This window comes from Microtus oregoni, unplaced genomic scaffold (genome assembly GCF_018167655.1).
Source record: "Microtus oregoni isolate MIOR12 unplaced genomic scaffold, Mior012 000038F_ref0000394, whole genome shotgun sequence".
NCBI lineage: Eukaryota > Metazoa > Chordata > Mammalia > Rodentia > Cricetidae > Microtus > Microtus oregoni.
This window is the reverse complement of record NW_024543097.1, coordinates 1,774,126-1,836,599: the sequence shown is the minus strand read 5'-3', so window position 1 is coordinate 1,836,599 and position 62,474 is coordinate 1,774,126. Positions and strand designations below refer to the sequence as shown.

Here is a 62,474-nt window from a genome sequence, read left to right as displayed (position 1 = left end):
TTTCTTTTTTAAATCTTTTTTTAATATATATACAAGGTTTCATATAGCCCAGACTGACCTCTAACTTGATGGCAGGCAAAGATGGATGACCTTGAGGTTCTGACTTCCTGGCTCTTCCTCTGAGTGCTGGGATTATAAGCATTACCACCATGCCTAGCTAGGTGGATTGGGGGCTGAACTTGTCTTTGTGTTTGCTAGGCAACAAATTGAGCTACATCTCCAGCCCACATGCTTACCATGTATGTGTGTGTGTGCGTGTGTGCTAAGAACGCAGCAATTTATACCTGTATATAGTTATTAACTGTAATAATTATGGAGTATAAAATTCTATGCCCTCTTTGTGGACTGAATAATACATCCAGTGAGCTGTTCTGATGCTAGTTTCCTTATCTGATTACTTCAAGTATGAAACAAAGTGAAGTATATTATTTATCTACCTAAGATATGTTACATAATTAGCATAATTAAGAAAGACTTTTCTGTTTTTAGATTTAATTATTTTTAGGTATATGACTGTTTGGTGTGCATGTATGCATGTGTACCATGTGCATGCCTGGTATCCATGGAGGTCAAAAGAGGGCATCAGATCTCCTGGAACTGGAGTTACAGACTGTTGTGAGCCACTCTGTGGGTCCTGGGGCTGAACCCATGTCCTCTGCAAGAGCAGACAATGGTCTTTTCTTAAACTCTCTTTTTTATTTATTTTTGTCTTTCACATCATGCATTCCGATCCCACCCATCTACTCTCTCTGCTCCTGCAACCTCCCCCCACCCCACAATAAACAAAATAAAATTTAAGATAAAAAGGAGGGGAAATGAAGAAAGTGTTCAAGGCCCCTGGTCACTGCTAAACTATTGACACTGGGCCCTCACTAGGACTCTTCCTCCACATCCAGTTGCTGCCCTGTGTCGTGGACAGTCTGTATTCCTGGATCCGAAGGACCCTCCACACCTCCACCACCTCCTGCCCTCCAACAAATCCCAGATGTTGGGGTGGGCCAACACTTAGCCCTGGTTCTGGGCCTGCACGGTTGGTCAGCCCTCTAGCTCTCTCTGTCTTCACACCACCGGCCTTGCCCTGGCTAGTTCCTCCTGAGCAGCAATGAACAAGGGGCGGGGCCAGTCCCCAGGCTTTCAGGTCCTCTGGGACAGTTCTTCTCACCATCACCTTCAGGGACAGCTCTCCTGTGCTGGCCAGTTCAGGTACAGGACCACTCTCCTGAGTGCTGCAGCTGATGAGCGGCAGGAACAGCTCTCCTGCTCTTAGGGCCTCAGGGCCAGATGGGGGAGGAGGTTATATTCCCCCCCTCAACTCCACACCCCTCAATGCTGCCACAGAACAGATGAGTAATGGGAGCAGCTCTCCCATCTGCCTCAGGTGTCATTGAGGGGTGGGGGGCAGACAGTGCTCCTAAGTGCTGAGCCATTGCTCCAGCCCCAGTCCGCCTATTTTAAAATAATCTTTAAAGTAACATATGAGGAAAGGCAAAATTAAAACACAAAAAGGTATACACACTTATTTGTCACTTCTGGGGATAGGGTTTGGAACACAGTTTGCCAGTGTAGTCCAGGTTGTCCTCAAACTCAAAATCCTCTCGTCAGACCTCTAGAGGGGTGGATTAAAGGTATGAGCCAGGCCCAGTTAATGTTTCCTTCCATTGCTACAGTTACCACTTGGAATCTCCAGCCAGAAATCGGATTTTTACCGTTATTAAGAAGTGGGATTGACAGAACAGTGGATGATAAAGTTCTAGTCAGAACCAAGCGCAACAACGCGGCTCCTCTGGCCAGATTCCAGTGTGAGTGGTTTACATTCTCCAACTGCAAAATAAATTTTATTATTAGCCAACACTTGTCCATCCCAGCAACATACACAGCACATACAGGGTAGAGGCCTCCCTTGGCGGGTCGGCAGGCTGTACATACTTTCCACTCAGGGTGCCTTCCCTTTGGAGCTGTGGCATACTTTTCTCACCCTCCACTAATTCCAAGCCTAGAATTTTTGTAGACCTTGAGTGCCAAGCAGTTACTAAGAACAAAAGAAGTTAAATACGAACACCTATAGAGCTCTGGGAAGCAGAGCAACTCACATTTTAAGCATTTATTGATAGCCATGGTGTCCGTGAAGAGATAGTTTATTCCTTTTTAAACTTTGTGACTGAGATTAAAATAGTTTTATTAGCGTCCACAAAGCCTGTAGATACACAGAAGGTGGCTTTTTCGCCCTTACAAATGGCATGGAAAATGACAGTAAGACTCAACACAGATCTCAGGCCCTGAGGCCAGTCTCAAGTCTTTCAAGTAGCTTTAGGCCCGCTCCCTTCTTCGATTTTTTTTCCCTCAACGGAAGAAAAGGTTGAAGGAGCAGTATACAATTTAAAGCCTCTTTTATAAGCGTGTGAGTGAATTTCAAGAATGCTGAACTCCTCAGTCTCCCATCCTAATTAGAACGCGTAGAAAAGAGACATTTATGGGACGTTTAAAATTCGCAGCATACTAGCCCATCAGGAGAGCGCCACTGTGTGTCCCTGCGTTAACTGCCTGCAGCAGGTTTTCCCCGCGGTCCTGCCTGCCTGCCCCCCTCCCAGGGGGTCCCAACCTCTCAGCAGCCAGCCCCTGGTGACCCAGCACCCCGAGCTGTACTTACCCTGCCCCAGCCCGAGATTTTCTCTGCAGGCCACTGAGTACTTGCCCGGGATTATAAACCTCGACTGCTAAAGACTAATATTTCTAGTGCCTCCCAACACGGAAAAGAAATTCACTCTCTTCACCACAGTAAGATTTTGTTGCATGTACGAAAGCACAAAGTCTGGACAATATCGGAATTTCTAGAGGAGGTGGGAGTAGCTAAGACTGTTTCAGATTCCAAGTTTGCCATCTGAACGCCTGCTGTGTACCAGGGCTCGCACAGGGAGGAGCACAAGTTTGTCAAGGTCTCTCTGTCTCGCTAGCTCGGCCGTGTAGGTAGGTCAAGTTGAGTCGTTCTGGCCTTAGAATCCCACGGAATTCAGCTCGCCTACCAAGGTGTAAACCATTAACAAACACGTGGTTGCTCATTAAGTATTGGCGCGTCTGTCACCCTGCACAAGACAGACCAGAAGGGAAGACAGGTGGCACAGCTGAAATTGACCTCTCCGTTCCTCTTGTTTAAAAGCGCCTGGCCTCCATAAGGACGCTGATCCGGAGAGAGGTGGCCTGGTGGAGAGGACCTGGAAGCGGGAGTTGAGAAAGCAGACCCTTTCGGGAAAGTGAGTCGGATACAGGGCGGCAGCCGCAGAGAACTGCAGAAGGACTTAGGACCACGTTTCCCGCCCGCGTTCTCTAGGCGGCCTGATTAGCATTGACCACGCCCTCTTCACTTCCCGGCCCGCTATTGGCTGACGCTCTTCCACCGCCCGCTCCGGGCGGGGCCGCGGGGCGCTCAGGGAGAGGCCGGGGCGACCGGGAGGTGGGCGGGGCCGCACGAAAGCGCTCGGTGGGGCGCCCAGCTTCCCGGCCGGGTGGGAGGGGGCGGTCCGGGGGCGGGGCCTCCTGGCGGGCATTAGAGGCAGGTGACCCGGGCGGGGCGGGAGAGGGCAGTCAGCCTGCGGCCGCGACTCCGCCGCGCCGCTGCCGTCGCGCACCGCTCGGAGCTCGCTGGAGGTGGGCGAAAGTGTGCGAGAGCGCGGGGGAGGAGCTGAGCGGGGTGCGTCCTGTGAGCGCCGCCACCGCCCCCCGGAGTCCGCTGGAGCGCGGAGCCCCCTGCAGGGGAGGCAGCGAGCGGCTGGCGGGACGCGGCGGAGGGCGCGGACCATGCAGTCCCGGCCCGGCCAGTGCCGGCTGCTCGCTGTGCAGTGAGGTGGCGGGGTCCCCTCCGGCCTCCGCACCCCGACCTCCTTCAAGCCCAAGTGCTGCCCGGCGCCCTTACCCTTCGTCTGGGCCCCGGGACACCGGTGGAAGGCACGGCCTGTCCTTGCCCTGCTCTGCTCGAATCATGCCGGGGGCCCCGAAAGAAGAGAAGGCAACTGACCGGCCCGCGCCAACCGTGGTCGAGGGGCTCCCTGCTCTCTGAAACGTCCCCCACCTGCTGCCATGTGTCGCCGCCACAGGTACCTAGCTTGTCCTTAAACTTTTCCAGCTCTGGCCGGATTCGGAGTCGCGGGACGGAGGAGCCTGGCTGGCTGCAGACGTCTGCCGCCCAGCAGGATTCTCGGAGGTGAGAGCCCGCGTCTTCCCCCTAATCCCAGTTCTCCCGGTTCCTCTACCCCTTTCTCCAGGACTGTGCTCTCTGGCCCCAGGCACAGCCTGCAGGGTCGGGCCAGGAAAGGGAGGCAGGCGCGGGGAGTGGAGTTGGGGGAGTCTTAAGTTTGGTTCCAGGAGGTGGAGGGGTGGAAAGGGGTTAATCTAGAGATTGGAGACCGGGTACGAAGACCGAGTGGTTGGTGCTCCTCTAAGAGGGAGTGGTTGCGATTTTTCTTACCCTACCCTTTCTTTATAGAGTTGTGTCCTTGGAATCGGAGCCCTACTAGTCTCTCCAGCCCTCTCTGGCGCGGACCGCTGCCGGCGGAGGCAGCGCCTTCCCGAAGCAGATTGTCTTTGCACGGATTTCTTTAAGAGAAAAAGAAACCAACAGGTTGCCAGCCCGGGCGTCACACTCAAGATCCCGGAGAGGGAAGCCGCGGCCGCGGATTCGTCGGTCAGCGCCGACCCTCACGGGCACCGGGAGGAAAGGGGAAGAAGGGGGCGATGGCCCGGTCCGACCCGTCCGCGTCGCCTTCGCTGCTCCTGCTTCTGCTAGCGCAGCTTGTGGGCCGGGCAGCGGCCGCCTCCAAGGCCCCGGTGTGCCAGGAAATCACAGTGCCCATGTGCCGCGGCATCGGCTACAACCTGACGCACATGCCCAACCAGTTCAACCACGACACGCAGGACGAGGCAGGCCTGGAGGTGCACCAATTCTGGCCGCTGGTGGAGATCCACTGCTCGCCGGACCTGCGCTTCTTCCTGTGCTCCATGTACACACCCATCTGCTTGCCCGACTACCACAAGCCTCTGCCACCGTGCCGCTCCGTGTGCGAGCGTGCCAAGGCCGGCTGCTCGCCACTCATGCGCCAGTACGGCTTCGCCTGGCCGGAGCGCATGAGTTGCGACCGTCTCCCAGTGCTGGGCGGCGACGCCGAGGTTCTGTGCATGGATTATAACCGAAGCGAAGCCACCACCACGTCCCCTAAGTCCTTCCCGGCCAAGCCTACCCTCCCAGGCCCACCAGGAGCGCCATCTTCCGGGGGTGAGTGCCCCTCGGGAGGACCATCTGTATGCACTTGCCGTGAGCCCTTCGTGCCCATCCTGAAGGAGTCACACCCTCTTTACAACAAGGTGCGTACCGGCCAGGTGCCCAACTGTGCGGTGCCCTGCTACCAGCCGTCCTTCAGCCCCGATGAGCGCACGTTCGCCACCTTCTGGATTGGCCTGTGGTCTGTGCTGTGCTTTATCTCCACATCCACCACCGTTGCCACCTTCCTCATCGACATGGAACGATTCCGCTACCCTGAGCGCCCCATCATCTTCTTATCTGCGTGCTACCTGTGTGTGTCGCTGGGATTCCTGGTGCGCCTGGTCGTGGGCCATGCTAGCGTCGCCTGCAGCCGCGAGCACAGCCACATCCACTATGAGACTACTGGCCCTGCACTGTGCACGGTCGTCTTCCTTCTAGTCTACTTCTTTGGCATGGCCAGCTCCATCTGGTGGGTCATCCTGTCGCTCACCTGGTTCTTGGCAGCTGGCATGAAGTGGGGCAACGAAGCCATCGCAGGCTATGCCCAGTATTTTCATCTTGCTGCCTGGCTCATCCCCAGTGTCAAGTCCATTACAGCGTTGGCACTAAGCTCCGTGGACGGGGACCCTGTGGCCGGCATCTGCTATGTGGGCAACCAAAACCTAAACTCGCTGCGTGGCTTCGTTTTGGGCCCACTGGTGCTCTACCTGCTGGTGGGCACGCTCTTCCTTCTGGCGGGCTTCGTGTCTCTCTTCCGCATCCGGAGTGTCATCAAGCAGGGTGGCACTAAGACAGACAAGCTAGAGAAGCTCATGATCCGCATTGGCATCTTCACTTTGCTCTACACGGTGCCAGCCAGCATTGTGGTGGCCTGCTACCTGTATGAGCAGCACTACCGGGAAAGCTGGGAGGCTGCCCTCACCTGCACGTGTCCAGGATCCGACTCTGGCCAGCCGCGCGCCAAACCCGAGTACTGGGTACTCATGCTCAAATACTTTATGTGCCTGGTGGTGGGCATCACGTCGGGAGTCTGGATCTGGTCCGGCAAGACCCTGGAGTCTTGGCGGCGTTTCACCAGCCGCTGCTGCTGCAGCTCAGGGCGGGGCCACAAGAGTGGTGGCGCTATGGCCGCAGGGGACTATGCTGAGGCCAGCGCCGCGCTCACCGGCAGGACCGGGCCGCCCGGCCCCGCCGCTGCCGCATACCACAAGCAAGTGTCCCTGTCGCACGTCTAGGTGGCCTGTAGGCCCAGGGACAGTGCTGGAGTTGAAGGAGGGGCTTGTTTTGTTTGGTAACTTTGTGAAGGTCACTTCCGTTTACCTTCTTGGTGCTGGTACCCCCTTCCTGAGGGGCTTGGAGAGGGAAAGGGATCGGTTTCAAGAGAGTACCTGTCTCCAGTCTTCTACCAGGGGGCTCAGCTCACGTGCGGTGTATTCTAGTTTGTATTTCTTACTGCCTTCTTTAGAAGAACCCAGTTTTTAATTTATATGTATTTTAATTTTTAACTTTGTTGCATTTTGGCAACAAAAATACCTTTGCTTTGGGGACTTCACAGTCCTCAAGCGGGCATTGTAATGAGGTTACCCTTGGTTCAGGTTCCTTTGGACTGTGTGGTCTAAATTAGGAAAATATATTTCCTATACGTGTGTCTTTTTTATGTGAATAGTGAAGGCTGCTGTGACTGGGAAGGTGTGGAGTGCCTTTTTTTTTTTAAAGCTAGTTTTTCCTTACACTGCTTAGAATGTCCAGGACACTTAGAGACCAGAGGCCATCTGCTGTCCTCCCTGGGAATGGATCATAATGTGCTTAGGACGATCCTCAAGTGACAAGGGAGCTGGAGATTTTGTGATCCTTCTTAACCTTGCCCAGCAAGCGTTGGGCTCTTTTCAACCTGCTGCAGCCCTTCTCATTCCTGATAGAGCGGGTGTCCTGTCTTGAGTCTGTTAGAGGTGGAGTTATAGAGCTGGATGTGAATTCTGAACTTTGAGCCGGAGAGGGAGTGGGTGCTTCGTAAAAAGCTCCAGGGATCCCTTATTAGTATTTTTAAAGAAAAGAAACTTGTGCTACACATTTTTGTAAAAGTAAACCCACTCCCTTCTTCTGGAGGTACTTAGGAATCCTTGCTAAAGGGGGCTCTCTTTTAGATTAAAGGACAAAAAACGGATATGCTTTCAGTAATTAAAGTAAATTCCCATTGCTTCTTATCTGCTCCTCCCACCCCACCTCCTTTATCATGTTAAACAGTCTTTCTTGCTTTTCTTATTCCTCCTCCTGGAGTGCGGTGATTAGAAGCCACGCCCACCCTCCAATGAAGTGCTGCAGTTTGGGAGCGAGGCTCGTTACCTGGGAACAAACTTTGGCTTGGAGGAAGGAAAAACAAGTGTCCCTGAACTCGGGGCTAGTTTAAAGCCAGAAAGCCCCAAAGCAGCAGCACTGTCCTCTGGTAGCCTCCGGAAAGCAAACAAGACCCATAACTTACGCTTTGTAGAATGGGGCGGTGTAATACCTACTGCTGGAGGACCCCCGCCCCCCGCCCCGCTCTCTTTGCCTCCTTCTATGAAAGCCCGTCTAGTGACGATACCCCCTCACACAGAGTTTCTCTGCTATTAGAAAAGTCTGTTTGCTTTCCTAATCTGTTTAACCATTCATTCACCAAGAGTGTGAGGCCATTACTGGGGGGAAAGTGCCGTGCACCAGCCAGCAAGGCCAGTGACCAAGACAGAGTGGGAACTAAACTTAGGGAGCGAAAATGGCCAAGCAATTAAAAACGTCACAAAGCTTTCCTAGAAAAACAGCTGGAGTCTAGGCATCCCGGTTTTCATTTGCAGCAGCTGGGGGTGGGGTGGGGGATTTAAGCCTGAGTCAGCTTTACCTCCCAGGTACTGAGCGGAGAAATGCATAGTTCCCACTGGGAATTTAAATGCCTAAGACTAAATCTTTAGGTTGCTCTGAAGCCGTTCACGTTTGTAAACTGCAGTACCCTTACTCACTGATTTGAATCAAAATGAAAACTTTAGTGGCTTCCACAAAATCTCTACCCCTAGCTGTAGAACTCTGGGATTGTCTTACTCTGTTTATTCAGAAACCTCTTCCGGGAAGCTCAATAGGCTCCCTGTCTTCTCCTGTTTTTCAAATGAGGCCCTTCTTATCTACCACCTTAACCTCTTGGCTTGTTTAGCTCATCTTCCCCGAGTCAGCTGTGTCTAGTTTGGGTTGTTTCCTCTTCACAAAGAAAATTGTGGAGGAATCTAGAAAAGACAGACAGTGTATCTAAAAGTTGTGGGATGAAGTGGATGAAAATGATTTAATTTGTTTAAAAATGATGTTTTTTTTTATCTTAGCAACATGCTAAAGTAAAAAAAAAAGAACAATTAATTCCCTTTGAAAATAAGAAAGCTGGAACAGACGCGATGCCAAGGCGGTGGCCTGTGGAGGTTTGGATGCCTCGGAAGCCTCTTTTGTTTCTTGTCATCTTTGCTCTCCTTTCTTCTCCCCTACCCTAAGGAGACAAAGAGAGCCCACCTGCTTCCCTTACCGACACCAGTCCCGGCCAGCCCTAGCGGAGGGGAGAGGGAAGCCGCACGTACGAATGGTCACCCCCCCCCCTTTCCACCACGCATTTTTCTCTCCTTCGCATTTCTGTCGTGCTAACAATGAGTGAAATGACATGGAGAACTGTGGGCTAGTTCAGTTTCTGTTGCTGGGGAGGACTTAGCGCTGCTCTGGCCACCTCGCTCACCTCTGTAAGCGTTGCACAGGTTAGAGGGTGAGGATTTAGGTAGTTGAAGACGTGGGGCCTTCGGGACTCCAGTGGCCAAATGTTAGGAAGGTTTGGTTTTATTTTTTTATTATTATTTAATTTTATATTATTTCCCTCCTCACATTTTGAAGTTGTCTAAATTGGATGAACATCATTTTTCTTGGTGCCTTATTGGCTTATTCTTGCAACCCTTTGTCATGTTCTCATGTGACCATTGCCAGTGACCAGGGCCTGTGTGCATGCCTTGTGTGTAATTGTGCGCGTGTACAAGCTTAAATAATGTGCCGATGGCACTTGTTCCAAGTTGGTATTCATTAGGCTGTTCCCTCCTGGGCCAGGGCAGCACTAATCTTGACACCGGCTGCCAGGAGAACAGGTCCTGGATCATACACAGAACCGTAATAACAGCGTCCGTGCCCTGCACTGGGAGTGTAGAATGGGAACCCCAGAGCTAGGAAGCACAGTTGTCTGCTTTAATGAACTGCTGCCCCTGCTAAGAAAGCTCCTTTCACTTTTGTGCTCTACAGAAAGGCCAAGGGGGGTAGGGAGGACAAAGCTTTGAAAGAGTGCTTTCCAACACCGGATGTGGCAGACAGGACCGAGCACATCACAAACCTAGGCAGGTGTGAGGGCCGGTGGCTAAGAATTGCCTGCTGCCTTTCTGTGTTCTTTCTTGTCTCCGAAGTCCAATCAAGTGATCCCGGGAAAGAAACAGCCTGGGCTGGGGAGCACAGCTCAGAGAGAAAAACTCTCCAGACATGAAAGAAGGGCGGGCAGGTTGTAACTAACCCGATTCAAACTCTCAGAAGCTTTTCTAGCTTGATGACAATTGCAGGATTTTTTTTTTTTCCCATCCAGGATAATGTCTGTGGTACATCATTTTAAGACAACATTAATTTACATTGTTACAAACTATGTACAGTATGTATGTTTTGTGGGTGTGTATATACGTAATATATATTATATACATATATACATATATATATGAGAGAGAGATTTTAGTGACTTTTGATACGGGTTGGTGCAGGTGAATTTATTACTGAGCCAAATGAGGCACATACCGAGTCAGTAGTTGGAGAACAGGGCATTCAGTGCTGTGTATGGTTTGCATACATGTATAGTGCCTATCCCATGCAGTAAGAATCATTGCTGTCACGCCAAATCCAGCACTCACAAATCAGAGCCAGCAATATCTTATTTGTAGACAATCAGCTTGAACCTATAGATTATGACTGGCAATGGTTATAATTCTGAATCCATAACATTAGCAAAAGGAAACGCAGAGTATCTTGAAAAGAGGTTTGTTTTGTGCCTGGAAGTCAGTACAACAGCAATTGTGTGTGGTTATGTTAGTCTCAAGATTAACTTGTTGACCTTATTATTTTGGAAATTTTTTGTATTATATTTGTGGGAAGGTAAAATAATGGTTTTAAGATTTTTATCAAATATGGAGATTAGTTATTTATGAAAAACAAAGAAATGTCTATTTTTGTTTCTTTGTTCCCAATTCGTGTAGATAACTTTTTAAAATGCATTAAAGCAATGGTGAAGAAAATGTAATAATGCTGTCGCGTCTTTTTCTCCTATTTATCAAGAAATGCATAGGATCTGAGATGCAGATTCTAACCTGATCACCAGATGTCTCAGATTTCTTTAGAGTATAAGCAACTGAATTTTCATTGTATTCCAATCACAAGAGGAACACATTTTCCTGACTTGTGCTTCCTGGATTTTTCCCGCCTGTACTGTGGTTTGCTTCATTATCCATTTGATGAAGGGAGCTCCGTGGGAGAGCAGAGACGTCATTTGACTGTGTTCTGTTTTATAGACGTGTGTTCATTGTCCTATTTGTGTGTCTGGTTGAGGGGCAGGTGTCGAAATCAAATCAGGAGCTGAGGGGACCAAAATTTATTGAGAATAATACCCAGTTCTCTTCCATGTCCCCAGATAATGTGACTGGGCATCAGAATGCTTATTACTGGACTAGCTTCTGCATGTGGGTTCCTGCCTTGGGAAATTCAACTAAGTCCCTAAGGTAACACTACCTCATGGTGTTCTCAGGCATTGTGGGAAAATGTGAGGGAAAGATGGGTACTTAAGGCTTTAAATGTAAGGGGCAGAAACATAATAATGGCTGTTTAATCCAAAGTCAATATGATTGCAGTGGACTTCAGTATATGTCAGGGAGGGAGAGGCAGTCTGAGAACAACAGCGTCCTGCCGAAGAGCTGCAGTTCCCACTACAGGACTCCATGTCTCTACCTTGTTCTCTCTTGGCTCAGTTTCACCCAGTGGAGAACAGGGGAAAAGAAGAGTCAGAAACTGGAGCAGAGGGTCCTTATATGGCTGGAGAAAATGTGGGCCTCCAAAATCGTTGGCAATAACACCATTTCTTTCTTTTTTTTTTTTAATGACTCAATTTACAGAGTTCTGAAGAGTTTGTCAAGATGGACGCCATGCTTAGAGGGGGACTGGTTGTGTGTATGTACTGAGGCTGACCGTTGGTTCGGATCCCAGCTCCACTTCTTATAGTCCCTGTATTTCAGATTTCTCATTTCTGAAGAGAGAAGAATAGTTACATTTGGGGGTTCAGATTTAAAAGGTTAAATCAGGTCAAGCTAGGAGTCTGCAGCTCTTCCTGGGAAGAGAGGCCAGCTTTCTCGGGGTCTGCATCATAATCAATGGGGGGGCTCTTCCTGGGAAATGCATCCCAGTCTCGGCCCCAGGACTGGAGATTTAGTTAGCCCTGGGACCTTTGCTGGGTTTTGTTTTTTAAAAAGATATTTAAATTTGGGAGTAGTTTTATGTAAATCTAAGATTACTCATTTAAAAAATTGCATGTATAATTAATTAGGAGTCCTTGTTTGTTCCTTACCCTCACTTCTAATGCTAATCCTCTGTTATTTTTTTGTTTGTTTTGAGACAGAGTATCTCTATGTAGTGATAGCTATCCTGAAACCATTTAGACCATAGGCTGGCCTAAACTCAGAGATCCACCTGCCTCTGGGATTGCTGGGATCAAGCATGTGTTAATGTCTCAACCATGGTACGTGTTACAATTAGAAAGTCTTACTCCATCAGATTTCATACTAATGTCCTGGGACCCAGAGTTCAAGATACCGTAGTATTTTTTTTTAAACATTTATTTATTTATTTATTATGTATACAATATTCTGTCTGTGTGTATGCCTGAAGGCCACAAGAGGGCACCAGACCTAATTACAGATGGTTGTGAGCCACCATGTGGTTGCTGGGAATTGAACTCAGAACCTTTGGAAGAGCAGGCAATGCTCTTAACCACTGAGCCATCTCTCCAGCCCCAAGATACCGTAGTATTACATTTAGAGAAGGCTCACAGTTCGTGGGCTTTCATCTGATGAGAGCTGGTGTGCTGACGCGACGGAGAAACAGTGGGATATTTAAATGCACTAAATTAAGTCATGGAACTGCCAAGCAGTGTTGAGTTGGAAGTGACCGCTCTGGGAGTGTTGGTGGGCTGGCACAGGTGAGCTAAGTAGCCGGTTATCCTGTAAGCCACAGAAAGTCTGCATTTCCTTGAACCTGGCGCCAATGGAGGGCTTTTATGGTAGCCAGCGTGAGGCGTGCCATATTGGACATTGGCCAGAAAGGTTGCAGGTGACAAAGCTGTGGTGTCTACTGCAGCAGGCCCTCAGGGGCTTGAGCCAGGTAAGAGGGGGGGGGGAGGGGGGGCATAAAGAAGCTCAGTCCGTGGAGGGATTAGTTCTACTAGAGAATAACCATTTGAACTTCAGGTGCTCTATAGACTTGAAGGGTAAGGAAAGGGAGCAGCAGGGTTTTTTAAGGCATGTTTATCTGGGTATCCTTTGAGGGCCTCAGAAATACATTATTTGGTATCTTGCTGAGGCTCTTAAGTTCTGGGAATACAAATGAATTTCCTTGGTCACACTGAAACTGCACTTTTTAAAGCAGTTGTAAGGCTAGGTGTTTTAAAAATATTTTATTAAAGACTTTCCAAACTTTTTCCATTTAAAAGAATGTTAACTTTCCACTGGAGTCAGGATCCCTCATCTGTACACATCCCTTCCTGCACCCCGAAGAGCTCAAAGCACAAGGTGGGATTGCTAACATTTATCTCACAGCAAGTGATGTTCTCTTTCTGGAAGACCCACTTCAAACGGCTGAGTGAAAAGAGCCCAAGAAACCAAGGTTGCTCTCAAGTGCGAGGGAAAACTGCCCTATCCTATCCTTCCTGGCATTTGCTGGCACAGTGTCAGGCCACCAGACAGGTTACGTGGCTGGCAGGCTGAGGTAATCTTATGCTGGACTTGTTGGCCCATACTGGGCAGTTTGCGTAGAAACTAGCACTTTACCTTGGGATAGTTCTCTGCTGAGGGTTTTCTTTCCAAACAGTACTATATTAAGAATGCTGCAGCTCTGGGTGAAGGACCAGGCAGGCAGACCTGAGTTGTGAAAGGTTTGAGTTACCCTGCAAAGCTTAGCTTATGAAAGCAGTCTAACCTGATACCTGTGTTGTTAATGCTGATGATGTCTTTGAGCCAGGGAATACTGTATTTAGGGATGTAAGAAACTAAACCAAGCTGAGCTGTCATAAAACCAAAGTTCTGTGTTGTTAAATTAAAAAAAAAACAGGAAATATGAAAGGGTGGGCTGGGTTAGAATCTGATGCAGTCAAAGAAATCAAATCCTAAACAGAGGGAATTACTAAGCAACCACTTTTCAGCCTGCAGGAATGGTAGTTTTACTGGAATCAAACATGCACTTCAGATCTTTCTTTTCTGTATAATCCAATTATCATACACTAGTTAAAACTCTGAGGTCAGTGCGGTACACGCCTTTTATCTCAGCACTCTGGAGGCAGAGGCAGAGGCAGGAGGATCTCTGAGTTCAAAGCCAGCCTCATCTACAGAGCAAGTGCCAGGCCAGTGTTCCTGCATAGTGAGACCTTGTCTCAAAAATAAATACAAATTTTAAATAGTTGAAGTCTAAATTACTGGAGGCTAAATTAAGAACCAGACAGACAGCCATCACCACCAGTCTTGTAAGACAAATGCAGAATGGACGATCCAGGCAGACGTTCCTTTGTGTCATCTTCTCAGTACAGAGCCCTGAGAAGATGCTAGTTAGCACCCTGCTGGTGATTTGGTTTTCATGCCTTGTCTGTCAGGAGACCCTACCCACTTTCAGTGACATTTACATTCTCAGTTGATCTAATTTCCCACTTATCAAAATGACTCATATTCTAGTATCAAGGTCAAAGAGGAAAAAGCAATTCCCAGTGATACTCATGGTACCTACTTCCTGCAGACACAATCCCTTTCTCAGATCACTGTTACAACATCTGAGCACCCATGCAACAGCAGCATGTCAGATCTATTGAGAGCTGTAGTTACAGCCATTAGGTACTTGATAGAGATGTTGTGACTCAAACTCAGGTACTCTGCAAAAGCAATACAGGCCCTCACCCACTGAGCCATCTCTCTGGCTGCAAGATATGAATTCTTATGTGTGTTTTTGGTTTTTTTCAAGATAGGGTTTCTCTGTGTAACCAGGCTGGCCTCAAACTCAGAGATCCACGGCCTGCTTCTGCATCCTGGGTGCTGGGATTAAAGGCTTATGTTATTTATGACAGATTTTCCTTTCCTAAAATTGTCAGTTCAGTTATCCTACGTCAAGAACAAAGGGGCCCATCATGGAAAGATCTGACTTCAAGTACTGAAAAGTAAAATATATATGCAGCACAAGCAGGATTTAATACCACTGTTTATGTCAGGACCCTCACCAATGAGCAGAGGCAGGGCTGTTCAACATTTCCAGACCTGCCAAGGGTGAGATTCCTGTTCAAAACAAAAACAACACCCTTAGGTTGATTGGGTTTATCCCACGTGGAATGCAGACTTGAAACATCATGTGGCGAATTTTAAGCAACCTCAAACCTCAATCCAAATATTCATACTTGTTTTATTCCCTGTGGAACATGTTCTAATTTGACACTATTCTAGCTACTTCTTTCTCTTTGGTGTATACCTATAATCACATCTACTGGGATCCTTCCTGACTCCACGATGAACTATTCAAATGTGCCAGTGCTGCATGATGTCATTAAGGACCATGGCTAGACAGACTCCTGGTCGCTGCACGATGTCACTAGGTACCATGGCTAGACAGACTCCTGGTCGCTGTACGATGTCACTAAGGACCATGGCTAGACAGACTCCTGGTCGCTGCACGATGTCACTAGGGACCATAACTAGACAGACTCCTGGTCTCTGCACGATGTCACTAGGTACCATGGCTAGACAGACTCCTGGTCGCTGTACGATGTCACTAGGTACTATGGCTAGACAGACTCCTGGTCTCTGCACGATGTCACTAGGGACCATGGCTAGACAGACTCCTGGTCGCTGTACGATGTCACTAGGTACTATGGCTAGACAGACTCCTGGTCTCTGCACGATGTCACTAGGGACCATGGCTAGACAGACTCCTGGTCGCTGTACGATGTCACTAGGTACTATGGCTAGACAGACTTCTGGTCTCTGCACGATGTCACTAGGGACCATGGCTAGACAGACTCCTGGTCGCTGTACGATGTCACTAAGGACCATGGCTAGACAGACTCCTGGTCGCTGCAAGATGTCACTAGGTACTATGGCTAGACAGACTCCTGGTATAATATCTTCAGGCAGAAAACAGTCTAAGCAGAGACCACCACTAGTCCTGAACTAGACCATGAATCAAAGCAGCTTGGTCAGTTGGAGACCAAGGTAAAAAAACACACGTTCTAGAGATATATAATGCCCTGTGGACAGAGAAGTGGTACAAACAACACTAGCCATATTTTAATTAAAATAGAATTTATTAGCTTCTCTTTTAATATAAACATGAGAAAGAAAAACCACATTAAGTTGTAGCATTCTTTTCAAAATAAAACTGCAATCAATACTTGAATCTCTACGCTCTGAACTCCATAAACAATGTTTTTTGAGGTGGTAGATTGTAATATTTCATACATCTTTCCTTAACATTTATGTCTGTCCTTTCCAAACGAAGAACCCGGCAGCACTGAGCGTGTGAAGGGCTACGGCCACAAGAGGAAGTATTTTGGCCCACAGAATGCTTGCAGGTAAGATTCCCAAGGTTACACATGAGAATAGAATGCGTGGGGTTGAAAAAACAAATATTTTGTTATTTCAAATTTAGGCGCCGCTGTCATCGTTTCCTAACCATTTCCTCCCCACCTTTTGAAGCCTTGCTCAGGGCTCCTGGGTGCAGTTTAGAAGATGCTGCACCCAGGCAGGCAAACATGCAGGATAGAGGTGGTTTTTTTTCTGTTTTTTTTTTTTTAAATTTCTCATTTTATCTGCTGTTTGAGGATCTGATTTTTTTTTCCATGTATTATATGTGAGTTAACAGTGTTCTTCATAACCTCCCTTAACTCAATGTAAAGACACTTAGGTGATCAGAGCAGTTAGAACTACCTGAGGGGAGCACTTCCATGGAAATACACAGGAACCCCCAAATCTCAATGCAGGTTTAAACATTGATAGTGTAGAGTTATAAACACTACAAAATAATGAAACATTATTTAAAAGTTTTACTTTACTGGTTTTTTCAACTTAATACCCCAAATTTGGAATATCAAGCCTTTATTTTTATTTTTTGGTTCATAGTTTGCAATTGCCAAGAGAAACAATAATTAGAAGCTTAATTATTTCAAATTGGTAAAATTAAAACTTTCAAATGATGTTTTTGTGAAAGCTTGTGGTTTTTCTATGTCTGCTGCAGTGTCCCAAGAGCCCAGGCACAGAACACTAAGTGTAAAAAAGCATCACTAATTTTGGGGACACCTTGTCTTTTAGATATTTGCTCATGATCACTGGACCACTATGTTGTTTGGCATTGTGAAAATATCTTTTAATACACTTGTTAACATGAGGAAAACCATTGGATAATGAGAAGCACCATTAATAGTTTACAAGAAATGCAGCGTGGACCCAACAGAAGCAGTCAACAACTGATACCTTCTCTTCACGGCTCCAAACATAACAAGAAGCTAGTGAGCAGAGCTGGCAAGGAATACGAATGGTGACTGTTACCCAGGTAACTGAAACTGATTGCCAATAATGCCTAGCAGCTTTGATGACACAGTAGGAGAACTTTTAATACCCAATGATGCTACATTCTGCTCCTAGGTGGCTTTATGAGTGTTAAGCATCCCATGCTTGGGGCTGAGAAGTGTAGCTCAGTGGTCAAGTGCTCACCAAGCACATGCTAAGTCCTCAGTTTGATTCCCAGCACCACAAATGGGAAGAAGTCTCATGTTTTAATGGTAACACTGAATCAGCATATGCAGCAGTTGGACGGGGATAGGGAGCAAGAAAAACAAGAAAAACCAAAGTTATATGGTTAGTGTCTTTAAAGTCTAAAAATCTGAGCCAGGCATGGGAATCCCAGCATTTGGGAGGTAGAGGCAGGAAGATTAGGAGTTCAAAGCCAGCCTCAGTCATATATTGAGTTTGAGGCCAGCCCAGGCTACATAAGACCCTGTCTCAAACAAAAGTCTAAAAGTTGAAACAATTTAAAAACCTCACATATTTCACAGCCATCGGCCTACATGGTAAGCAATATCTGTGTGTGGTCAGAGCTTTTGCTTTGGAGTGGTTTTTGTAACTTTACATTACAAAGGACAGAGAGTGGTTGCTTTGACAAGGTCCCATTCTTTCCTATGGAGTCAGCATTCACTGTCCAGACTTTGAGTTCTTTCCATTGGCTGGAGTCCCCCTGCCAGTCTCTGGCCAGGAGAGGGGCTCTTTCTGCAGTCTTTGTCAATGAGGAGCCTGGTGCTCTCACTCCTCAGGGCTCTCTTACGAGAGGATGGCGTTAGAGCGCCGGATAGCAATGAAATTATCAGCGCTTAAAGATCTTCTCACCGCGGCTCTACACAAGTCCTTGTATTTGTCTTCACATAATCTTGAAATGGCCTAGGAAAGGTGATCACACAGAACACAGACATTTAAAAAAGGAATAGAACCTTGAGAAAAATAAAGCGAAAAAAAAAAAAAGGAACACAAACTAGCTCCGTGGAATGGATGGAGACTTAACTGGTATACTCAGCCACCTTTAGAGTCTAACAGATGCAGCCCCTGGGCTCTCTGAGGACAAAGGTCTACAGTGCTCTGCCTTGGGGATGCTACTTCCTGTTAGTTTCCTAATCTTTCCAGGGTCATGAAAACTGGGTTCCTTGGGCTCTGAAGGAAACGTGCTGGCTGAGCATGCATGAGAACTGGAGTTTGGATACCTTGGCACGTGGGAATTACACGCCTATAATTCCCGTGCTCCTAACTAGTGAAAGGAGGAAGCCAGAGCCTCAGTAAGCCATCTAGCAACCTGGTAAGCTTCCAGGTTCAATGAGACAGATGCCCTATTTCAAGGTGGAAGTGGAGAGTGACTGAGGAAGACACATATCTATGGCAGCCTCTGGCCACCACACACATGCACACACCACACACATCCAAACTGAATTTTCAAAGATGCAGACAGGCTTATTACATCAATATCATCTTACTTATATTTGAACTCGGATGCACCCTCGAGAAGTCTCTGAGCCATTTCCCTAGCCTTGTTACCACTTTTATGAAAACACTATATCCAGTATGAGAAATACACCTGCATTTTGCATCCTAAACATAGGCTCTTGTTTTAATCGCTAATGTTGCTAATACACTCATGATATTCTACTGACAAATTGTAATTGAGCAAAATGCAGCAGAGTTGTGGTTTGTAGGTAGGAATAATTAAGAATATAATTTCAAAAAGCTATCCACATATGATTATGTGGGAATGCAGAGCTTCAAAAGGGAAACAATTATAACTACAAGACTGAATTGTGATCACAGGAGGCAAGATCTACCTCTCTATATAATGTAGATACTTGTGGAAACCATAAAAGGCCCAGGAAATATGATGCCAAAGAGATAATAACATCTTCAATGTGTTAACTTAGAAGCTTCCCGCTGTCCTCACAGGTGCTGGGTGGGTGGCCCCAGCCTTACCTCTAGGTTCTGTGCTCTTTCTTTGCTGAGAGGAGCAAACAGAAAACTCAGGTTGTTGTCATCTGCTAAGGAGCGAAGGTCAAAGTAGTATTTGGCATAAACACTGGCAGGAACGTTAATATTGAACTGGAGTAGCTCCAAGAAATGCCTTTCCATCTCATTCCTGGAGGAGGAGGAACACAGCAAAATTCACACAGTACAATTTTAGTCAACTGGGCTATCTTCAAATTTATCATTTAGAGCTTCTAGAATAGGTCTAAATTTTGTTTTGGAACACATGAAGGCTACCCAGCTGGCTTAACAGAATAATGCTTAACCAAGGTAGAACTCTCCGTGGTCCTTTCGGCATCCCGGCACTCTGAGTTCGGGAGGGGAAGGTTACAGCCCTCCTCTCATGCACTTGTGCTGCTGCCTGGCAGGCTCATTCTTCAGAGTTCCATTAGTGCAGCTGGACGACCCGTGTTCCACGCTCACTCACACGGCCCGCTCTAGTGAGCAGATGAAAGGAATGATGTATGCTGTTTATTAGCTCTGAAGAACTTGCAGACGTTTTCCCTGGGCTGATAACAGGAAGGGGCTTATTGAAGTAGAGAAGCACCAACAAAAGGAGTGGGCACATCACCACGGCAACAAATGGATCCATCGAGAGCCACGCTATTATCTCTGAGGGGAGGAACTCTTGAGGCAACAAGGATTCATCTCAAATAAATAAATAAATAAATAAGCCGCACTGGATGGGAAAGGAAATCCCTTCCCCCGCCCCGGCACATGAGGCTATCGATGTCAAAGGGCACAATGCAAGTTTCTGCTCACCTTGATATTACGCTAAGGTGACCAACTGTCACTACGACAGTCACAATACTCATTTTAAACTCTGGACAGCAGAGAGATCAAAGACAGACGTCTTGGCCACACTAAGCCCACTTCAGTATACTATGTCTGTTAGAACACTGTACTAACAAACCCGTTCCTGTGCTGGGAATAAAACCCTAGCCAGGACAGTGTGCACAGAGGAGTGAGCTCAATAGGGGGGGTAGGGGACGGACATGTGTGACCGCGCTGAACTTGCTGAAGGTTTAAAAACACAAAATGAGAGTAAACTTCACCAGTCACAACCCTGAAGAAACTATAGACAAATTATGAATACTTGAGCAAACCCAACAGGGGCTTGCCTTAGAACAGATTTTTTTCTTGGTTCTAAATTTTTTTCACTGTCTCATTCTATACGGAAAATAGGTAAAATAAGGTTTTCTCATTTGTTAAAATTAAAGCTAAACAGTCTACTTCCAAAATTAATTTCCCGTTCACATGGCAATAAGCCTATAGAAATGTAAATCAGATAATGTTTTAATAATCAGGTAATCAAGACTTAATTTGCTACAGGAACAAACGTACTTCACTCTCCTTTTATACTTCCCTCACTAATGCATCTTAACTGTGGGGAAATACAGTCCTTCATGGGATTAACATGTCTATTAATAGAGGCTTCATCACTGAAGAAAAGCATTATGCCAACAGAATATGCACCTTCTGGGTTTTTGTTGTTGTTTTTCCCTTACATGGCTGAATACAAACCATTTACTGGCACAGCACATTTTCTGAGCAGCAGCTGCCTAGTTAACTTGTTTTTTAAAACAGAAATATATCCTAATAAGACACATACATGGTGGAAAGTTTTGAGGAAAATCTGACAGATACTGATTTTTAGCTTTTAATTTACACTACAAATAGCCAGCAGCAAGAGGAGACAAGTGCGTATCAACCTCATTGTCTTGCTCTTTGGCTCTCGACCTAAACAAAAGGCGACTGTTAGCAAAGAGCTCCTGATGCTTCTCTGCTCACAGAGTGCAGTGCTGCGTTCATGTCTGGGGAAAGCCAAATGTTTGCCCGCATCTTTTCTGGTCTTACAACTACAGCTAGAGCCCCCGGCAGCGGAGTTTAGGTTTTAGATGTTTTCAGCTGCCATTCATTGTACATAGTACGTATTTTGCTTCTTCCCAGGACCAGTTTGTAGATGACTAACACAGTGACTTGGTGACTTCCTAAAGTACGTCCATCTGGTTCAGATTTCGTTGTCACATAAGATACCTACCAGTGCCACAACGAACGTGGCCATTTTCACCAGCTGCTGCCAACAGTGGTCCCTTAGTGACTTGAGTTATAAACAGTCTGGTAATTCTGAGTGACGGTCCTAACTAAAGGAATAGGTAACCTCTATTACTCTCAGTATATCCTGATCTTCCTGTGGTGGCCAATATAATCAAGGAGTTTCTGCATCACTATGCTATTTCTTAAGTACTCCCCACAGAGACATTCTCACTGTCAGAGTTTGCAGGAAACCTCTCTGGTGCTCCTCTTGCTTGCAGACTGCACAGCCTTCCCGTCACTGCATGAGTACTGGACTGAAGCCCATGGTGCACTCCAACACCAGGCTAGTGGCCATCACTAAGGCCATGTTCTCTGCAATTCTGGGCCTGCAGAGAGCTGCTCTGACTGGACAAGGGCTGAGGGTGCTCATTTTCTGGTGAAGGCCCTGAGCTGCTTCTAGGACTGCCTGCCTGAGAGGAATCCTGGAGTTTCCGAGCCCATCAAGACCAGTTTCTAAAAACAAACACCCCACGTGGAGAGGAGGCAGGAGCATCTCTTGAAACTTTTACTTTTGTACCTCATAATTTCTGTTATAGATGCTCAGATTTAAAAAAAAAAAAAGTTAGTGTAGGTCCAGCAGAAGTGACTACACAATGAAACAGGCTACAGCTGCAGCCTTGCACAGGTGCAGAGGCTCTAAGACACGAACACTTGCAGCCCCTTAAAATGGGAGAGAATAGTGATTTTAAAAAGCGAAAGTGTTATGTTGTCCTTGCAAAGGTCACCAAAGTCACAAGAAAAATACCTCTCAGTTTATCAAACACATTATAAATACTACATCAGTTAATGAAAGAAAATACGGACTGTTACACAGCTGGACTGAAAGAATAATTTTATGTCTGTTTCCACTGACTGTTTAAAACAACCTTTAAAAACATTCTTTAAGTTTTATGTAAAATTTTATGGGAGCAAATTAAGAGTACTAGAAAACGGTTAGGAAGTTCAGCAAAACCTTATGAACTCACATGTCCTCAACGGTGATGTCCTTGAGGATCTGGCAGTAGTCCACATTCCATACAGCCTGGTCATCCCACACCTTAGAGGCAAGAAGAATGGCTCCCAAAACAATTCTTTTCCAGTTAGTGGGACAAATGTCGATCTCAGCGTAAGTTAAGAGTCTCTCCAAGTAAACCTGCAAAAGTAGAGCACTGGTCTTCAGTTCAGGGCTGCGTTTATGAGTGACAGGCCTCCTCTGTGTTTTACTAGGCAGTGCTGCAGAGACCTCAGCAGGTGGTCAGACTTCCCTTAGGAACAGGTGTCCTGAAGAGAGCTATAATCTTCATGCTTGCACAGCAGCCAGCAGGCCAGTGCAGACTTGGGCTGTTCAGTAACCCCAAGTCTCTCCCATGGAATTGTACATGGTTTTACAGCTGCCAGTCTTCAGTCCATAGGAACCCTGTGTGGAAGGAGGATAAGAGAGCCTCCCAGTGGCTACTGGGCAGACAGCACCACAGTGCCTTCATAAGGAATCACCTGCACCCAAGGGCGGTCCTTTATACCTCGGTTCTCCCTCTTCCAAGAAGCCATTTTCTCTCTTGCAGCTTTAAGGTGGTAGCGGAGCTGCCAGTTTATCCTCGGAACTCAAAGTGGCCAGCAGTTTGTGAGCCATTCTCAAGAGTGTTCCTAAACCTATCTAAGGCCTTTGCTATAACCAACTGGGTGAAGTTACTTGAGTTTAGTGAAGACTGTGGAGCAAGCTAGGAGTTGTTTCTTCAAAATTCTCTCTGAAAGGCATCAGTTGTTCTTTGGTATCCAAGGGAGATTGTTTTTAGGCTCAAAAATGCTTAAGATCCATACATACATACATACATATGTACATATGTACGTGTGAGTGTGTGCATATATATGGCGTGTGTGTGTGTGTGTGTATGGCAGTGTTTGCATATAACCCTTCCTTGCTTTGTGAGGCAGGGTATCACTAAGTAGCTCAGACTGGCTCTGAACTTGTGATCCTTCTGCTTCAGTCTCCCAAGTGCAACGATTACATACATGAGCCACCCTGCTCAGCCCATATATGCTTTAAAAATCACCTTTAGATTAGTGACAGTGGTAAAATCACTGTACATGTGTAAATGCTAATGCCAATCTGTTTGGAGAATGATGAAGATTTGTATCCTCCAGTTGGCAGAGACCAGGTGCTGACAGCTCTGATGTGGAAGGCACCCCATAAATGGTATGTAAGCGCTTTATATCAAGATGAAAAGGGAAACAAATGTATTTTTAAGAGTCAGTCACTGTCTTAAGGTCATTAGACTAATGGCTCAGATTTTGGAAGGTTGCCCACCAAACACTGCATGTTCTCAGTGACGCTACCTTCCCATCCACACACTTGGCACTGAGTCTTTCTCAGAGACAGTCGAGGAGCACTGGAGCACTGCACAGCCTGGCTGCCGTTTCCCAACAGGTATGTTAGGTGCCATCACACAGCTGAACACTTGCCCTCCCGTGTCTTTTCCCCAACTGAAGCCAGCTCTTCTATGTGAAGGCTTGACTCCATCCCACTGTGAACAACACCTGCCCCCAAATGGCTTTCTTTTTTGAAGTCTTTCCCCCCTGCCAGAAATCTAGTTCAACATAAATGTTTAGATTGCTCTGATGCCACTCACCACACTCCCAAGAGCTGCTTCTCAAGCTCCCCAGATCATGCACATAACAGCTCACCTCCATCCGGCCCACTACTTAGTGCACACACTTGGGTGTGCCTCTGGCTGTTATCACTATTCTAAAATAGCTCTAGCCATGCTCATCACTCCTTCACTTACAAACAAATATGTTTTTACTCCAACTCTCCAATGTCTAGTTGAAGAAGCCCAACCTATGTTACCCTATCCAATCTACAAGCAGTACGTGTTCTTGCTATTGTCAATGGAAACCTGACAACTTTTATCCTGGGCCATTTTCCAATGCTTGCCTGTATGCATCCTAACACTCTGTTGGCCTCTATTCTGGCCTCCAATTACAGTCTACCCCTCCAAAAACAGGAAAGCCTCCTAAATTAAGATCATTTTCCCCCTGCTCAAGACTTACCAAAAGTTACTAGTCAACCTGGAACCGTTTCCCTGTGGAATTGTTCCTGGCATCTCCTCTCCCGATTCCCTTAGTCCGCACGCCCACCACATGCCCATCCTGCTTTCCTTGAGCACATAGAATGTTCTTGCATCAGTTCTGGCAGTGCTCCCAGCCTATCAAATATAAGCTTGCCTTCCTCTTTGCAGTTAGGCCATTGTTCAAATGCCACTTCTCTGAGGAGGTCTTTTACTCATCCTATCTAAACAGAAAGCTCTCTGGTCACCTAGCCTTCACCACACTCAATTTTCATGGCATACAACAACTATCTGAGACTGCAAAAACACCTGTGATCTTCCTCATTAGAATATGCACTCTGTTTTTATTTTTTGTTTTTTGAGACAGGGTTTCTCTGTGTAGCTTTGGAGCCTCTCTTGGCACTCATAGAGATCCACCTGCCTCTGCTTCTCAAGTGCTGGGATTAAAGGTGTGCACCACCACCGCCTGCCTAGAATATACACTCTTAGGGCAAGACTTTCATCCCTTCTGCTCTCTACTCTGCCCCCGAGCTACAACAATGGTGTAGAGCAGCCGTCCAGGGTGCACACTTCTGCCTCACAGCATCTGCCATTGTGGGAACATACTTATCTTGACTTCTATTATTCATTCCTGGATTTCTTCCTGGTGTGCTTGGCCTCCTCCTTTACAGAATCATCTCCTAAATATTATTGATGGTAGATCTGTGAGGGCTGTCCTGTGAGGGCTGTCCATTTTACTGTAAACATTCTCTGCACTTCAACAAATACTTTAAAGTCTTTATCCCTGACTCTAATTCATTCTGCAGTCCTGTATATTCAAAATTTACAAGGACCCACCCCCCTCCCACCAGTCTCCATCCTGCATTCCCCACCTCCATGGCAGAAGTGCCCACTGGGCCTCTACTCAGGCACACATCAGAGTCAAGTGGATGCTAAAGCAGTAGGACCAACCTAAGGACTCTTTCCTCAGGTCCACACATTTGACTTTTCACTATGAATTTACTGCTGGGGCAGTAGAATTCCAACCACTTGAACAGCACCCATTATTCAAAATGATCTCTAGGCCTTCTGGATGGGTGACACAAAGGTCAGGCCACAGCCGCAGCTCAGCAAGGTCACAAAGTCTCTCTAAGAACTGGTGCTACACACCTGGGAACTTCATAGGCAGACACAAGGCAGCGGAGGTGGGGGGGCACCCATCATCCAAGAACAAAGAACGGGGCAGAGATCAATCACAGCACACAACAGAAGCACCTGGGGCTGCAGCCTGGCATGTGCCCTAAACTGCACTGATCCAGTTTCCATGAACCACTTGAGTCTGTTACTGCCCCATTAACATGTCCTGTGTATGTGTACTGAGGTATGGAAGGGAACTCCCTCTTACTGCCTTTATCAGAAAATGCTTTGTGATAATAAAAGCAATGGCAACTTTTAAACCATAATGAAGGCTAAATGCAGATATGTCTTTGCATTCCTTGAAAAGGTTCCTCTTACTAAAGTTCTTATGATAATTCCAGGGATTAAACATATCTGGGTGCAAACTTTCTAATAAAGCTTGATCAGAAGGGAATAGCTTACCAACGTCACTATTGCACATTCCGCTGTCAGCTGTGCAGCGCTAAAAAGTGTACGGACAAATCTGTAAATAAATTTGTGTTCAGGGTCATGCTTAAAGTACTCCTCTGGAACTTTCTCTCTCTGAAAGAAAAACAATATAAATATTGACTGAAGGACATTTTAAGTAGTCTTAAGATAGCAGTCTTTACATCGTGCCCACATGTTCTTCAAGATAAGTCAATTGGGTACTACGGCTGCTTTTTAAGCATTTACCATGTGTATTTGTATATATGTGTGTGGAAGGCACAGCCATGGGGTCAGACATGGCCTCAGGCTTGGCAGCAAGTGCTTCTACCTGCAGAGCCATCTTGTTGGCCTAGGTGGTTTGACTTAGTTTTTCTATTTCATTTTTTGTTGGTATGTTTGTTTTGAGGCACGGTTCACTTTGTAGCCCTGGCTGTCTTGGAACTCACTATGTAGATCAGGCTGGCCTTGAATTTTAGAGGTCCACCTGCCTCTTCCTCCTGAGTTTGGAGACTGAAAGGTGTGCGTTCATCATGCCCAGTGACTTTCAGTTTTTTTTTAATATAAACAGTGTGGATCTTACAGTCAATTGGCATGAGGACATTTCAGGCAATGATGGATTAAATATATAGTATCAGTTCCATAAAATATCAACAAGTAATACTGTAGCCATCTCTAAGTATTCTATGATGTTGGCAGAAGAATGAAATCACGTAACACATATGATGTACCCACAGTTAAGCAATATATGGCTGTACCGTAATTATCCACATCCATTCATAATTTATTAAAAAGACACACAAGCATAAGCTCAAAAAATTTATACCCCTCTATTTTCCTCCTTAACTTTTTCCATTCTTTTTATGCTGAAACCTTACTAATCCTAATATGTCACAAGGGTCATACCTGTCTACAATGAACTTTGAAAAAAAAACCATTTTTAAAAAGTTTCCTGTAACCATAGGCTCTTAACACTGACTTGTCCATATAACACTCACCAGCCACTCTTAAGTATCAAGAGTGGCCCACATATGCCCGAGGAAGTGATTTCTTAAGTTTTTATAGGTTCTTTGTTTGCTTTCTGATTGATTACTTTGGTTCTTTTTCAAGTCAGGGTCTTACTGTGTTGCACAGGCTATTCTCCAAATCGTTGTCCTGCTGCAACCTTCAAGGTATGGAGATTACAGGTGTACCCAACCACACCTGGCTTATACCATTTTAACTGATTTAAAGTTTCCTAATTTTCTTGAGAGATTGTACATATTTGTTGAATTTATTTACAAATATTTATACAGTTTGATGTTACTGAAGATGATCTGTTGAAAAGCTGGGTTTTCTGATATTTAGACAATCCAGTTTTTCCCTTAGGTCACCACTTGACATAGCAGCAAGCCTGTTGTTCTCTATCACAGTGATGAAACAAGGCTCCTTACTCAATCTAGGAGCAACTTTCTCTATCAATCGCAAAAAAACAAACAAACAAACAAACAAAAACAAGCATGGAATAAACAGATCTAGGAAAGAAAAATACAACTTAAAAACAAAGCAAACAGGTACTTACTGTGAGTGGATGTGATCTCTCATCAAAAATGTCCAGGGATCTATTTGCATCCCTATAAAGTTCAACAGGTAACACAGGCTGTTAGCGTCTTAGTTAAACTGTGAACGTAGGGGCTGAAATAGAAGCCCAGCCTTTAATAAAGCAACAGTTTACAATTCCTCCTGGATTCCATCTTCAAACCTCTTCCTATTCAGTTCTGCAGCATCTCCACCAGTTAGTGGCGTCAATAACCAAATCAGTCAACAACTTGCAACTTGGGTGAAGATGAATGGAGTTTAAATTTCACAAGTTTCTGCCTCTCTTTAGTTCTCTGCATTATGTTTATTTTTAAATTATGCACTTGCTTCTTTAAATAGTTACGAATTAAAACTTAGATGCCCTTTTTATTTTAAAACATCACTTTTTCTTTCTTTTTTTTTTTTTTTTTTTTTTACTTAAAGGTTGAGCAGACAAATAGCCCACGTATTTAAGCACTGCGTCTCTGCAGTTGTGGACTCATGAGGAGTCCCCCGAGCAGGAGGCACACGGCCCCGACTGTCCATCGTATTAGAGCACTGCCTGCTCCTCACTGCCGTGCTCCTCACTGCTGAGCGCTGTGCTGACTGAGAAAGCAATGTGCACACACTCCTTGTTACCTTCTCCACTGCCACTGGACTTGTGTTTTATAAGCCTGCTGCTGAGCTCTCCAGCCTTTGATGAAGCAGGAAACTAATGTCACTAAATCCTGACCCTTCTTTTTCACGCTCAGTGTTTGTGATTTACCTGTGAACTCAACCAGCTCCTTATTACAGAATATCATTTTTATGAATAACCACAACTACTCTCAAAGATGGATGTAGTGGGCCTGTCACTTTGAGGAAAATATAATTTGTCATGATAAAATTCAAGCTGTCAAGCTTTTGGAAGACGTGTGCATTGTGATACATGCCCGACAGCTTTGCAGTGCTCACAAAGGTGATCATTACTTCCCTGTGACAGGACATGCCATGGAACTATGTACTAAAGATTCACCGTGAAATATAAACTATTACCATGGAGCACTCTTATGGAGCTTTAGTGTAGTACTACAGAGTATCAGAGAAATCTAAAAGCTTTAAAAATAACTTCCTCTTAAATGTATGTGAATAGGACTGGCTTCTAGCTTCTTTAAAACAGATGAAAGGGAAGAGAGAAACATGAAAATATACTTGTCTTTCTACTAAGTTATACGTTAAAGAGATTTGTAAGAATGCAAATAATGTATCTTCTCTCAATATTTTGATGCAGAAAAAGTTTTTTTTTTTAAAAATATGTTAAGGTGGTTCTTTGATGTGATTTTTGATTGTCACAATGGGAGTGGACAATTGTAACATTGTTAAACATCCTACAATGCATGCAGACACAACAAGAAATTGGTTTAAAAAAATTAGTAGGATCAAGCTTGAAAAGTACTGTGCTTGTTACAATGTATGTTTTTAATTTTAATATATATAAACCAGCAAGTACCGATATAAGAAAACCATACTTTTTAGAACCTTCAATAACTAAGAGCTCTTAAAGGATCTTAGGAATAAGAAACTGTAATAAGAGACTCATTTCAATATCTAATAAAAGTGCTCTACAAAGTCTGATACCCACATTACATCTTAGTACTATATTTGGTATTATGTGAGGTAATTAGGTACAATAGTAAGACAAGTTTTAAGAAGCTCACCTGTTCTTTATGTGGTAATATATTGCTAAGGTCACACTGTGGAAGGAAAGAAAAATTGAAGTAATTCATTTTATCATTTGTAAGCAGGGCTGACCTTCCCAGAAGCCCTGAAATCTTTGTTACAAAAGTACCATGAAGAACTCTTACACAACTGACAACATGCGGTGAGAAGGCATGCTTCTGTTGATTATGACCATGTGCACGCCTGTCATCTGTCCTGTGTAAGGTGTACTATTTGTACATAGGCTTCAGTTCGTTAGCCAGTTAGTCACCACAAATGATCAGCTCCCTACGGTGAGCAATGAAAAGCCCTGCAGACGGGATAAGAGCGTTTAAGATCCCCTCTGTGTGATTATTAGTATATGTGGCCGAGTGCCCGGCTGTCCTGAGATAAGCAGTGCCGACAGTACAGCACAGCAGTAATGGCAGCTATTTCTAATGTAGCTGAAGTGAAATATCAACAGCAGACACACCCTTTAGACATGGATTACTCCTAAGCTTGCCACACATGATGGGAACTAGGGAACAGAGTTGTTTCTTTTTTCCATCTGCCCTTACCAGCTAAAACAAAACTCAAAATATTTGAGGGAAGGCAAATCTGAATTTTAGAAGTAGTTATATATATTTTAAATTTAAAAATTTGGATTTTGTAACATTACTGACATCGAAGATGGATACTTCTACAGTGCTTCCGTTTTACCCTCAGACTGATTTTAAAATCACACACAAAATTGGTTCCGAGAAGGACCACTAAGATTTTAGATTTACATGACAGCTCACACAACAACCACGTTTACAGAAAAGGGAGAACTGATGCAGATAAGGCCCCCCAAGCAGACGGCCACAGTCCTGAATTCTCATTAAGCAGTGGCTCCCACGCTGCCTCCCACTGCAGTCCGAGCAATTGGCACGGGGCACGACTTGGGCATCAACATTACTTCTCAGGTTCCCAGGGTGATTGCCAAGGGGCTATGGTTAAGGTCAAAGGACTTGCCTGGACACTTTTTGACAATGCAATTAGTGCCTCACATACATCTCCTTCCTTAAAGGGACTAGGAATTGAGGGAAAGGCAAATTGAGAAAAATGCATGTGCTCACAGACATGTATTTTTCTTTTCTTAGAGATAAGTCTCATGTAACCGAGGCTGGCCCTTAACTTGCTATGTAGCCGAGGACGAGCTGGAACTTCTGAATCCTGCCACCTCAGCCTCCCAATTGCTGGGATTACAGATATAAGCTGCCATGTTCATTTGCAGGCATGTATACTGGAAAAAGTTGTGAGTCAAAATGATTTCTTAATCTCCTTGAAAGCCATACATTATTGCCTATAATAAAACACTTTTCAAACTCTTTCCTAAAAGTCAATTTGCTCTAATTTTCTTGGTTGACTTCATCATGTAAATGTATCCATTTTTAGAATTTAATTAAAGAAGACAAATTAAAACTATCCTTCAAAAGTAGCTTCCAAAAAATTAGATTACATCGAGTTGGGGGAGGGGCATGAAACCGATTAGTTTGACAGCGCTGCTGTTTGAATATGCACTGAATTATAGCTAGAAACAGCAGGATCCTTTGAATTCGAAGTGATCTGAGGACTCTAATGAAACTTCAATCATCTTTTTGCTCACAGACTGAGTTTTTTGCAAATACCAACACTCAGTCTTTACTTAACAGAAGACTGAGAACTGGGGCTTGGTTTTGCTAACACACAATTTAATCTCAACGTTGTGGTGAGTATAAAAGGAGAGGCACATGATGATGATGAAGAACTTGCAGCTTTTAAATGAAGAAATTACTGACAATTGGCCAAAACAAATTTAAAATGCTAGTACATTAGAAACAAAATTAGGTTTATAAGTTGATTACTATTTGAGACTAAGGGGTAAAGTTAGGGAAAAAGGCATTAACACCCCAAACAAGCATTTCCCAAACAACATTTAATAAAAAAAAAAAATCAAAATTTAACATACCCAAGAAACATTGCCTGGAAAACTCCAATGCAGTGAGAAAAGTTCTGCATTTTTGGGGGAGGGGGTGTTACTGTATCAATCTGAACTCATCTTAGGGTATTTCAAGTTATTTCCAACTATAACCTATATATGAGGCTGCCGTGTCCTGTGGCGCCAGGGAGAGGGCAGCTTTCAAAGCAGTGAGCTTTGTGCAGGTCTGTGAGAGTGAAGAGCTACCTGGTCTAGCACATCTGCTCTGCCCACAGTGCTGTCACACTGAAGATGCACCCAACAGCTGCAGACTTCCCTGGGACTTCTCACTAACGGGCTCTCCTTTCCACCATGCAGTTTAAAATACAATGGAAGCGGAAACTTTACATTTAGTCCCTTAAAAGTCAGTATCTAATTGACTCCCATTTCTTGGAACGGGGTGCTTAATAGATAATCAAATGACTGAAATCACCAAAAATGGCTGGGATGCTTTTAGCAGAGGGGTCTGTTGCTCAGTGCTTGGCAGCCTAGTTGTACTCACCATTTTATTGTGGTTCTAAGGTTAGGCTGGCTGACTGTGCTGTCATCTAGAAATATTGTTGAGCATGAGCTATACTTTTTAGTAAGGTGCCCTGGAGATACCTGAAGGGGAAGGGAAATAGAAGAGAATGTCACAGTAAGTTAAACCTATAAAATGTGCTCTTTTTCCTTGGTTAAAAGGTCAAATGATAAAGCATTAATGTATTTTTACAGTCTATGAACTGGCTGGCGTAGCAGCATGTGTGGCTCTGCAGGGAAACCACTGGAGGCTTTTAATGTCCCCAGATCACGTCTGGGGAATGGGTTGTAAAATGCAGCTCTTGGTATGATACCTATAAAACCAAACCTGTCAAGTACCTATTATCAATTTCCTTTATAAATGGTACAAAAAGTTTTAAGTAAGATTTCAGTGTTTTTTCTTAAACAAAAGGCAGCTTTCTACTTCTATACCATCACTTTAATAAAATACAATGCCTTCAAGAGCATCATCATACTATAGTAAATACAAGGTGAACACTAAGTATCTTTGTGGCTGAAAGTGTTCTGAAGTCAAGAGTTGGTGTGCCTGGCTGCTCACCCGCCAACAAGCCAGGGGCCACAAGTTTCTCTAAGCCCACTCCCTTAAGCATTAGCATTTCCTCACATCTGAGAACAGAAGGCTTCATGTCATGTGCAAGCACAGTGCCACCTGGTACTTAAATGCAAACTCAAGTGTGGATTCTCCCCTAGCCATTTAGCACACATCACAACACCTTCCTGCTGCTCTCCGCTGCAGATGCCATCGTCTCCCTCTTTGTCCTTGGACCCCACCTACCTCCTAGCACACCTCTGCCAACAACCACACCACAGAATGTTTCTCTTTGGGTACCCTAAACTGCCTGCAGGATATCCCCCTCATACAAATCTAAGCCTCTCCAGAGAAGGACTCTCAATACCCCTACCACCAAATGCTGAGCACACAATCTTAACAGGTTATGGAGTAAAAATATTTGAAGAATATTAGTTAAGAATTATTGTGCTAGAGCTGTAAGCTTAAGGCCCTGGGTTCAACTCTAGAACTGAAAAATTAACTATAAATTGGGAGATGAATCTTACCACAGACATAAACGAGTGAAGAACTATCTACAGTGTCACTGGGAAGAAGACGACTCTTTGAGCCCTCCCAACAATCTTTAAAACACTTTAGAAGTATCCATTCATTTGCAAGAATACAGCCATATCAGACAATGGAACAGCCTCAAGTATGTTAAGACCCATATAGTCCATGGTCAAATAGTGTCACTGAATGAAGATCAACAGCAACATTCTTTAAAACAGAATACCAAAAACTTAACATTCTTAGAAAACAACAAAAACCACTAATTCAGATGCGCCTTCCTTTCCTCCTGTAACTAATGATTCCTATCATACTATCACTTTGCTCATCAGTACTCTCATAAACACATGAAAAACGAGGCAGGCAAAAGACACAGTTGAAAGAACAGAACATGGAAAACTACTAGAAGCTCACAATCAGTAATACCCACATGGTAGATAAAACGGGTTCTGTTTCTTTCTAAAAGCACTTGCTCCATATCAAAATGCCCCAGGTGTTGTTTTTAAAAAATACTATTTTAAAGACTTTTTTCAAGCTAGAAGTGTTTTTCTTTCATTTCTTTTCAAGATTTTAAAAATTATATATACAGTGTTCTGCCTACAGGTTAGAAGAGGGCACCAGATCTCATTATAGATGTTTGTGAGCCACCATATGAATGCTGGGAACTGAACTCAGGACCTCTGGAAGAGCAGCTTGTGCTCTGAACCTGAGCCATCTCTCCAGCCTGCCAGAAGTGTTTCAATTATATCTAAAGCTGTGATGTTTCTTAAGCTACTCAGCTACTATGTGCACTTTTATTACCTGTGTGTTAAAGTACATACTTTTATAAGCCCAAAAGGTAAATACAACATGAAAAAGGAAACTGATTTTCATTGAAAGCTTTTATTCCAATGGAAGATACCTTTTAGGGTCACTATTATAGGCTGAAGATCTCAAATCAAAATTCCTTGGGACAGAAAATACTGTGTGTTGGTTAGTGTTTTTTTGTGAACTTGATACAAGCTAGAGTCGTTTTGGAAGAGGAAACCTCAGTTGAAAAACATCCCCATTAGACTGGCCTATTGGCAAACCTGTGGTGCATTTTCTTGATTGATGATTGATGATAAAGGGTCTGGCTCACTGTGGGTGGTGCCACATCTGGGCTGACAGTCCTGTGTGCTATAAGAAAGCAGGCTAAGCAAGCCATGAGAGCTAGCCTGTAAGTAGCACTTCTCCATAGCTTCCTACAACACTCCTGCCCCTGCCCCATTCCTGCCCTGAAGTCCCTTCCATGATGATGGGCAAAACAATCCCTTTCCTTCCCAGATTGCTTTTAGTCATAGTATTTCATCACAGCAAAAGAAACCCGAACTAAGATAGTGGGTTTTGGAAGACTGACACATATGTATGTAAATATGTAGTATGCATTCACACACATGTGTGTACATATACATACATATGTATGTATGGATTTCCTGCGAATGGGACCCAAGTCTCAGCACAGACACTTCTGTCTGTGCTCCTCACACAAAGTCTAAAGGTAACTTTGTCAGTTTTTGCTCTTTGTCTGCTACTTCATCTCATGAGGTCAGCTGTGGAATTTTCCACTTGAGGTTGGCACTCAAAACGTTTCAGATTTCAAATAAGGACGTGCAACTTGTATTAAGGAATAACAGCATATACATGGTAACAATTAATTTTGACAAAAAACTTAGACGAGAATAAAAATGAAGTCAAAATAAAATATAGACCTTCTGGTGATGCTTCACCCATCCGCCTCATATACATGGTTTCTAATCATGCATGTATACTGGCTTGTCTTTGGAATACCAAAACATTTCATTAGATTCAGTCTAATCCTAGTCTCTCAGGGGCACACTTAGCAAATCAGCAACTTACTGGCTAGAAACACCAAACACTGCCCCCATCAGGTCAGACTCTGAACTCCGGATAAAGACAGACTCCTCTATTCAACTCAGAGCAGCCACTTCTGCTCCCCGCTGCTGCCCTCTTCAGGCCGTACTCCCAGTTCCGACCAATACACAGCAGGGGACAAAGCACTCCTGTCCGGATATTCAAACTTTCCCTTCTGGGAACTAGACAATAGCAGAAGTAAATCTCTGAAGAACGCCTGTAACATCACTGTAAAGGGAACTTTGTCTTGATGGTGACTGGGAACTTAATAATTGTAGTTACTACTTTTGCTGGCTTATAACCGCCATAAACTACACTAATAAATCTAAGCCTACAAAATGTTTTTTTTTAAAAAAAATAAAGCAGCAAAAAGCACTACTAATAGGTGGTTCCTAAAATAGAGACAAAGAACAACATGTATCATTATTCAGTCAGCACATGTATGCATGTGCACATGTGCATGCTTAGTGCCTGCAGAGGTCAGAAGAGGCCTCAGATCCCCTGAAACTGAAGTTGTGGGTGGTTGTGAGCCACCATATTAGTGCTGGACACCAAACTCTGGTCCTCAGAAAGAGAAGGAAGCACTCTTAACCAGTGAGCCTTCTCTCCAGCTATATATGGATTCTAAATTCATTTAAACATCATGGACTGACACAAACTTATTTCTTTATGATATTTCATTTGAATTAAATAAATAAAGGAGTTTCTATCAAGATGCAGGAAACAGGACTAATAGAATTTTTAATATTAAAAGATGAAAATTAAACTGGGTATGGTGGTATGTGCCTGCAATCCAACATCCAGAGAGGACAGGAGGATCAGGAGCCATAAAAATTAAACTGGGTATGGTGGTGTGTGCCTGCAATCCCAACATCCCAGAGAGGACAGGAGGATCAGGAGCCATAAAAATTAAACTGGGTATGGTGGTGTGTGCCTGCAATCCCAACATCCCAGAGAGGACAGGAGGATCAGGAGTCATAAAAATTAAAATATATAAATAAAGCGAAAAAACCAGAATCACTATGTTCTTGAAACTATAACAGAAAAGTATCCTGAGGATGGTGGAAATTAGTTTCAACCTAAACTCCATCTATAGGAGAGATTCCCAGGCCAGATCACTACAAATACTATGTGTTTCTTCCCAAGGAAAGGTGTTCCAGCACAGTCTAAGAAGACAAAGGGAAACATAGAATCCAGCCATTGAGGAACCAATACAAGAGAGTAATTATGTGAGATCCCAGTAACTTAAAAGCCATAGCCATAAAAAAAAAAAAATCGAGAGCAGGCCTCAGCAAAGCCCAGCCTCCCTGAAAGAGGATGGCAGAGGCTGTGAAGGTGTGCGACAGGAGAAAACTACAACACATGCATTTTAGGAGATGGGAAATATTTTTGACAGGCATGCGACAAATATGGCAACAGTTGGGGTAAAAAGAAAAGATGTCTGTTAGAGATGGGCAAGTGCAATGGTCTGGAAATGAACGGAAGGAAGAATGTGAAGCCGGGAGACCAGTCAGGGCTGCACACTGAGGGTGGGTGAGCTAATGTGGACTAGAAAAAGGAATTCACCGAGAGGAGAGGGCCTGAAGAATCCAGATTTAAAACCACGGAAGAGAAAGAAGTAAGGTGTGGGAGGAGGGAGGCAGCACAATCACAACACTACCCGGCCCAGCAGTTAACAATGTGCACAGTCACAGTGAAAACACTAAGATTTATGTTGAGGAAATGGACGAGGGAAATAATGGTCACTTCAATTACAAATCAGACTCAGTAGGTCGGAGCTCTCCTCTGCTTGCAGAGAACCAGCTCAGCTCCCACCATTCACAGCGGGCGGCTCACAACCACCTTTAACTCCACTTACAGGGGATTTGATTCCCTCTTTGGATCTCTGAAGGCATCTATACCTATAAAGTACACATATACTCTTGCAGGCACATACACATAAATAGTAAGTACATCTTAAAGAAATCAGGATAAAAAAGGAAAAAAAATTCAGGCATGTCTCTGTATGACAACCATGTTATGTAACTATGAGTAAGTAAAATAAAAATGGTATTAAGTCAGACTTCCCTAGGTAAATTTATTATCTGAGAGGAGGTTGTAGAAAATGTACAGGAAGTCTACACTAACAGCACTGCATCCCCACTGTATCACTGAAGACGTACTTGTAATTCAAATACCAATTTCTTAAGTTTCCAACTATTTACTTACATGGTTTAAATGGTTGCTCTTCCTCTTTTCACGCACTAAGAATAAAAAAAATTAACTGATCAATTCTGATACAAATGCCACAGAAAAATAAAAGTAGCTGTTACTTATCTGATGGACTACCAACATGCAAAGTCAGATAAAATTCAATTCTACTTAAAAAAAAAATAGTTCTACCAGCCTGGTCTACAAGAACTAGTTCCAGGACAGGAACCAAAAGCTATGGAGAAACTCTGTCTCGAAAATAAAAAAAATAAAAATAGTTCTAACAAAATAAATTTGTCAAAATAAACTGCATAAAGTATATCGAAAAACTAAATTTTATTTTTAACCTAGTAGACAATGTAGTAGACACAAACGAGAATTTTCATATACAAAAGAAAATGACAAACTACATTAGGTCAGGTGAGAGATTCAGCTAATAAAAACATCTGTCATACATCTAGCACTAAGCCTACCTTAAAGAGCATTTCAAAGGAGTGTGCTAAACTAACCGAGCAGGACATCTATGGCACACACACTCCAGAAAGAGAGCCTTGGCCACACTATTTCCCCAGTCTCCTCTGTGAACACTAGACTGTACTCTAAGACACATACGCCCTTCCCACTAATGGGGGGCAGGTACAGATAGCTTTTATTTTATTTTTTTTAGGGTTTTTCTGTGTTGCCCTGGCTGTCTTGGAACTCACAGAGATCTGCCTGTCTCTACCTCCTGAGTGCTGGGACTAAAGGTGTGCACTGCCACCTCTCAGTTAAGATAGCTTCCACATGTGCGCAGAGATACGGCACCACTAAGCAGAATCAATAGTTCAAGACAGGCAGACTCGACAAGCTATGAAAAGCAGGCCTGCAGCACCCCTCTCTTCTTAACCCGGGCTGCATACTTGCATCATTCCCAGTATTATCGTAGGATCCTCACTTCTCATAGTCCACAGTGGGAGTGAGCTTAACCAAACATTACAGAAAATAGTATGGAAGAATCCCACAGTTCAGACTCTCAACCTAAAGCAAGCATGATAGAAAATTCACATACCAGCAAACCTTCTAGGAAACATTAGGACATGTTTGCTCTAAGTTCTGCTGCAACAAGACAAAGAGGTTTTAAATAGCCTGAAATTTTAGAGTCACATAAATCTGGGTGTGACACAGGCTTACTATATGAAATGGGTCAAAATGACCATATATATAACACATTTGTTTTGGCATTTCACCTAAAAATCTAACAGAACCCTAAACTGTATCATTTGTCTTTAAAACACACTACTGGATTAAGGAAGAGAAGGAAAGAGGCAGACAGTCGTAAATCCATGCCACTTCTAAATCACGTATCTGCACTGGCAACAAGTGGGGGGGGGGGGTCTACAAAATCCGCAGGCTGTCCCTGAAAGAGTGATGTCAGAACAAAGCATATCATCACATATCAAATACAAGCACATTAAAAGTTTAAGTCAGTGTATAAATTCTAAAAAATATTTCCAATAATGTATCATACTAAATAGAGATGGTTTCCAGGCTTTCCTCGGTGGGGAAAAGTGTCTTACCATCTGTCTGAGATTTGCTGAGGAAAATTGTGCTTGCCCTGGGGTGGTCAGAAGGATTTGATTCCAAAGCTAAATCTACAGAAGGAAAGAGAAAGACATGATTATTTGTCTCAGAAGAAGCGAAGGTGGTTTTGAAAATCATGATTAACACTTCTAACTTTGAGGAGAAGGGTTTTCAGACATGAACATGAGAAAATAAAAGCAATAACAAAAATTCTATAGGAAAACTGAAGAATCTCTCTATTCATGTGAAAACTACTATCTATGTCTTAGACTCTTTAAATGTATTTCTAAGTAACCTCATGAAACTTTAATAGAATCATATATATATATATATATATATATGTATGTATGCCCTTCCCTCCTACTTATCTAATATATGTGCTGATGTTACTAAAAGTTTCCAACCAGCCTCAAGTCAACTTACTGTCAGACACAGCTCAATATATCAAATATGCGACAACAAAGACATCAGGTTTTTATAAACATTCTTTAACCACTTGATGAATTCTAATTTCATCCGACAAGAGAACTTGTTTAGTTAGCTGTTTAAGTGGAAGCAAGCCATGATGCATATGTAAGGCTGCATAAAAATCAATGGCCTAACCCACCTAACTTCCATGACTACAAACTGATTTTTAACTTTTGGCCTCAGTCTCTTAGGCCGCACTCACTTGCTGCAGTCTACCTTGGGAGCAAGAGGAGATCATCTATTTCACCAAGGCCACAAGATAGACTTCCTCCTTCTCTCTCTCTCTGTTTCTGGCTGTGTGTATGTTTGCTTTCTGTTTTTCAAGACAGGGTTTTTCTGTGTAGCCCTGGATGTCCCGGGATTCTCTCTGTAGACCAGGCTGTCCTTGAATTCGCAGAGATCTGCCTGCCTCTGCCTCCCAAGTGCTGGTACTAAAGACATGCACTACCATTGCCCAGCAGAAGACAGATTCTAAACTAACCATAATGAACACTTTGCCATCACATGGAATAAGGAAAGTTGTAATGAGAAAGGAAAAAAACTATGGCATTTCTGAGCAATGCTCATCTCAAGCCACTTAACCGGTCTTGTCAGAAACTGGAACAAGATCCGGGCAGAGACATGGCAACACTTCCTGAGTCTTGCCAGCCAACATTCTACTCTTGAAAAGGGGGTTTAGTGGTGAATCACAATGTACCTACTACATCCTTGGCTTGTACAGAATACACACTTAACAGTCAGCTCCACTGGGCTGGAAAGTTGGTTCAGCAGTTAGCATACTGTTCTTTGGGGGATCCAAGTTCCATTTCTAGCACCCACATGACGTGGCTCACAACTGCCTATCACTCTAGCTCCAGGGGACCCAATGCTTTCGGCAGGCCTCCTTGGGCACGCGCACTTGTTCATACACCCCAAGAACAAAACCTAACTCTCATAGCCCTACTCAACGAGCACTACTGTCTAGCTCAGCATTTCGCAAATGCATACACTTAGAACCCCCTTCCTTCCTCCAAACAACAAACACGGAGTCCTGCGTAAACGTAATTCAGGACTTCCTTGTGGAACAGGAATTGGAATCACTTACTGTATTTTATTTTTAAATTATTTATTTAGAGATAATATCACACTTTGTAGTTTGAGCTGGCTTGAACTCTTGGATCTTTCTGACTGCCTCAGGTTCAAGAGGGCTAAGATTAAAGGCGTGTAGCAGCTGAAGAGAATTATTCTAAAGGATGCCCCACAAAATTACTTGTAAGGTTTTCTGACATCTTTAAGTGTGAAACAAAGTTCGCTACGTGGAAAACAAAGCCACGTGTGCATGAAGTGACAGGCAGAGATCTAAGCTGGTCTAATCTAAAGCTTGTTTCTAAAGCAATAGAGGACGATCTCCTCCTAAAAATCAAACATATTGCCATTTGAATTAAAATGTAGCTTGCAGATCACACTATTAAAAATAGTTTTTGAAATAGCTATATCATGTAGCAGTCTCTGTGTCACAATAAAAGTTCTTTATAAAATTTCAGTAGATGGGGCTGAAGTCATATATAGCTCAGTCAGTACAGTGTTTCCCTGGGTTTGATCCCCAGACATGGAAAAAAAAGAAAATCTAAGGAATTTCATGAGTACAAGAAAATTAAGTGTTAAAATCAAAGAAGACTGTTTAAAACATGCATGTAAATTGAGTGGCTAGAGAGATGACTCAGCAGTTAAGAGCATTTGTTCTTGTAAAAGACCTTAATTTGGTTCCCAGCATTCTGTTGGGCAGCTCACAATGGCCTGTAACAACGACTTCGGGACATTTAACACTCTTTTATGGCCTCCTGGGATACACATATGTGCGCACACACACACACACACACACACACACACACACAGACATACACTCAGGTACACATACATTCACATAAAATACATTTTTAAAAAAGCCAAATGATAATGTACAATTTTGGACCTAAAGACAAAATCTACGGTTGTGATAAAATCAAGAACATGTCTTGGAGAGAAGGTTTTGGAGTGGGCACATGTCCCAGGGATGGCCAGTCTATCACAACTCTCAAGACAAATGTGCTGGAGGGGCATTAGCTAGTTAGGAGACGCAGTGGTTTCCGGGAGGAAAGCCTTTTCAGCAGAGAGGAACCAAAATGCATTCTGAGATCACATAATTCACAGGTCAAGCTAAACTTAGTTTAGTTTCCTCTGAACTCCTTGTGAGTACACACTGATTTTGAGATAGATTTCCACTGATGCATAATTATAAATAACACAGTTAATCAGTATTATGGACCACATTAAAAATGAGATGGATAAAAGTCTTCCTTAGCAACAGAAATTAGCAGAAGCTAAAATAACACTTCATTAAAAAAAAACTACCAAGAGATATACTCACAATAATGAACTTTCAGCTATGTTTCTTGTAGATTTTTACAAAAAGTTAAAAACAGTGTAGCTCAGTGCTTAGATACCTGCCCCTTGGTACTGAACCACAAGAAAACAAAACCTCTTATCAGTTCTAAACAACACAAAATCTCTTTTCAGCTCACAACTTGCGTTGTATTAAAGAAAATCATTCCTACCCTCAAAGTATTTATTGTTGAATAATGTATAATGATACAACAAGTATTATTCCCATTCTAGCTTAGCCACTCCAGTATCGGGGATTTAGACACAAAATTCTGTCTTTATGAGTACACAATCATTTTTTTTATTACACTGTATTTTTAAATAATGCTGTTTATCTCTTTAAGAGAGACCTTCAAATGTGGGCTCATAGTTGGGTAATTTTCATGGCTCCATATACAACACGACATAGCTTTCCAAAGAAGTAAAGGCACAGGCTGAGGTATAACTAGCAATTATGTCCGTTCTCACTGCTATCTTAGTTTTAGATACTTAAAAAGATTCCTGATGTTTGTGAATGAGGAACATTACTGTGACTCTAGCTTGCATATATTTGGTTACAGGTTGGCCACTCTCCCATAGTTAAAATATTTTCATATTGATCAGCTTTTAAAAAATCACTTATATAAAGCCTATAGGAATTATATACACCAGGGTTTCAATACTAATTTGCTTAGTGTTTTGAGAAAATACAGTTGTTATGTAGCTACCATAGTTTTCCATGTAGTATGTACTTTCCATTTACTATAATCACCACATGCTGCTATTTTATACAGAATGGAAATAAGCCAGTAGACAGTGGCCCTATATACAAACTATATTGTTTCTGTACTCCCTTAACTCTATTCCCTAGAGCCCATGGAGACGCTGGTGAGTCATACTACTCTACTCACTATGTACCAGAGGCAAAATAACCAACTACAAACCAAAGCATTAGGATCCGTAAATACACATTCTGCACACACACTTGGATTTAAGAAAATGAGAACACACCAATTACCATGTATCTTCTTTGTAAGCAGAGCTGGTGAGACAGCTCAGCTGATAGGGGTGCTCAATGCACAAGGATGAGGACCAGAGTGTGAGCCCCAGCACTCATGGACAGTCGGCACCTAACACTGCATCTGTGGTTCCAGAAAGAGAGAGGTAGAGACAGGCAGACCCTGGATGTCTTAAATAGGTGAAGCAGGAATGAGTAGGAGCACCCTTTCCCTGACTGTCACATATGAACATGTAGTACACACACATACACGGACACGCCTCTCACAAAGAAACCTCTAAGAATGCTCTCAACTAGGACAAATAAGTCAAGAAAAGGATTATGATTAAGATTATGATTATGATAAAATTATGATTAAGATCCACCATTTTTGAATTATCAATTAAAGTTGCAATTCAGCTTGAAAGCAATGGTAGGTAAACTGCTTTTCCTCCAGACCAAGAATCTATACCTTGTATGACCCACCTTAATCACATATCAAAAATACTAAAAAAATCCACTCAACTTAGAATAACTAAATGTAGTGCTGAAAGCTAAAATGTTAACATTACACAATCATAATCCATCACAAAATTTCCTTATCAAAATATTAAAGAAGGCAATGACCAAGACATCGGCAGATAGAAACAGCACATTTCAGGTGTGGGGGAAGTTGATTCCAAAATAGCAGTTTCAATATATCACAGTTAAACAGAGTATGTCAGCAGTTCCTGGGTACTCGTCTGAAGACAGTCTACTTACTGACATGCTCCATCATCCCTTAACATGCATGTACTGTACTAGTTTTGTGGTTTTGAATACAAACATTACAAAATTCACAACTGCACTGTCAGATCAATCTATCACAGAGTCTACACTTTACATGGCTTACCTCAGCGGAGGGTCCTCAATCTAGAGGTCACTGCTGCCCAGCTTCCCTAGCCTCCAACGAACCATTCTGTGCCTGCCTCTTCACCAGCTCTCAGTATTCCCCTGCCCTAAATCTCAATCTATGTTTTAATGGCTGTGATCATTCATATATTGAAACTTTTTTCCTTAGTCTATTGCTTGAGAGGATTTTATTCACTTAAACTTTGAAGATCATTTCTAGGTTACACAATTACTACCTTCACTTCATTGTATGTTCCTCAACATTACTGTTGGAACATCAAAGCTCAACAGCCTCAAAAGAAAACAGAAGACAGATGACACCCAAAGAAGCCCATTTTGAGTCCTCTTCTCTAAGTTCTAGGCTGATATGTTATACAACTGGAATTACGATTCCTGTACTAATTCAAAACCCTGAGAGGATAAAATGAAGTGCACAGGACACACACAACACATTACAAAGTCTTCACACCCACAGAAGCAAACAGGTCAATGTTGCCATCTTGTTGGAAAATCTTTATCAAAGCAATTCTTAGGCAAACATGTATGTGCTTTGGCCAACACTAGATAATAGGGTATATTCATAATTACACAAGATCAAGAATCCCAGTGTTTTTTATAATTGAACATATATTTTCCTTGCTGTTCTCCATACATCACTCCCAATCCCTTTCATGAAATCTACCCTGAAGATGGCTCTAAACAAATACCTCATTTATTTTATGGTTCTACAGGTCCATACTTCCTTTTATAGATACAACTGCATAACCATGTAGATATGCCAGTTTATCTTACCTGTCTCTTACTGCATATGAGTTGCTGCCTATCATCTTAATAAAAATAATACAGCAAGAACTTTGAAAATACGTTGTCTCACATGATGGTATACACATCTTTAGCATAAATTCCTTAAAGCAGGGTTTCTAGGTTAGATAAACTAGCAATGTTGTTAGATTTTTGCCAAATTCCCCTTCATGGAGTCAAATCATTCTGCATTTAAAACAGCAATATATGAATATAACCTTCCTTATACCCTCACCAATATTTGTTGAGTTCTCGGGTTTCCCCACTCCCCAGAGGAGGAGCTGCAGTTTTCATTCACATTTCTCTCATGTGTGAAGTGTAAGGATCACCTGTACTTCTTTGTCACTTGTCCATTCATCTTTGTTACTTTATTTACTTCACTGCCTTGAGCCAGCCTAGTTTATTCCCTAGGCAATAATGCTTTTTTGGTTCAAGTCACCACTGGTTTTCCCTAAATTACTGCCCAGACTCCCAGCTGGTCTCTTGCATACATCATAGTGCATTCACACAAAGCCACTAATCTGGTCTTTTTCACAAAGAACTTGTTTCCCTGTGTATAATTCTCCAGTGGTTTCCCAATACAACCCAAGTTCACATTGTTGTCAAGGTCAACTTAGCATATAAAGGCCTAATCCACCATCTTTCTTTAGGCAGCCCTTTTTCTCTACTGTGTCTCTTCCTTTCTGTCATTTACAGACACCAAGTTTGGTCCCATATAAAAAGCTCTCAAGGGACCTGTCTTACAGGGAAGTCTCCCCTCACCCTCTATTGGTTCCTTTCCCTTTTAAGAAAGTCCACACATTACTTAGAGACAACAGTCATCGTTCATCACCTCAGTGTAAAACTGTCCCTCTCCCAATCACTGCTCTCTCTGGTTTTCTTCCTACCGCTACCGTCTATTGATGACTCGCTACTGTCTATTCCCAGCTGTCTCAGAGTTAGGAGGGACTTCCTTTTCTACCACTGCCTCTATCTGCAGCACTGCCTAGCCATTCAAGGTGCTCAATACACATGTTTCAGGGTACTCAGACCAGCCGGGCATCTTTCACTTTCCCCTATGTCTAGACTCCTCGGTTTGTCATCTGAGATCAGCATTACTGACAGACCTCTCAGAGCAGCGGCTATTCAGAAATAAAGACATGAGATAGTTTACTAAGAATCATAAATCTAATCAGAGAGTTAATGACTAATAAAAAAATCAGTGTTACCATCAAACTGTCTGGCATAAGAACTAAATACCTTTAACACCAATGACACATCATAATGCACTAAATTGTAAGACTAAATATACCACCTGAATTCTATCCAGAGGTAGAACACACCAATCATCAAAATCTGTTTTTATCTTATGAGAGTAGGCATAATTTCACTACGAAAGATGTCTAACCATATGAGACTGGTGTATCTAATACTACAGCTATTCAATGGTATACTAAGAAGTTAATAAAAGGCTTGCCATAGGGCACTGTGCACTGTCTTCCTGGAGCATGCTCTGGGGATGAAGCATTGTTCTGGGGATAGGAAGCACCACACACAATCTCATTTTTATAAAGGAAAATGTTTTATTTACAGGCATATGAAAGGTTCAAGAAGATGCAACACCAAAATATTGATAAAAATGGCTTATCTGTGTTTTCTATAGCTCTTACAAACATATTTTAAAAAATGGCTAATAGCTACTAGAAAGGGGAAAGAGGTTCAGAGGTTTCCCACATATTTGCCAGTTCTTTCCAAGGGTGACTTGAGAGAGCACTTTTTTTTTTTTTTTTTTTTTTTTTGGTTTGTCGAGACAGGGTTTCTCTGTAGCTTTGGAACTATCCTGGAACTCACTCTTGTAGACCAGGCTGGCCTCGAACTCACAAGAGATCCGCCTACCTCTGCCACCCGAGTGCTGGGGTTAAAGGCATGCGCCACCACCGCCCGGCTGAGACAGCATTTTTTTTTTCTTTATTTATTATGTGTACAGTGTTCTGGCTGCATGTACACCTGCAGGCCAGAAGAGGGCATTACAGATGGTGTGAGCCACCAAGTGGTTGTGGGAACTGAACTCAGGACCTCTGAGCCATCTCTTCACTCTGAGCTCTTCTGACCAGTGCAATAAGCATAGTTCCTAAAGTCAGAACACGAAAGTTGAATGAAAGGCTGGGAAAAGAAGCCCCAGTACCCTAGTTTGTGTTACTGATGTCACCTTCAGTTATCAGACATGACATTAGAGCCAATGATTAGGAAATACTAATCTACGTTCTGTGGAAGTTCTAGAAGTGACTTTGAATGCTCCAGAATAAAGCAGATCATTTATTCATGATTTTATCTAAGAAATCAAAAAATTCAATTCTTCTCTATAAATAAAAGCTACTTTTTAAGTTATTTCTCAGTTTCCAAGGAAACTGGTATAAAATTTTCTGAAATATAGAAATTAAAAGCAAACCTTCAATGTGTTTATATATATTTGGTATTTTCAGTCAAATGCAGCACTAAGGATCAAGCCAAGGGGTCTGTACTTGCTGCGCAAGTCCATATCATACCATAAAGTAGTCCTCCAGACCTAAAAATGTTTAAAAGAAACACTGGAATGTTAATGGGAATATTAATAAACTTAAATTCTATGCTTGCATTTTTTTTTCAAAATTTCTGACTTAGCATTCCTTATCACATAGGTCTATGCTCACATACCTCTCACCAGTCATTCTTAATGTCAGCTTCCTCAGCTTCACCCATGGTTACCAGAACAGTGAATTCAGGCCACATCCTTACCTCTCCCTTCACTCACTCTCACTGAAAAGAACACGTATGAGATCTCCAGCAAACGCTGCCTTTCCATCAGTTACTTGTATTGTAACTAAGACAGGGAAGGACGGAGCTCTACTATACAGACCCATTCTCAAGAGCTGAACCCAGCACATCCACCACACCTCCACACTAGTCTCGAGAACAGTTCCACACAGAAGCAGCTTCAGTCCTATCTTAACTCTGTGTCCTCATCAGCAGTACTGAGAATGCAGACAGACTTCCTTTGTATTGCGGGGGGACAAATGAGCACACATGAAATTGTGTTGTAATCCCTCAAGAATTATAAAAAGGTCCTATTTGGATTCTCACCCAACACTACCCACATTCTAACTGGTTTGTAAACCCAGAGGCTTCCCTTAGAACAGTTTTCATAAACACACACACACACAACAGAGGCATGCAAGCAGCACACTGTTTAAGGATACAATTATTTTTGCATTCTTTTATAATATTTAAATATTACAAAAAGTTACAAAAGTGTATCGATCATGGGCCTTAAGTTTATTTTAACATGAAGACACCAACGGTCCAGCTAAAGTTTAAAGAAGGTTATAAAAAGAAATCATTTGTAGCATTTAAGTGAAACAAACAGGTCAATCTGGCTTAAACACTTGATGATACTTTGTCTTAAAGTCTGTAGCCTTCAAGAACCATCTTGTTACCCCGTATTACTTCTCTCTAGACTCACAGGTTTTCAAGTTTTTAATTATAAAGCTTCCAGCCCTTCCGCTTCTCCCTCTTACTCGCCCAGCCCACCCTCCAGCGGTTCAGGATGCTGAACTGGTCTTTTACTTCAAGATGCTTAGTGCTGAATAAAATTCTCCAGGCAGGGAGGTAGGGAGGGAAAGGAGCCATGGGAATAAACAGTTCAAGCACCCGAGTGCTTCACCCCCACTCCCAAACCTTTACATTACTAATTTAAGGCTAAATTTTAGCTTTAGACTCCTTTGAAACGACTGACCAACAATCTCTTCCCAACCCTCTTCCTTTGGTTTTAAAGTGGCGACGTATTTATCAAAACGAGAACTTTAAAGTGAGCAGAAGTCCGAGGGTAAACTTGAGCGTGTTGCGGGGGGTGGGGGGCACACACGGACGGACGGGACTTAAACGTAGCCCTGGAAGAGAACATTGGCATCTTTCACAAAAGCCCCTTTCCCAATCTCCTTTCTTTCTGTGCTCCAATTAAAACCACCTATATTGAAGATACTTTTAAAATCCTATTAATATCAAACACATTTCTGTGGCAACCTCTACTTCAACGTAAGTAAGAAATCCTCAAATAGGCTGACTCTGGACTGCTTTAATATCGGTTACCTAACTGGTTCCAGGGAGGAGGAACCATTAGGTTCTTACCTTAGGTACCATGTGGCTAAATAAGGACAGGGAGATAGGATGGCTACGCCGAGGTTAAGGTCCTGGGAGTTTTATTAGGAAAAGGGGCACTTACATACAGGCACATGAAGTCTTGATTAAAAGTCCCACTGGACAGTGCCCAGCATTACAAAGAGGAAGTGGAGGGGGCTGCAGGGTCCCAGGTCGGGATGAGAACAAGAACTGGGGCGTAGGGGTGGGAGAGAAACTGGCCAGCCGCGGCCCTAGGAAGAATAAGGGGTGGAGACGCGAGCCACACACAGCCTTCACTCCCGGTGCCCAGGCCCGCGCCAGCCTACTCCGGGCAGTGAGGAACCCGAGGCGGCGGCCGCCTCCCACCTCCCTGCGGGACCCCGGGAGAAGGTGGAGGCCAGAGGTGCGCCGCGGCCGGGACGCGCACGCTGCCCCCTCACCTTCGGGCATCTCTCGGTCGCTGATGTGCTGCAGGTGGTGCCCCTCGCCGGCTCCGAAATCCAAGTCGGAGGGCTCCACGGCCGCAGCGGGCGTCGGCGCTACCGCCACCGCGTCCCCGGCCGCCGCCTCGTAGGTCTCGGACTCGTAGTCGGGCTCCGCCGGCCCCGCACGCCGGCCCAGCTTGGGGCTGGCATTGGGGGACACGCAACAGGTCAGCGTGTTCCCCATGGGGCGCGTCCGCTCCGCTCGGCCGCTGCCTGCGCCTCCGCTCGCCCCGGACTCCGCTCCCGCCCCCTCCCCCAACAATGGCGCGGTCGGCGCTGGCAGCCCCGGGCTGAGCGGGGCTGCGCCCGCCCGCACTCGCCGCCGCGCCCGCTGCGCGCCCGCCCGCCCCGCCGCCCGGCCCGGGGCAGGGCTCCGGCCTCGGCCGCACCCCCGCCGGCTCGCCGCCGCCGCCTCCCCACAGCGGACTAGTCTGCGAGGGCGGCGACCAGCCCGGCTTATTTAAAAGGGGTGGGGACCCGACAAGCGCTGGGAGACGCAGCCACTGCGGGCCGAGAGCGCGGCCGGAGCTCCTCCTCCTTCCGTCGCCGCCTCCAGACTGAAGGCCGCTAGCCGGCTCCTGCCAACCGGAACGCTCTCCGCGGTCACCTGGTGACGGGCGGCCAATCAGACCCAGACTTCCCTCCACGCGCCCGCCTACGGCCCAGGCACGTGACTCGCAAAGCCCCGCCCCGGCTCTCAAGCCGCGCCGCGCGGACTCGGGTTTGCATTCATCGTGGGCAGCTTGGAGCCGGGGTCCTGGGCCTGAGCTGCGGCAGTTCGCTACTCGAGGCCGCGCTTGGTAGAGAGCTGGTTCTGTCAGCAGCGGGGCTTCTCCATGTCTGACAGCTTTCCCTTGCTTACCCAAGTAAGTTGCACCGGACTTGGCCGGTTGTATACAGCTAAATGCTCCCGTCTTCCCAGTGTTACGTTTTCGCTTGCAGCTTAACCATAGCAACTCCGGGGCTCTCGTCTCACTCTCAATAAAGAGTTGTGACTGTGCCTTGCACGAGGCCCGAGGACACGTCACCCTTCAACTTCCTCATACGTAAAAATAAAGACTAAACTCGTCCCTCCCAGCTCAGAGAACGTGGGAGCCAGCAGCTCACACATCGCCTGTTTTCTCCTATCTACAGAGAGGCGTTTCCAGATTTTCTTTCTTTAACTAGCAATGCCGAGAGCAGTTTTCTCCTACAAAATTGGACACCACGCGGTGGGGTACCTATAGTCCTAATTCATGGGGATGGTAGAGAATAATTAACATTTAGCAAGCGTCGTGTACTGGTCACCATGCCAACGGAGTTCCCTAACTCTAAAGCAATCCAATGTTACATCTCTCAGATTTTACCGAGGTTGGGGGAAGGTGGGAGTGCGAGATGCAGAAATTAAGTAACTTCCCCAAGGTTACATAACTGCTCAGGCAGAAGCCAAAATAGTCTGGATTCGGGTGATCTGGATCCTTACACACACCGTAATGTGATTGTCTCACAGTACCAGTAGAAGGAAGTCACACTTGGGGAAGGTGATGGAGACCTGGTATTTGGTGGTGTTTAAGGAAGAGTAATCGTTTCATGTGCGTTTTTAAATGCTTTCTCTAATTGAACCTTCAAATTCATTCTCTGTTCCAGGAGTCCAGACTCCCAGTGCACTGAGGCAAAAGAGAAGCAAATATTTGGAGAATCTAGCTGTCTGAACTTGGGATGCAAACACATCTCTATGATGCCAAAGTCAGTGGTGTCGAGAGTTTGAGTTTTATACTGGAAATATTTGTTGAACTCTCTCTCACATGAAATTGAAAAGTCACGATCATATAGATTTGTGACTAGATCACGCTGGCCAATAAGAAAGAAGGGAATTAAGGACTGCTTAAGGATCGTATTCCTTAGGTAAGGGAGCATATTCATTCTGGCAGGAGGGAAAGACAGTTCCAGCCAAGGGCCGTGGTGACTGAATGGGGACAAAGAACTTGTTTATGAGGTTAAATAGGAAGTACTTAGCTATTGGATATAGAGGGAGAACAAAAGGAAAAAGAAAAAAAAAAGATGTCTAAGGTTCTGATTAAGGGGACTGGGTAAATTTTGATTCTCACCCCCCTCCCAGACAGTTAATGGAGGAAGAATAAGACTGGAGAAGAAAATAGTTTTGACCTTAAGCGATGTATGGGAATGAATGTCTGGAAGTTGAATGTGAACTTCTATAAGTTGTTCCATCTTGTGATAGCCCAACTTTAACTCTTTCAAAAATAGCACTTACACTAAAACAAAAAGAGAGTCATTGGGGGAAGTTTTCCTACAGTTTACATTCTAAGACTGCTTCTTTGATTTACTGGTTACTTCCGTGGAACCACTTGGAATCTATGATTTTAGTGTGCGAGCAAGATAAAACTGTTCAAGACACAACAGTGGAAGCTGTATTAAAATCAGAGAGTAGAGGAAGTAATTGAAGTTGTGGTTACCTTAAGATGTCTAGTAAAAGGGAGGTCTCGTGCGGGAGTGAAGGAAAGAAACTTGGAGAATAAGGAGTTAAATGGTGGTAAGGAAGGGCTGCTAAGATGAGCTGTAGCTGATCCTGTAGATCTCATCCTACAGTTCCTTCATGGACAGAGTGCTCTGCTGCCATTGGCTGTGGAGCGGGGTGGCTGCTGTGGAGCGGGGTGGCTGCTGTGGAGCGGGGTGGCTGCCGTGGAGCGGGGTGGCTGCCGAGGAGCGGGGTGGCTGCCGAGGAGCGGGGTGGCTGCCGTGGAGCGGGGTGGCTGCCGTGGAGCGGGGTGGCTGCCGTGGAGCGGGGTGGCTGCCGAGGAGCGGGGTGGCTGCCGAGGAGCGGGGTGGCTGCCGAGGAGCGGGGTGGCTGCCGTGGAGCGGGGTGGCTGCCGTGGAGCGGGGTGGCTGCTGAGGAGCGGGGTGTCTGCTGTGGAGCGGGGTGTCTGCTGTGGAGCGGGGTGGCTGCTGTGGAGCGGGGTGGCTAGCGGGGCCGTATGTGCAGGTTAGATGGTGACAAGTAGGGCAATGGATAGATGAGAAAGTGTATCACTTGCTTTTCTTGTTCCTGACAGAAGCAACTTAAGATTTATTTTGGCTCACACTTTACAGGGTCCAGTCTGTCAGGGTGGGGAAGGTATGGTGGCAGGAGCTCACAGCCTGCTTCTACCCACATTCTAGTGATCAGGGGCAGCGCATTTCGGGAAACCAAAAGGGTATCACTTTCAGAGCCCATCCCCAACAAGCCGCATGTTAGCTAGAGGAACAGCAAAGGTTCTACCAGCTGGCGACCAAGGGTTTAGACACTGGAGCTTACAAAGAACATTCCACTTGGAAACCACACAGGGAATGAGGCGAGGCTGGCCGGGTTGTATAGCCAGACCGTGTCTGGGTTAGGTGAGCTGGGGAAGCAGAAGCGGGGGTGGGGCTTGGGAGACCTGTGTGACGTGGAGAGGAAGTTTGGGGAAAGTTCACTTTGTGACTCCTGTCTTCCTGTAGGTTTCAGTTGGGAAATAACTGTGGAAACAAGGAAGTATGTGTAGATGTCTACAGCTCCCAGAAATCATGTGATGCTTAATGAAAAACAAATACCACTTATACGGGCAAATTTTACGTCAACATGACACGAGCTAGAATCATCTGAGAGGAGGGAACGTCAGTTAAGAAAGCGCCTCCATGAGATCAGGATGTGTGCAGACTGGCAAGGCATTTTCTTAGTGACTGATGGGGGAGGACCCAGCCTATTGTGGGTGGTGCCATCCTGGGTTGATGGTCCTGGCTTCTATAAGAAAGCAGGTTGAGCAAGCCAGAATGAGCAGGTCAGTAAGCAGCATCCCTCCACGGCCTCTCCATCAGCTCCTGCCTCTAAGTTCCTGCCCTGTTTGAGCTCTGTCCTGACTTCCTTCAGTGATGAACAGTGATCTGGAAGTGTAAGCCAAACAAACCCTTTCCTCCCAAGTTGTTTTCATTCATGGTGTTTCAGCACAGCAATAGGAGCCCTAGTTAAGACACCATCGCTCCTCACCTCCCGATACCACAGTCAGAGGAAGCTGAAGTCCTTGTCTAAATAGCACAGTATTTACATATAACCTACTTGTGTATTCAAATACATTGTCTCCTGTATTTCAGATCACCTCTAACACCTACTGTAATGTCAGTGCCATATAGATAGGTGCAGTATGGTGATATTTATAGAGTAATGACAAGAAAAAAAATGTATGTGCTTGGTAGAGATGCAAGTTATTTAAAATGTTTTCAGTTCACTGCTCACTGAACCCATGGAGGCAGAAGCCACAGATGCTGGACTACTGATGCCACTTCCCTCAAATGTGGGCGAGTTGAAAAGGAGTTGGAGCAAAATCCATGCAGCCCAACTCTAAACAGGTATATCACAAAAGAGGAAGGTGGCATTGTTACTCTTTCCAAGAAGTTAAAAGAAATAGCAACATTTTAGGAAGAGTAAGCAGAAATTAAGGAAATACAATATATTTGTTATAAAAAAAAAAAGTATGGGCATTTGCAAACCCTCTAGCCACATGTAAGACCACAAAAAGGACCCAAGGGAGTATTAGTCTTTAAACTGGAAGAAGAGGTGACCTCAAAAGTCAAGAGAGCAGAGGAGATTAATTTTTAATTTAATTCTGTTTAAAGCGTTTAGTTAAGTATTGATGACCAAAAAAAAAAAAAAAAGGAAGAAGAAGAATAAGAAGAATAAAACATTAACACGTGAGAAACCATGGTGAAATGTGAGTATTCATGAGGCCTCATTTCCGTAACCAATGTCTAGTTAATCCTGAAGACCTAGTGATTGTGAGAAAATACTGCTGGAAATTCCAGAAATATCACTGCATACCATTTTATATGTCTTCTGTTGACTTAAGGAAATGTCTAAGATCAGATTACAAGAGAGTGCCCGCACATAACAATAGACTACACAAACAGATATGCAGGATGTGGAAAATTAAATAATTAAAAACAATCAAAAATATTGTAAGCCATTGTTTTGAAAATATTTAACTTTCAAGAAATAGTAGAAAACATTATGTTTTTAAAAATTACCCATCTTTCTGGAAGGTGATATACAAATAACAAAATAGTAATTCTGTGCTAATTCTTAAGTGAGAACTTGAGTCTGTGAGAGAAACTGAGGCCCTGTTTATGTATGAGTCTAGTATATTCAGTGATGGGTCTTCACGGATTACCTGCTCAGTTGAGGAGACAGTCTCTAGCCATTGTGTCTTTATTCCACGTAGCTTAAAGAAAGGAAGAAGACAGGAGATTGTTCAGAACACCCATATAGCATAGTATTTCTATATCATTGGTTTAATCTTTCTTCCTGTTAAGGCTTTTGTGTCAAGTGTTTTATCAAAGCAATGAAGTATGACATCCTATTCATAGAGTAGGATTCTGTGGAGGAGTGATATGTGCATATATATTTTTCTGAGTAGAGAATCTACAGTTACTGTCATATTCAAAGTCTGTAAACAAAATTTTAAAGAATTATTATAACACCTGGCATGATGTACATCAACGTGACTTCTCTTGTTCTTAAATTCAAATAATCATAATCTGTTTTTTCAGTAATTCAGACATTTGCTGGTACTGGTAGGCACATCTTAATAAACCGTCTCTGCATTCCTCAACCATTCTCCCGGCTTCTTAACTTTCATAGTCCATGGGATGAGAATGCTGATTTATTTGAGACGGTGCTCTGAAAAAGACTGTCAGTTCATCCCATCAGGACGGCGTCTTTCCCCAAACGTCCTCTGCGATAGAGTTCCTAGTATTGGGTATTTTATGTGGACAGCTCCAGGGAAAGCTTGCATTTGGAGAGAGACCGAGCGTTTCCTTTTGCTTTCCTAGCTCTCTGCTTTCCCATCTCATATGTGTGTTTCTGTGGGTATTTTATCTCCCTCACAGCAGCTGCAGCTGAATCTACTGAGATTTTAACTACCTTCTGCAGCTCCCCTGGCCCGCAGTCAGTGCCACAGCGCTGCTCAGGCCATGGCCTGGCAGGACGTCCAGTCCCACTGGCACCAGCCCTGCCGCTGCTGCAAATGTGCTTTTTAACTAAGTCTCTATCATTCATATGTGGGGTGAAAACCTGCTGGCTCAGAGAGGCCAAGAAGCAACCAGCTGACCTTCAGTTTGGGCCAGAAACACAAAGTGAATCTTCAAGTTCCTCCTTACTCCTTCCTCTCTCTATCTATCTATCCATATTCCCGGCTCTTCCTGCTCTCTATGGCTAATTCCTGCCATATAGACACTGGCTCACCTCCCTGATCCAAGGTTGATTGTATTAACAAAGAATGGGATTTCACAGTGCAGTCAAATATCCCACAACATTCTGGTTCACTTGTCTAGATGCTGTAGAAATCTAAAATGTCCCTTAGCCCTTAGCTCTTCTCTTAGATATGTCGGGGGAGAGGAGCAGTGTTCAGGGTTTTCTAAGTCAGACAGCAGTTCTGCTCCCTGCTCCAAGGACTTTGATAATGTGTGATCACTCAGGTTTGATGGGAGAGTCCACCTCTACTTGAGGAGGAATAAACACTTGGGATCTATTTTGGAACAAGACATCTACAGCTGTTCCAGTCACTGTAGGAACAGTTATTTCCTTCATTCCTGTTGCTGTCTCCTCCCTCCATCATCCTGCATTATCTTGTGTGATATCTTAGGACTTTAGAATATATCAACTCTTTTTATATTTATATTTTCAATTTTATTTATGTGCATGGGCATTGTGTCTGCATAGTATAGTGCTCTTGAGGGCCGTGGAAAGGCATTGGATCTCTGGGACTGGAGTTACAGATACTTGTGAGCTTCCTCATGGACGTTAGGAATCTGGAAGAGCAGCCAGTACTCTTAACGGATGAACCATCTTTCCATCCCTACTTTTATTTTTTAATTATGTGTGTGTGTACACACAAGTGCAGGTTTCGTGAAGTCTAGAAGAGGGTGTTGGATTCCTGGAACTGGAATTACATGTGATTGTGGGTTGCTTTACAGGTGCTGGGAACTGAACTTGGGTCCTCTACCAGAACAGTATGTGTTCTTAACTGCTAAGCCATCTCTACAGCCTCTGAATTTCTCTATTAAAGGGGACCTTTGGCCAAGTGAAACAAGTTTCTGTTACATTAGAAACATTTTCTAGCAATGATTTGACATGTTCCCTTCGGTTCTTCCAGAAGCCTTTTTGACAGCAGCCTCTTCAAATGAGCCGACATTAGAAGGACAGTGCTGGAGGGGAAAGAGGAGTGTCATTAAATCTGACAGCAATGAACAGTTTAAAGAGGCCTTTTTAGCCAAGTTTTTCTTCTTAGAAACTCAGCTGCGACTTAGGGCATAATCTTTTCCTTATAATGGTTCTATTATCCTGTTGTCAAAATAATCTTTACCATCACGACACAATCTTCCCTGAAGTACCTCTGGAATCATGCTATCAGAAGACATTTGCACAGCAATCTCTGGGGATTCAGGGGCCAGGGAACTGATCTTGGCAGATGCTTGCTATGGAAAACTTATTTTTTAAGAAAAGAAATCCCCAAACCCCAACAGTCTAGGTTGGCTTAGATTCCTCTGTGGAGCAAGCCTGCCTATTTTAATAGGCTTTCAAAAGATGAGTGGTCATACTTGACTTCTTGAGGCATAGGACTATGACCCCAAATTTAGTAACACGGTGTCTTTGGGGTACTTAGGTGGACAAGGGCAACATTCCCCTCTGACCTGTGTCTTCCAATGTCTTTCCCACAGATGGAATAGATTATTCTGTTAAAAAAATGTTCTGTGTGGGAGGAGTAGAGAAAGCCTGAAACCATAGGAGCAATAAAAACTCGATTATCCAGTCTAGTTCTGTCCTGTTCTTTGCAGCCAAAATCAGGAATCCAGGATAGCAGCTCATCTTGGCCATCTGGTCAACCTGTACTTGTTCTCTGGGATTTATCTGGGACAGAGTTCTACAGTGCTTCTCACATTCCCTCAAGACAGGTTCTGTCTCTTTCTTGTAAGGAGTTATTTTGTGATGTCAAACTGTAGAGAGACATGCTCTCACACTGTGCGGTGATCGCTTTCATGTCTGACAACCCTGTGGCAACCAAATTCTGAGAACAGAAGCCTTCTGTTCATTTTACATATCCTTAGCACTAAGTATATACCTAGCTTAGTACATTTTTTGAGTGAGTGCATCAATGAGAAAAGAAAATAGCATGTACCAACATCAGAAGTTGAGAACTATTTAAAGCCATTTGTTTTTTTCCACTATCCTCTTTTATGCCTTTGTTTCTAGCTTCTCTTCTGTAGCATCTCTTTAAAACAACCATCATTTTATAATAATCTCATAACTAGAAATCAGGACATGAATCAAGATATATATCATTGCTTAGGAAACAGGATACAGCAGGAGTGGACCAATTTAGCAACGGAAATGGCCAAATTGACTTCCCAGCAGTATCAGTTCCGACTGGAGCTTAGATCTTCCATTCTTCATGCCTTGACTCAGGCTAGAATGTCCATGAGGCTTCTTCATTGCATGTCAGGTACCTGGTTTACAAAGTTTGCAACATCTGGAACTGACTAGACACCGGGGTTTTCTCAAGCGCAACCAGATTTCTTATGATACAGGTGTATCATGTTTTCAGTAAAAACATAGGTCTAAAATTACAGAGGAAGAAGAAGAGCTGTGGTCAGCCTCATTTCTTTATGGGGGAAAAACCCTCAAAGCCAGTTCCCGGACTGTTGTGGAATAGTCCTCTTCTATGCTATAAAGATTTGCCACTGAAATTGATTAAATAAAATGCTGATTGGCCAGTAGCCAGGCAGGAAGTATGGGTGGGGCAACCAAACTAAGAATGATGGGAAGGAGAAGGGTGGAATCAGGAGACCCCAGTGACTGAGCAAACAGGACATATAATAAGCCATGAGCCACATGGTAAAGCATAAATAGAAATATAGGCTAATGTAAGTATAGGAGTAAGTTAGTAATAAACCTGAGCTATCAGCTGAGCATTTATAAATAATTTTAAGGCTCTTTATTTGGGAGTTGCTTATGGGACAGAAACTTCTGCCTACAATGGACTGTTGATCTTATTTATTCACTACTTTAAAATGGATAAGCTAAAGCTATTGGAACCAGATCTCAGTGTAGTATCCAGAGAAACCTTGACTCTGTGGCCTTTAGGAGTTTGTTTGTTTGGAGAGAGGGTCTTAGTGTGTAGCCAAACTTGTGATCCTCACTACTCAGCCTTCCTAGTGTTGGAGTTACATGTGTGTGCCACCAAGCCCAGCAGCCTTTGGGTTTTTAGTAGATAGAAAGCCCATGGGTTCACAGTTGACTTCAGAAGTAATTACAATCAATTAATTCTGTATCATAATGTCTCCTTGCACATTGACTGAAACTGAAAATAGTAGTAGAGGAAGAACCTCAGACTTACACACTAGGAACCTTGCATTTTCCTGGTTATTCTAGCCATAGAGAAATCTGTGCTCTACAGTTTGAGCAGATGAGGACTCCTACAGAGAAAGAAGCCATTACAGAAGACAGTGTCTTAGATGAAATTATCATGCTGCTTTTAACTAGCAGCTGCCAAATAGACATATAATACTGAGTGCAAAACCATATCCAAGACAGTCACCTACAGTGGTGATAGGTCAGATTCTCAGGCAAACCTCCCCTGGGCCAGCGACATGCTAAACCCATCAGACGAAGGTAGTAGAATGACGGTGTCATTCACTGTTGTGTGTTTTTGCAACAAAGTATGCAAGGTGTCTGTGCCTTTCTCCAGAAGTGTCAGGAAAAGCCTACAACATCTGTCAACCCTGCACAGTGTTCCTTTGAGTCAGAAAATCATGCTTTGCTGGCATTTTGTTTCTATAAAATAAATGGAAAAATCTGACCCTCGGAGCTCTGAATGAGGTGAGAGCCGTGATGAGTCAGTGTTGGTGTTGAGTGTCTTAGATAGAGAAAAGGAATAAGAGGAATAGTTAGAAAAAATAAGCATTCTAACTGGTTCCATAGTGGGCTTGACCAAGGCTATGCAGAAAGTAAACAATGCTAGTTCTAAGGCTCAGCACCAGTTAATTGTAATTAAGAAGTAATTTGTAATGATTTAGGTTAGTTATAGGCCCTTACCCTTATGCTCTGGGCTGAAATAATGCGTTTTGGAACCATTAATGCAACCTGAAGCAAAGGATATGTCAACAATACTTAGCTTTATTGAAGTTTTTGTTATCTTACAGTTTCATTTTTTAAAAAATGATGACTTACACAAAATGAATAGACATGACTGAAAGATTGTGGGAAGGGGGGGTGCTGTGGCATAATCCTTACACTGTGAATATGTATTACTCTCAATGGTTAATAATAAAACTGATTGGCCTATAGCAAGGTAGGATAAAGTTAGGAGGGACAATCAAACTGAGGACTCGGATGAAGAAGGGTGCACTCTAGAGTGACGTGAGCCAGCTGCCTGATAAGCAAGATACTAGAACAGGTAAGACCATGTGAGCCACCTGGCCATACATGGATTGATAAAAATGGGTTAATTTAAATGTAAGAACTAGTTAGTAATAAAACTGAGCTATTGACCAGGCAGTTTGTGTTCTGTGTGTTTATTTGGGACTGGGCAGTTGAGACAGGAAAACTGCCTCCGTTTATGAAGCGGAGGGTCAGTGGGAATGGGAGGTCGGTGCAAAGAATGCGACATTAAAGAAAAATGACTTCAGCTGTTGTCCAGGTTAAGTTTGGACGCTATGGCAAGTGCTTCCCCATTCATTTCCTTCCGCCCTTCCAGATATCTGTCAGGCTTCTGGACGTTGTCTGGCCTACTTGTGAAAGAAAATAAAGCTATAAGCACACCCTGGAATGTTTCTCCCGTCCATTGGTCAAAAGACCCAAATTCCATCTAGGTCAGAGAACAGCTCTGCCCTTTGTCCTGCCATCATCACGCATTGCTGAAGAAGAATCAGGACTCGGGACAGGTATGAGAAGCAGATCTGACACCACTCAGCTGCACTGTGCCACTGGGCTCAAGAGATCAGCCACACACCGAAAAAGAAAAGGGAAATAGATATAGATAGCCAATTAAAAGAGACGACAAGATAACTTCTATTAAAGATTAATAATACTGTATTTAGCTTCTTACAGAAGTAAAAAAATACATCAGCTGTAAAAAGCTAAGAAATCACCTAAAGATAGAAATAAAACCCCATCCCAAGAGACCCCTGTTATTAGCGTTTTATGGCATACTTCTCTAAGAGCCAATAAAGTGTTTCAATGATTTAAAAGCAAAACTGTGCTACCTATATCGTTTCTCTGCCTTGCTTTCTTAACAATATGAACATGTTTCCTCTCACTTGTGTGTGTGTGATTTGTAATGACTTCACAATATGCCTTCATCCATCCGTGAATATTCATCAGGGGCCTGCTAGTCTGCAGGCAACGAGCTCAAAACTGAGATACTTCAGTTAGCAAAATAGAGACTTTGGCCTTCCGGGGTTGGTATTTAAGTAGAGAGAAACCTTAAAAAGTAATAAATAAGTGAACATGCCAGTTAACAGGGCAGCATTTCCTGAAGAAGACCAGAGAGTCTCTATTAAGCTATGTGGCTACATTATATCCCTTGTCTTCAAAATATTAATGTTGAAGTCCTGACACTTGGTTCCTCAGAATATGACTACATTTGGGGATAAAGTATTTTTTTTGTTGTTGTTGTTGGCTTTTGTTTAGAGACAAGGTTTCTCTGTATCATCCTGGTTAGCCTGGAACTTAACCATCCTTCCTCTTCAGTACTGCCGTCACTGGAATAAGGCAGTTTGCACACCTTGGAAACGGCCTTTGTGGATACAATGGCTGAAATAAGATCAGTGAGTCCAGCACTGATCTAGCAAAGGAATGGCGTCCCTATGAGAAAAGGAAGTTGGTCTACTAACACATACCAAGAAGCCCATGTAAAGATGCCATCTAGAAGCCAGGGGCAGAGACCTGACACTGACCTTTCCCCCACAGCCCTCAATAGAAATAAGTCCTACCCACACCTTGGTCTTGGCCTGCAGCCTCCAGAACTGTTCAAGTTTTTCGAGTTTGTTTGTTTTTAAAGATTTGTTTGTTTACTATGTATGCAGTATTCTTTCTGCACGTATGTCTGCAGGCCTGAAGAGGGCACCAGATCTCATTACAGATGGTTGTGAGCCACCATGTGGTTGCTGGGAATTGAACTCAGGACCTTTGGAAGAGCAGCCAGTGCTCTTAATCACTGAGCCATCTCTTCAGCCAAGCCCCGACTCTGTTTTCATGGGTTACGGCAGCACATGCGGACTGACAGGCATGAGTAAAGAGGCTGCCGGCTGGTGAGTGACTCGGGAGTACGCTGAAAGGCAAGCAGAGTTTGGTACTTTGCCTTAGGGCAGACGAGGGACCCCTCCGAGATGCCTGGGAGGATGGCAAGAGATGGATTTGGAAGAGGCTGCGGGTTCTAGTAGGAGCCTCAGACTCCCAGCTTTCCGAAAGGACTTCAGAATATGTTTTTGAGAAATAGAAGTTGCTGGAGAACCAAAGGCATGGCTCTGGTACTTGTGTTGGAGCACAAACTAATGTATCAAAAGGCTGTGATCTTGTCAATCAATTAAAATATCTACCATTTCTAATGAGAGGGAGGAGAGGCTTCTGGAATTTAGTACCCTGGCTCCATTGTTTCTCTCCGCCATCTTTCTCCCCAGTCCAAGAAATCAACAAGTCATCATTTTAAGGCAGCCTCAGGTCCTTCTGTAAGCTCTACAGAGAGCCCCATGGAGCGTCTCTTTATCTCATTTTAAGGTCAACTGGATGGATCCCCTTTTCCTTCTATCCTTCTTCCTGGGCCGAGTTTGCTCCAGGCTCCCAGTCCTCAGGCCTGTCGAGCTTGCTGGCACCAACTGCCAAGTGCTGAGTTTCCACTGCTCATTGGGGCTCACTCCTCCCCACACCAAACTCCTGCCTTAGCCTTACAGGGGCTCCCCTGAAATCTGCACACCCGACCCGGGAAGTGGACAGTCTCTCAGCAGTCTAGTTAAGAACAAAATCACGAGAGCTCCACCAGTAATGAGGAGGCACGGCTCTGAACCCAGCTTTGACCAACATGCCTCTCTCTTGCTAGTCTCTAGCCCCTCTTAGGTTACTGAAGGGCTCTTGGTTTTTCTATTTTTCATATTTGGTTATTGGGAGTGGGCAGGCATGTGCACTGAAAAACAGCTGTTGTGGAGATCAGAAGGCACCAGTGGGAGTTGGTTCTCTCCTTCTAGCACATGGTTTAAGGGAATCCAACAACTCAGGTTATTGGGCTCAGCAAACAAACCTACTGAGTCATCATCTCTCCATTACATGAGGAGCGATTTATGGAACAGTCCCTCCCCAGTGACTTCCTCTAGCTGCATAAGTACCTATATGTGTTCCCTTCTGCTAAATCCTTTGTCTTCACTGATTTTGACTTTATTCATTGAAAACAATTGATCAAACTCAAGGTTTGTAGCTTGGAAAAATAAAAAGAGAGCCAGTTCAGTCCAGGCTCTTGGGCTGATTCACAGCCGTGGTCCCCAGTAGCTTTGTATATAAACTGGACGTTTTTTTCGAGCAAATGCCCTACAGCACTGGTGATGGTTAATAGAATCATTGAAGAGAAAGACCTCTAAGAGCCTTGAGGGAGTGATGTTAGCTGATGTGGAAGACTCACCTTCAATGTGGTGGAACCATTCCATGGGCTGGGGCCCAAGAAAAAGGAAGCAGAGAACAGCATTAATCACTTCCTTCCTGACTTTGGACATGTGACCAGCAGCCTCCTGCTCCTGCGCTCGTACTTTCCCACCATGATGAATTATGTGCCCTGGACCTGTAAATCACAATGCAGCTTCCTTACCTTCAGTGGCTTGCCCGGTATGTCACAGTAGTGAGACAAGTAGATTAAACCAGCCAGGGTCACAGAGAGCTCAGTACACGGGGTCATCCTAAGAGAGGAACAGCTTTTCATAAAGAAGACAGCACCATCGACTTGAGCTCTGCATCATTGTT

The 62,474-nt window shown here is 44.0% G+C and overlaps 2 protein-coding genes and 1 long non-coding RNA gene across 5 annotated transcripts; 1 reads left to right on the top strand and 2 right to left on the bottom strand.

The window, feature by feature from the left end:
* Positions 1–619: 619 nt before the first annotated feature.
* On the bottom strand, positions 620–2,696 carry LOC121433345. Its single transcript, XR_005972312.1, has 3 exons — positions 2,648–2,696; positions 1,707–1,821; positions 620–655 (listed from the first exon to the last, which is right to left on the bottom strand). It is a non-coding gene; the product is annotated as an uncharacterized LOC121433345 (long non-coding RNA).
* Positions 2,697–3,570: 874 nt separating this feature from the next.
* On the top strand, positions 3,571–10,568 carry Fzd5 (frizzled class receptor 5). 2 transcript variants are annotated; one of them, XM_041631824.1, is made up of 3 exons: positions 3,581–3,642; positions 4,118–4,195; positions 4,478–10,568. In XM_041631824.1, the coding sequence occupies exon 3, from the start codon at positions 4,726–4,728 to the stop codon at positions 6,484–6,486; it is 1,761 nt and encodes a 586-aa protein (XP_041487758.1). In that variant the 5' UTR covers positions 3,581–3,642; positions 4,118–4,195; positions 4,478–4,725; the 3' UTR covers positions 6,487–10,568. The 2 variants fall into 2 exon arrangements, with proteins under 2 accessions (XP_041487759.1, XP_041487758.1); XM_041631825.1 differs by lacking the exon at positions 4,118–4,195 and having other exon boundaries at positions 3,571–4,088.
* A 5,301-nt stretch (positions 10,569–15,869) lies between these two features.
* Positions 15,870–48,904, bottom strand: Ccnyl1 (cyclin Y like 1). Of its 2 annotated transcripts, XM_041631964.1 has the most exons (10): positions 48,422–48,903; positions 38,308–38,382; positions 36,770–36,804; positions 31,574–31,674; positions 29,093–29,128; positions 27,400–27,451; positions 25,836–25,955; positions 22,179–22,345; positions 19,066–19,228; positions 15,870–17,994 (listed from the first exon to the last, which is right to left on the bottom strand). In XM_041631964.1, exons 1-10 carry the CDS (start codon positions 48,648–48,650, stop codon positions 17,878–17,880), a joined length of 1,095 nt encoding a protein of 364 aa, XP_041487898.1. In that variant the 5' UTR covers positions 48,651–48,903; the 3' UTR covers positions 15,870–17,877. The 2 variants fall into 2 exon arrangements, with proteins under 2 accessions (XP_041487898.1, XP_041487899.1); XM_041631965.1 differs by lacking the exons at positions 27,400–27,451; positions 31,574–31,674 and having other exon boundaries at positions 48,422–48,904.
* Positions 48,905–62,474: the final 13,570 nt, after the last annotated feature.

Coding starts and splice junctions, on each gene's coding strand:
- Fzd5 (XM_041631825.1), top strand. CDS start 4,726: ATGGCCCGGTCCGACCCGTCCGCGTCGCCTTCGCTGCTCCTGCTTCTG.
- Ccnyl1 (XM_041631964.1), bottom strand. CDS start 48,650: ATGGGGAACACGCTGACCTGTTGCGTGTCCCCCAATGCCAGCCCCAAG. Junction 31,675..36,769: donor AGAGCAACCATTTAAACCAT/GTAAGTAAATAG, acceptor CTTCCCCTTCAG/GTATCTCCAGGGCACCTTAC. Junction 22,346..25,835: donor AATGTGCAATAGTGACGTTG/GTAAGCTATTCC, acceptor CTACTTTTGCAG/GTTTACTTGGAGAGACTCTT.